The sequence below is a fragment of the Lolium perenne genome, chromosome 2 (assembly GCF_019359855.2).
Source record: "Lolium perenne isolate Kyuss_39 chromosome 2, Kyuss_2.0, whole genome shotgun sequence".
In the NCBI taxonomy this organism is placed as follows: domain Eukaryota; kingdom Viridiplantae; phylum Streptophyta; class Magnoliopsida; order Poales; family Poaceae; genus Lolium; species Lolium perenne.
The window spans coordinates 206,330,963-206,403,051 of NC_067245.2; the positions used below are offsets into that span (position 1 = coordinate 206,330,963).

Consider the following 72,089-nt stretch of genomic DNA (forward strand, 5'->3'; position numbering starts at 1 on the left):
CTCCTTATAAAGCACGACAGTCCACACATATCCTCGTCATCTATCTCTGGGGAGTGCCGATGTTCCCTTCTATTTTGTCGTGCTCTGTCCACCCGTGCTTGTGCTGCTGTGTCTCTTGCTCCACTTGTTCTCTTGGGACCTGGTGCTGCTGCAGTAGGTCGTGGACTATTTTGCCTTGCTGATCCTTCGGGAGGCGAAGTTACAAGCGCCGTTCCCATGGCTCCGACTCCTGCCATGGCCATATTGTACAATGCTTCTCTTGGATCTCCGGGAGGTGGCTTGGATGCGAGGATGAAGGCTTGCGTCGCCATAAACCCAGCTTCCGGTGTCTTAGAGATGATGTTCCCCCTCGTGTCTATCGACATAAAGGACATGTCGAGGTTTTGAACTAGATTTTCTCTGTCAGCCTCAGGTATGTTTTGCAGCCGAGATCTTGCTCTGTTTCGAGCTTCTCTGTGACTATCTCCCGAGGTTCCTGAATGTCGACTTAACTCCGCCCTTCGCCTGCTTGATGCGGAAGCTGCCTCCCTTCTTCTGTTTAGCGCAGCTGTCTGTTTTTCCAATTCTCTTCCGACGCGGGCGAGTCTATATTGGTATGCTTGCAATTCTTCTGACGTAACAGTTGTAGTCATTGGTTCTGAACCATCCATAGCTCTTGCGGCTCTATCCCACGCTTCTTGTGGAAGTTGAACCCTTAAACGCGGTGTAGGCCCAACGTATTTAGTGCCTAGACCTCGCCTAAGATCAGCGGGATCGACGTATGGATTTCCCAAATCGTCGAAAGCCTCTGACGTCTCCTCCTGATCGCGACTTGGTTCTCCGATGGCATAAATCTGATGATATTTTGGATTTTGAACCTTGCTGGGTTTGGTGACACCATCATAGAGATTGGTGAAGACCTTTCCAACAGTAGTGGATCTGTCGATAAAGTTGAAGCTGTCGATGTTGCTCGAGTCATCGCTTATATCGGAGTCCGTAGATGACTCGAAGGACATGTCGCTGAAGATTTTGGCGAGTTTTTTCGCTTGCCCTGGTGCTGATGAAGCGTGGCGATGAAGTCTCCTCGTCGCCTGACTCGATTGACGATGTTAAACTTGAAAAATCGGGATCGACCGCTGATAATCCCGATGAGATCGGAATTTCGAGACGATACGCTCCTTCTTTCTCGACGCAAAAGTGAAATCTTCCGAACGTCATCTCCATAGGCTCCTCCAGATACGCATATGCATCCAAACGGGAGGGCGGGTGAGGAACAAAATCGACTAGACCAGTTTCGATCTGTTAACCTCTGTCCATCGTGTTGCTTGCAGTTGATGAAGTCGACGATCTTGAACGTGCCATCGAGATCAGATCCTTGACGCCTCTAATTCCCACAGACGGCGCCAATTGACAAGGGATTAACTTATCAATGCCTACAATTTGTAGACTAGGGTTTTAGCCGGAAGTAGAGGGCAAGTAGATCTCGAAGGTTTCAGCCGAAAAGTGCTCGACGATGTGAAAACTAGGGTTTTGTGAGACAATGAATCGATGCCTTCTTTGTCCCTCGACTCCCCCTTATATAGGAGGCGGAGCCGAGGGATTCGTAATACACAAGTTACAGAGTCCGGGAAGGTTTCCAACTCATCCCGCAAGATTACAAGTATTATTTCCTAATACAACTCTAGCTTTCCTTAATAGTAACTTGGGCTTCCGATTCTTTTTATTCTTTGAGTTGTGGGCCTTCAGTAAACCCCGGGTACCATCTTCGGCAGGCCCATTGGGGATGCCTATGTCAATGGGAGCCTCTCTTGAAAGTCTGGTTGACGAGGTAGTTGGAGTGCCCACTACCATTCGTTGACAACAACAAACACCTCTCAAAATAATTTTACTCCTGTTTAAAAAATGAAAAGCTCTAGCGCATGTTAATCCCTGCTTCCCTCTGCGAAGGGTCAATCTTTTACTTTTACATTGAGTCACCATCTTTTCTTTGAGCACTTTCTTGAGAGCACAACTATCATTCTTAGTATAATATGCTTGTCCCAAAATGTGATTAACTGTGGTATAACTTTGATGCTTTTATCTTTGGCAATCTCTACTTCCAGTCTTTCCATGAACTTCAAAGGTGCCCGGGCATTTATGTTTTGCTGTACAAATACGGGCAAGCGAGATACCACTTTATCATATCCTTTTATGAACATTGCAATCTTGCTGATAGACATGATTCATGATGCTTATTATTAATTTGTTGGTACCTTTTCCATGATTGACATAGCTATTAGATGACTTTATTTGCATGTATGTTATTATGAATTGCCTAAGTACTTGTCCATATCATGAGAATATTTACATCATATGAACAACTATGTTCGTGAAAGTTCTTTTATCGCACTCAGTTGTTAACTGAATTGCTTGAGGACAAGCAATAAGCTAAGCTTGGGGGGAGTTGATACGTCCAAAACGTATCTACTTTCCCGAACACTTTTGCTATTGTTTTGCCTTTAATTTGTGTATTTTGGATACAACTAACACGGACTAACACTGTTTTCAGCAGGATTGCCCTGGTGTCTCGTTTCTGTGCAGAAACTCAACTTTCAGGAAAATCCCCGGGATTAATTCTAATGGGCCTATTTTCACAGAAGATTAACAGAGCCAGAAGACCAGAAGGAGGGGGGCCACGAGGCGCCCACCCCACAAGGCGGCGCGGGGGGCCCCTGGGCCGCGCCGCCCTATGGTGGCGACGCCTCGGGCAGCCCCAGGTGCTCCCCTCTGGACTACTTAAGGGTTTTGACCTAAAAACGCACGGGGGTTAGACGAAATTGCCAGAAGACATCCAGAACTCCGCCGCCATCGCGAAACTCCGTCTCGGGACCAGAAACTCAGTTCTTGCACTCCGCCGGGACGGGGAATTGGAGGAGATCATCGCCATCATCACCACCGATGCCTCTCCATCAACCAGCCATGCTTCCCCCATCCATGTGTGAGTAATTCCCCCACTGTAGGCTGAAGGGGATGGTAGGGATTGGATGAGATTGTTCATGTAATAGCATAAGATTGTTAGGGCATAGTGCCTAGTATCCGTAGAGGGTACTTTTATGATATTGTTGCAACTTGTTATGCTTAATGATTGTCACTAGGGCCCGAGTGCCATGATTTCAGATCTGAACATGTTATCAATTCATGATGATATTCATTGCTTTATGATCTTACCTGCAAGTTGTATACACATATTGCTATCCGGAACCCGAGGCCCCAAAGTGATAGAAATTGGGACAACCGGAGGGGAAGGCAGTGATATGAGGATCACATGTGTTCACGGAGTGTTAATGCTTTGCTCCGGCGCTCTATTAAAAGGAGTACCTTAATTATCAGTAGATTCCCTAGAGGCCCGGCTGCCACCGGCTGGTAGGACAAAAGATGTTGTGCAAGTTTCTCATTGCGAGCACGTACGACTATATATGGAACACATGACTATGGTTGTTTAGTACTTGGATACTGTTTTATTACTATCTGCAAATGCCCTACCTTGATTGTTACATGAGTTCTCTCATCCATGCAGCGTCCGTTCATCCATCCCTGTGCCTATAGTATTTTAATCCTGATGTTTACTATAATCACTACTGCTGTCTTTATTACACTGCTGCTCATATTTCACCACTGCTACTGCTATAAAACTGTTGCTACTGATAAACTCTTGCAAGCAAGTCTGTTTCCAGGTGCAGCTGAATTGACAACTCCGCTGTTAAGGCTTACAAATATTCTTTGGCTCCCCTTGTGTCGAATCAATAAATTGGCTTTTACTTCCCTCGAAGACTGTTGCGATCCCCTATACTTGTGGGTCATCAGACGCATTTCTGGAGTACAACGAGTCTGTGATACGTCTCCAACGTATCGATAATTTCTTATGTTCCATGCTTGTTTTATGACAATACCTACATGTTTTGTTCACACTTTATGATGATTTTATGCGTTTTCCGGAACTAACCTATTGACGAGATGCCGAAGTGCCAGTTCCTGTTTTCTGCTGTTTTTGGTTTCAGAAATCCTAGTAAGGAAATATTCTCGGAATTGGACGAAATCAACGCCCAACATCTTATAATTCCACGAAGCTTCCAGAACACCCGAGAGCCACCAGAGGAGGGCCCTGTGGGCCCCACACGTGTGCCCGGCGCGGCCAGAGGGGGGGCGCCCCCTGTTGTGTCACCGCCTCGTCAGCCCTCCGACTCCGCCTCTTCGCCTATTTAAAGGTCCCTGACCTAAATCTTCGATACGGAAAAGCCATGGTACGAGAAACCTTCCAGAGCCACCGCCATCGCGAAGCCAAGATCTGGGGGACAGGAGTCTCTGTTCCGGCACGCCGCCGGGACGGGGAAGTGCCCCCGGAAGGCTTCTCCATCGACACCACCGCCATCTTCATCACCGCTGCTGTCTCCCATGAGGAGGGAGTAGTTCTCCATCAAGGCTAAGGGCTGTACCGGTAGCTATGTGGTTAATCTCTCTTCCTATGTACTTAAATACAATAATCTCATGAGCTGCCTTACATGATTGAGATTCATATGATGATGCTTGTAATCTAGATGTCATTATGCTAGTCAAGTGGATTTTACTTATGTGATCTCCGGAGACTCCTTGTCCCACGTGTGTAAAGGTGACAGTGTGTGCACCGTGTGGGTCTCTTAGGCTATATTTCACAGAATACTTATTCACTGTTATGAATGGCATAGTGAAGTGCTTATTTATATCCCTTTATGATTGCAATGTGTTTTGTATCACTATTCATCTATGTGCTACTCTAGTGATGTTATTAAAGTACTCTATTCCTCCTGCACGGTGTAATGGTGATAGTGTGTGCATCGTGTAGTACTTGGCGTAGGTTATGATTGTAATCTCTTGTAGATTATGAAGTTAACTATTGCTATGATAGTATTGATGTGATCTATTGCTCCTTTCATAGTGTGAAGGTGACAGTGTGCATGCTATGTTAGTACTTGGTTTAGTTGTGTTGATCTATCATGCACTCTAAGGTTATTTAAATATGAATATCGAATATTGTGGAGCTTGTTAACTCCGGCATTGAGGGTTCGTGTAATCCTACACAATTAGTGGTGTTCATCATCCAACAACAGAGTGTAGAGTGGTTTTATTATGTGATCAATGTTGAGAGTGTCCACTAGTGAAAGTATAATCCCTAGGCCTTGTTTCCAAATACTGAAATCGCTGCTTGTTTACTGTTTTACTGCATATGTACTGCCTGCAATATTACCACCATCAACCACACGCCAGTTGTAGCATCAAGCTATTTTCTGGTGCCGTTACTACTGCTCATATACATTCATACCACCTGTATTTCACTATCTCTTCGCCGAACTAGTGCACCTATACATCTGACAAGTGTATTAGGTGTGTTGGGGACACAAGAGACTTCTTGCTTTGTGGTTGCAGGGTTGCATGAGAGGGATATCTTTGACCTCTTCCTCCCTTAGTTCGATAAACCTTGGGTGATCCACTTAAGGGAAACTTGCTGCTGTTCTACAAACCTCTGCTCTTGGAGGCCCAACACTGTCTACAAGAATAGAAGCACCCGTAGACATCAAGCACTTTTCTGGCGCCGTTGCCGGGGAGGAAAGGTAAAAGGTACTCACACTCCGGATCTCGGCTACTAAGCTATTTTCCGGCGCTGTTGTAAGTACTTGAAGCTATTTCCTTTAGATCCTGCAATTGCATCTTTTTGTTTCTTGTTTTACACTAGTTTGGCATAATGGAAAACAACATGGAGCTTTTTATTCTTTTTCCTGAGTTAAGACATGGATGGTTTGATGCGAAAATTAAAAAACCCATAGAACATATTAGTATGAACACTTTGAATACCACTGTTGCTAATGATATGGAAAATTCTAAGCTTGGGGAAGCTGGTTTTGATGAGCATGATCTTTTTAGTCCCCCAAGCATTGAGGAGAAAATTTACTTTGATGATACTTTGCCTCCTATTTATGATGATTATAATGATAGTAGTCTTTTGTTACCGCCTGTTATGGAGGATAAATTTGATTATGATTACAATATGCCTCCTATATTTGATGATGATAATAATAATGATAGCTACTTTTATGAATTTGCTCCCACTACAACTAATAAAATTGATTATGCTATTGTGGAGAGTAATGATTTTATGCATGAGACTCATGATAAGAATGTTTCATTTGATAGTTATATTATTGAATTTGCTCATGATGCTACTGGATATTATTATGAGAGAGGAAAATATGGTTGTAGAAATTTTCATGTTACTAAAATATCTCTCTATGTGCTGAAATTTTTGAAGCTACACTTGTTCTATCTTCCTATGCTTGTTACTTTGTTCTTCATGAACTTGTTTATTTACAAAACTCCTATGCATAGGAAGCATGTTAGGCTTAAATTTGTTTCATACTTGCCTCTTGATGCTCTCTTTTGCCTCAAATACTATTTCTTGCGAGTGCATCATTAAAACTGCTGAGCCCATCTTAATGGCTATAAAGAAAGAACTTCTTGGGAGATAACCCATGGTTTTTATTTTGCTACAGTAACTTTGTTTTATATTTGAGTCTTGGAAGTTGTTACTACTGTAGCAACCTCTCCTTATCTTTATTTTATTGCATTTTTGTGCGAAGTAAAGTCTTTGATAGCAAGGTTGATACTAGATTTGGATTACTGCGCAGAAACATATTTCTTGCTGTCACGAATCTGGGCCTAATTCTCTGTAGGTAACTCAGAAAATTATGCCAATTTACGTGAGTGATCCTTAGATATGTACGCAACTTTCGTTCAATTTGAGCATTTTCGTTTGAGCAAGTCTGGTGCCTCTTAGAAATTCGTCTTTACGGACTGTTCTGTTTTGACAGATTCTGCCTTTTATTTCGCATTGCATCCTTTGCTATGTTGGATGGATTTCTTAACTTTCAGAAGATTTGAGCAATGTCCAGAAGTGTTAAGAATGAATGTGTCACCTCTGAACATGTGAATTTTTATTATGCACTAACCCTCTAATGAGTTTGTTTCGAGTTTGGTGTGGAGGAAGTTTTCAAGGGTCAAGAGAGGAGGATGATACAATATGATCAAGAAGAGTGAAAGCTCTAAGCTTGGGGATGCCCCGGTGGTTCACCCCTGCATATTTCAAGAAGACTCAAGCATCTAAGCTTGGGGATGCCCAAGGCATCCCCTTCTTCATCGATAAAATTATCAGGTTCCTTCTCTTGAAACTATATTTTTATTCGGTCACATCTTATGTACTTTACTTGGAGCGTCTGTTTGTTTTTGTTTGAATAAATGCTTGTGTGGGAGAGAGACACGCTCTGCTGGTTCATATGAACACATGTGTTCTTAGCTTTTAATATTCATGGCGAAGGTTGAAACTGCTTCGTTAATTGTTATATGGTTGGAAACGGGAAATGCTACATGTGGTAATTGGTATGATGTCTTGAATAATATGATACTTGGCGATTGTTGTGCTCATGATTAAGCTCTTGCATCATATACTTTGCACCTATTAGTGAAGAAATACATAGAGCAGGTTAAAATTTGGTTTGCATGATTGGTCTCTCTAAGGTCTAGATATTTTCTAGTAAGGGTCGAACAACAAGGAAGACAGTGTAGAGTCTTATAATGCTTGCAATATGTTCTTATGTAAGTTTTGCTGTACTAGTTCATACTTGTGTTTGTTTCAAACAACCTTGCTAGCCTAAGCCTTGTATTGAGAGGGATTACTTCTCATGCATCCAAAATCCTTAAGCCAAAAACTATGCCATTTGTGTCCACAATACCTACCTACTACATGGTATTTCTCCACCATTCCAAAGTAAATTGCTTGAGTGCTACCTTTAAACAATTCAAAATTTATCACCTCTGATTTGTGTCAATGTTTTATAGCTCATGAGGAAGTTTGTGGTGTTTATCTTTCAATCTTGTTGGGCAACTTTCACCAATGGACTAGTGGCTTCATCCACTTATCCAATAATTTTGCAAAAAGAGCTGGCAATGGGATTCCCAGTCCCAAATTAATTAACAAAAATAGACACTCCTCCATGGTATGTGATTGTTGGACGGCACCCGAAGGATTCGGTTAGCCATGGCTTGAGAAAGCAAAGGTGGGGATGAGTGTCATCTAAATAAAACTAAAATAAAAAGGCACTCCTTCATGGTATGAGATTGTTGGCAGGCACCCGAGGATTCGGTTAGCCATGGTTTGTGAAAGAAAGGTTGGAAGGAGTGCCACCCAAAAATAAAAATAAAATGGGAGCTCTTTGAAAGTCTGTCTGGCAAGGGGGTTAGAGTGCCCATTACCATTCGTTGACAACAACAAACACCTCCCAAAACTTTACTTTTATGCGCTCTTTATGTTTTCAAAATAAAAGCTCTAACACAAATATAGCAATCAATGCTTCCCTCTGCGAAGGGCCTTTCTTCTACTTTTATGTTGAGTCAGTTTACCCATTTCTCTCTATCTTAGAAGAAAACACTTGTGTTAACTGTGCATTGATTCTTACATGCTTGCATATTGCACTTATTATATTACTTTGCATTGACACTATCCATGAAGATATACATGTTACAAGTTGAAAGCAACCGCAGAAACTTAATCTTCCTTTGTGTTGCTTCAATGCCTTTACTTTGAATTTATTGCTTTATGAGTTAACTCTTATGCAAGACTTATTGATGCTTGTCTTGAAAGTACTATTCATGAAAAGTCTTTGCTATATGATTCAGTTGTTTAATCATTGTATTTACCATTGTCTTGAATCGCTGCATTCATCTCATATGCTTTACAATAGTATGATTAAGATCATGTTGGTAGCATGTCACTTCAGAAATTATCTTTGTTATCGTTTACCTACTCGGGACGAGCAGGAACTAAGCTTGGGGATGCTGATACGTCTCCAACGTATCGATAATTTCTTATGTTCCATGCTTGTTTTATGACAATACCTACATGTTTTGTTCACACTTTATGATGATTTTATGCGTTTTCCGGAACTAACCTATTGACGAGATGCCGAAGTGCCAGTTCCTGTTTTCTGCTGTTTTTGGTTTCAGAAATCCTAGTAAGGAAATATTCTCGGAATTGGACGAAATCAACGCCCAGCATCTTATAATTCCACGAAGCTTCCAGAACACCCGAGAGCCACCAGAGGAGGGCCCTATGGGCCCCACACGTGTGCCCGACGCGGCCAGAGGGGGGCCGCGCCCCCTGTTGTGTCACCGCCTCGTCAGCCCTCCGACTCCGCCTCTTCGCCTATTTAAAGGTCCCTGACCTAAATCTTCGATACGGAAAAGCCACGGTACGAGAAACCTTCCAGAGCCACCGCCATCGCGAAGCCAAGATCTGGGGGACAGGAGTCTCTGTTCCGGCACGCCGCCGGGACGGGGAAGTGCCCCCGGAAGGCTTCTCCATCGACACCACCGCCATCTTCATCACCGCTGCTGTCTCCCATGAGGAGGGAGTAGTTCTCCATCAAGGCTAAGGGCTGTACCGGTAGCTATGTGGTTAATCTCTCTTCCTATGTACTTCAATACAATAATCTCATGAGCTGCCTTACATGATTGAGATTCATATGATGATGCTTGTAATCTAGATGTCATTATGCTAGTCAAGTGGATTTTACTTATGTGATCTCCGGAGACTCCTTGTCCCACGTGTGTAAAGGTGACAGTGTGTGCACCGTGTGGGTCTCTTAGGCTATATTTCACGTATCACTTATTCACTGTTATGAATGGCATAGTGAAGTGCTTATTTATATCCCTTTATGATTGCAATGTGTTTTGTATCACTATTCATCTATGTGCTACTCTAGTGATGTTATTAAAGTACTCTATTCCTCCTGCACGGTGTAATGGTGACAGTGTGTGCATCGTGTAGTACTTGGCGTAGGTTATGATTGTAATCTCTTGTAGATTATGAAGTTAACTATTGCTATGATAGTATTGATGTGATCTATTCCTCCTTTCATAGTGTGAAGGTGACAGTGTGCATGCTATGTTAGTACTTGGTTTAGTTGTGTTGATCTATCATGCACTCTAAGGTTATTTAAATATGAATATCGAATATTGTGGAGCTTGTTAACTCCGGCATTGAGGGTTCGTGTAATCCTACACAATTAGTGGTGTTCATCATCCAACAACAGACTGTAGAGTGGTTTTATTATGTGATCAATGTTGAGAGTGTCCACTAGTGAAAGTATAATCTCTAGGCCTTGTTTCCAAATACTGAAATCGCTGCTTGTTTACTGTTTTACTGCATCTGTACTGCCTGCAATATTACCACCATCAACCACACGCCAGTTGTAGCATCAAGCTATTTTCTGGTGCCGTTACTACTGCTCATATACATTCATACCACCTGTATTTCACTATCTCTTCGCCGAACTAGTGCACCTATACATCTGACAAGTGTATTAGGTGTGTTGGGGACACAAGAGACTTCTTGCTTTGTGGTTGCAGGGTTGCATGAGAGGGATATCTTTGACCTCTTCCTCCCTGAGTTCGATAAACCTTGGGTGATCCACTTAAGGGAAACTTGCTGCTGTTCTACAAACCTCTGCTCTTGGAGGCCCAACAGTGTCTACAAGAATAGAAGCACCCGTAGACATCAGTCTGCTCTAGCTAAGAAAAGGTTGGAAACGAGTAAGCTAAATGCTTCAAACAATATATATCACCATCATCCGGGGACAGGTGGCTACAAGACCGCCATGCCTAAGTGGGATAATGCTGAGGCTGACATGCGCGCTGTAGGGATCAAGCCAACTACAGATGGTTGGCCCCTCGGAACAAGAAATTGAATACTTGTGCATGGGTCATCGTATGATCCACAGACAGGGTAGCTTATACACAATAATGAAATAATTATTGTACCCCACCAACAGCTTGTTGAAGCAATCAAAGAGGTTGAAGATGGCAAGCTTCAACCCGGCAGAAAGAATGACAAGCTGACAAAGGCCCTCAAAAATAAGGAACACCTTGGATGAACACGAGGCATTGGACCTTCTGTTCCTTGGAGCCTTGGGTTTCCCTAGGACCAGAAAAGTTATAAAAGCGGAACTAGATCAAAGAAGCGAGAGCTGGAGCTATTGCAGAAGCTAGAAACTAGTAACTTGGAACTGTATGCCATGCTAAAGGACTTACAACAACAAGTGACCCATAAAGGGTCAACTGTTGAGCTACAACAAGATCCTGGGTTTGATAGTACCGCTGACCCATCTCAAAAGAAAAGCAGTGTGGCTTCCACATGGGCCTAGGGTGATGATGTGCATGTTGATGAGGCACCTATAGATCGCTACCCCGTGGGCGATATCATGGAGAATAAAAACTGTGAGCTACACCAGTCAATGTATCCATGAAGGTGGCGGTCGGGTTTGCTTTAACTTGTGAACCTGGAGCACGCTGGCATGTCAATGAGATTCAAGCTGGCTTTGTTCGTGTCGGGGTGGACGAAATTGTACCGGGGTATGAGTCACTAGAGCTTGACATCCCTAGACCTGAAGGGGAGTCCACACTTCGAGAAGCTAGGTGCTATCAATCTATGGCCAAAGGAAAACATAGTGTTTCCAGGCTCAGCCCCAAGGCCACCGTTTCCACCGAGGAGTCATTGCTGAGCGCAGAGTTGATGAAGGAGAATTTATGCGCAACGTTGAGTGGAACCCCAAGATGAAGGTATGATGAGCACAGCAGAAAGTTTTCCCTCAACAAGAAACCAAGGTTTATCGACTAGTAGGATAAAAACGTTCTCTCCCGAGGTGTTGCAAACCAACTCGTGGCAGGGCGCACTGCCGGCGTCAGCAGCAACGTGGAGACCTGCACACAAACAACCAAGTACTTTGTCCCCAACTTTCAGCGAGGTTGTCAAGCTCACTGGTTTTGCTGAAAACAAAGGATTAAACGAACCGTGTGGAAGAAGAATTGTTTGCAGAGAACAGAACATGAAAATGCTGTAGAAGATTGCAATTAAAAGAAGAAGGACCGGGGTCCACAGTTCACTAGAGGTGCCTCCCTAATAAATAAATATGCTGGGTAAACAAATTACAGATGGGAAATTGACAAACAGAGATTCTACGCTAGTGGTTGGTGCAGAATACATGCTATGGAAGTATGCAGGCATTACAACAATATACATAGACCGTAATCCAACTGCATCTATGACTAATAATCCCCCTTCAGGATTGCATCCGCGACACCCTCCCATATTAAGTTGCAAGCAACGGACTACCGCTTTAAGCAATGTGTGTAAAGTAAATGATGAAACTACACTTGAATAGAACACCGATGTTTTCTCCCTAGTAGCAACAACACATCTACAACCGTAGAGAACAAGGTCAATTCCCATGGTTAAATAGAGTCATGAACCCACTATCGAGCATAAATACTCCCTCTTGGAGTCGCTAGCATCTACTTGGCCGGAGCATCTACTAGAAACAGAGAGCATGCAAGATCATAATAACATAATACATAATCTCAACCAAGCCAATCTCTCTATAAATCAGATCCACATCAAACCAACATGTAGCAATTACAAATAGATGATCTTGATCATGTTAGGCAGCTCACAAGATCTATACATGAAGCACAACAAGGAGAGGACATCCATCTAGCTACTGCTATGGACCCATGGTCCCGTGGAGAACTACTCACACATCACCTCGGATGAAGACATGGCGATGTAGAGGCCTCCGGTGATTATTTCCCTCTCCGGCAGGGTGCCGGGATGGACTGCACAACCCTCCCAAACTAGGGTTTCGGTTGACGGAGGCGTCAGAACTTTTCGTGGATGGAGGCTCCCGTCCCTGGGGTTTTCCTGATACGAGGAATAAATAGGCGGAAGGGCGGAGCAAACGAGGCGACGAGGCGCCAGTACATGGGCCAGGCGCGGCCAAGGGTGGGGCCACACCTACCCTATGTATTACCACATGGCAGCTCTACTGCGCGTGTCCTTCTGGCTCCGTCTTCGTGCCAGAAAATAAAACTCTGGGCTTTTGTTTCATCCAATTCCGAGAAACTTTCATGTACAACTTTTCTGAAACATAAAAACAGCAGAAAATAGGAACTGGTACTGCGGCACTGCGTTAATAGGTTAGTCCCAGAAAATGCTAAAAAGTGTGAAAAAGTGCACATAAAACATATAAGAATTGTAACAAAACAAGCATGGAGCATCAAAAATTATAGATACGTTTGGGACGTATCAGTCATCCAGCACCTCGAAGTCCTTCGTCTCCTCCAACACCTCCGACACCTCCAAGTCCACCTCTCCATCAGCAAGATCCAACACCTCCAAAGCCACCGTCTCCTCTAGCATGTTCAAGTCCACCTCTCCATCAGCAAGATCCAACACCTCCAAAGCCACCGTCACCTCTAGTATGTTCAAGTCCACCTCTCCATCAGCAAGATCCAACACCTCCAAAGCCACCGTCTCCTCCAACACATCCAAAGCGGAGAGTGCCAATACCTCAAAGTCCACCGTCCCCGCCAGCAGCAATAAAATGGCCTGATCAAAGGATCCTCCTAAGCAGACGGGAAGTGTTGTATCTTGCGGGTAAAATGTTCCTCAGCTCGGAGAACATGCAAAGCAATCGATCTCCCCAACTCATGGTGTATAACGATTAGAACTTACGTCTGGCTGATATAGCGAGACAACAAGGTCTTACTGTTAGTCAATATCTGCGTCTCGATCCAATGCCCAAGACTGATGAACTAGCATGGAAATATGTCTGCGAGCAGTCTCTGGTAAGACCTCAGCTGATCCCACTCCTACTAACACAAATGGGAAAATTGCATGAGTGGTATCAGGAAATCACGAAGGGAGATCACAATTATCTAATGGTGGAAGTACGAAAGGAGCATTACTTCCGTGAAGACTCCATAGCTATTGAGCTTGAAGAATTTTTTTCTGTTGTTCAATCTTGATGCCCTCGACAAATCTGTCGCCAGTTCCTATTGTTTGTAAGTGATTTATTTATGTAATTAAGTTTTGAGCTCGCCTCGTTCATTGCATTTATCATCACTATATTCTTTTGTACGCCATTATGTAGATGTAAGATTCTCGAATGTAGAAATAAGTAATCTATGACATTGGGTTCATTGACCCATATGTCGTTATTTTTGCTACGGTAGACAAATTTCCAAGGACACAGAGACCAACTTCCTAATTTTTTAATAAAGGAAAATACCGTTGGGTAAATATTATTTTCTTACAACTTCAGATGAGTGCTACTGTCTTATACACATATTATGTTTTGCTTACTCGATGTTAAGTGTAATTGATGAGTTATGCATGAATGCGCAATTTCCACTATATTCTCCTCATCATTAGACTTGACTCTAGAAAAGTATGTATCATGGACCCATTAGATAAAGATCCCGAGGAGTAAAATAGCATGCTTTACATGCTCGACAAGTAATTTCAATCATTATCGCACTATATCAGCTTTTGTCATTTATTTCCTGATAAAATCATTATGACATATGTTGGAAAGCATTCATCACAAAGGTGAGCGGTGAATGGGCACCAGAGCTGCGTTATGAAAGGCTCCATGTAAGTACCTAGTACTAGTTTCAATATATATACCATTATCATGATTGATTATTTTATGATTGAATTCTATTCTCTTAAAGTGCGCGAGACCGTCAGTAGGGACCAACTTATGTGCATACTGCGTTTTCGAGTTCATCAACATGGTGATTGAGCGACGTGTAGATTACAAAAACATTCGAGTACATAAAAAATATTCACAATTCTTTTTACGATGATTTGCTATACACATAACTCATATATTCATATATGATCTTATTCTTTATAGAACAAAGACAGGTCGGGGACTTCTTACCACAGCCACGCCTACGACATCTTCAGGAGGAATTGTAGGAATTTTTGCTTACGGAGGTCATACCTGAAAACGGAGAATACTATTACCCGTTTAACTCCTTGTAATTCAATGATCTCCATGTAATAGAATAGATGCATCAACATGTATGATCGTCGAGCTCCCATGGCTACCAATTATATATATATATATATATATATATATATATATATGTGTGTGTGTGTGTGTGTGTGTGTGTGTGTGTGTGTGTGTGTGTAAGAAGATATTTTCATCAACGTGTGCAATATATATGTTAACCGTAGAATATGTAATGAAAAGAATGAAAATGGAAAACACAAAACATGGGCTAGAACCCTAAACCATAGCGTGGACGTTAGTCCCGGTTGATGTTACCAACCGGGACTAAGGTCCGCCAGCCAGAGCGTTCCGTCGCTGCCACGTAAATGATCTTTAGTCCCGGTTTGTAAGCCAACCGGGACTAAAGGTGGGGGCTTTAGTCCCGGTTTGGCAGTCCCGAATGGCCAACCGGGACTGAAGGCTCTCCCGAACCGGTATGCAATGCATGTTCTCTACCAGCGGGACCACCTAGTGACGACTACAATCACTAGCGTGAGCCAAAGTCGTGCCGCCTTCTTCGCCCTCTCTCCATCGGAGCCGGGCAAAGCTTGTTGTAATAGACATACGGGAAGTTATTGAGCTAGGACCATGAAAGACCAGCGCACCAGAGCAACAAACATTGCTATAGATGATAACCGCAGATTGAAACTCGATCGGATCCCAAGAGATTTGCTGGATAGACGACTCCACGTGCCCGCCGGCAATGCCGTCGAGAGGATAGAGCGACAAGAACCTTATTATGACTTAGGATGTAGTCGCCGTCTAACATCCAAAACAATACACCCGCCGAGAGACTGTGGTCTGCCACAACTTTAAGAGCATCTCCAGTCGCGTCCCTCAAAAAGCGTTCGGCACAAATGATTTGGGGCACGTTTGGGACCGCGCCGGACAAAAAGAGACCAAAAATCTGTACAAAAAAGAGGCCCTTCCCAGCCGCGTCCCTCAAACAGTGTCCGGATGCATGCATTTTAATAGAGAGGACCACCCCATGTGGGAAAAGTAGGTGAGAGAAAGTGTGGGGAAAGAGACTAGCATGTGGGGACTAGGGACTGCATGCATGCATGTGGACGCTGTTTTTGTGTCCGGCGTCTCCGGTAGAGACTCTATGCATAGAGTCTCTACCGGGGACGTCGGACACAACATGAGGCGCTAATTAGCTTTGGGGGACACGACTGAACATGATTTTTCCCCATTTCTTATCCGCGGTCCCCCAAACCTCATTTGGGGACGCGACTGGAGATGCTCTAAGCCCTAACGAACCAAAACCACCAAAGACGGAGAGAACCGGTGCCGTGATCGGCGACACGGACGGAACCGTCGATGGGTCTTGGTTGTCGTCTCCCGGTCGCATCCGCAGTAGGGCAATTGAATGGACGTGCCAACCGGGCTGTCCACACATGGAAGTAGACGCAATAGTAGCCGCCGTGCATCAGGCTTTGGGGGCAACGCATCATGCATGGACCCATGTAGTACGTAGCTAGGTCACGCAGTTTGAAGCTGTAGACCTTGTTCGCGATGTGGTGCAGCGTACCGTACGTGCCGGAGCTATTGTTTAAGCGTTGAAGGCACTCCTAGTCACGCTGTTGGCGCGCGGTGGCCGGCGAGATCTGCATGCGCTTGATGCCTGATGCGTGGTGTGCAAGGTCGTAGTACGTGGCAACAGCGCTCGGTCGGTGCGGCGCCTTGAATGGGATAAGCAGCGTGCAATGCAGACTAAAAAGGTGGATGGTGGCCAGCGCGCCTTTGATGAACCCACGACGAACGGCACTGCCCCGCAGGCTGCTCCACCGTGGACCGGCGCTGCCGACGCCGCGTGCCGTGTCTCCAGGTTAATTTCTTTGTTTGGCTGTGTGCGATCGATGCTGACATAACAGGGTGTTTTGGTTAGGCTTTTACCCCAACTGATACATGGGATACAAGCTTTCTATCGTGGAATCACTCTTCAATAAAGAGAGGTAAAAACGATCAGTCAGCAAAACTTAACTATACTAGAGAGTATTTACAAACACTAGTGGAAAACAGGCCTTTTGATCCGGGTGGTTAGGGCCTTTTGTCGCGGGCGGCCAGCCGCGACAAGCAAGGCGCGATAAAAGGGAGGCCTTTTATCCCGGGTCGCTTACGACCCGCGACATAAGGTCCACCACGTGGCAGCCGCGGGGCGCGCAGGGCACAGGCCCTTTTGTCGCGGGCGGTATTACCACCCGCGACAAAAGGCCGGCCCTCTACGTGGCGCGCGCACAACGCTGCTGCTTTAGGGTTTGAGGGGTGCAGCACCCCTCCCCCCCGCCACCGACCGCCTGTTATTTCATTTTTTTCGTTCGAAAATAAAAGTTGCATATATTTGTACGCTACTAGAAGTTGTACACGTTCATTCATTATATATATATATAGATCGATCAAACAAATATTGGAAGCAGAAGTCGATTCCCCTTACACATATTCGTAGATTCCCTACATATATACATGGAGCTCACGATCGACAAACGGTACTAACGACCGTCTATTTGGAGGTAGAGCATCTATTTGGACTAAACAAGCCTTTGTTGTTTATTACTTCTCTAACCAAAAGTCCCGCCAGTTCCTCCGCGATTCCTAGTGCGTGTTCCTTTGGTTGGAGTCTGTCCCGCATGAAGTCGACCTATATACGAAAATGAGATGAGTATGACTATATCAGTCTTGATAACGAAATATTGATGATAATAAATAAAGTTGTGAATGTTATTGCTTACGTCGAATTTATTTTTGTTACGCTTCTCGTTGGTTAACATGCGAATGGACTCGCAAACGTAGTAACCACATAGATTCGTCCCTTGTGGCTGCCGGGGCACGGTACAGGAGTAAATGTTAGCTTCTTTGCAAAGGTAATCTCCTTATGAACATTCTTCAAAGCTTGCCAAGCCCTGCCAGGCAAAAGAATGATTGAATGAGTGGATAATTAATTGATATCTCACGAAAGATAAAGCGCGGCGATGAAGGAAATTACACTTGGAGCAACTTACGCAAGTCCTGGAACCCGTCCGGTGCCTCTACTCGGTGGGTCTTTTACTTCAACTATTCCCTTATCGGGTTGAATGTCTAGTAGAATCCAGTGGAAGCTGCACATGTTATGCATATACGTCAGGAATTACACTTAACATCGAGTAAGAAAAATTGAATGTGCATAAAAGATCATTAAGACTCTCACTCGTAGTTGTAAGGAAACAATATTGAATCACGTAAATATTGCTCCCCCAAAAACCTTAGTAGGTTTCCCCGTTTCTTCGCGTTTATGCTTCACCGTTTCAACATGTATTTTATCCGGGTCAACAAACCCAACATTGATAATATTATTACTTTTGCATTCAACGATCTTCGATCTGCATAAGAGAACCCATAAGATATAATGAGTATATATATGCAATGAAAACGAACATGAACTGAATGAAAATGAACTTATATGTAGTTAACAACTTACAAGCAATAGCAACTCATGAGAGATTTGTCGAGGGCTTCGGATTGAATAACTGCGAGTTCATTCATCTCAATATGGATCTCCTCCTTTCGGTAGTAATATTCCCATGGTATACTCGCCACGATGTACATTATGTTCTCCTTGCATGCATCAAGGTACCACCGATGCAAATTCCGCATATGTGTTGGCGGTTTATGCAGCTGCTCTCTGTGACCAAGTCGGCCCCGTAGACAAATTTAGGAGCTATATCAGCGGTGGGTATTGCGGCATCTGCTGCGACAGCAATTCCTCCATGGTAATCGAACAAGCAGCCGCTAGCCTTGCAGCTTCTTCCATATCGATACCACCATGATGTTCCTGGTACAGCTTGGGAACATTAAGCACTTTGAGTGCCGGGATCGATTGTTTGGGCCGAGCACCGAGGAGGGGAACTTCCTTTCTCTTTTTGCCTTTTGTCGTTTGCTTGGCCTTGAGGGGTGCACTTGTTGAACTTGACTTTTTCTCATCTCGCACTTCTAGGCGATGATTTGCTCGTGCCGGCAATGTCCTTCTCCTTAGCCTTTTCATCCTTCTTTTGGTCAATTACCTTCGCAAGAGTGCGTGTATAGTCATCCTTCTTCTCGTGTAACTCATACTTTGCGATGGTGTGTTCGGAAAACTAGTAGCATATTCTATTTGCTTCTCTGTGTATGGCTCTGCGCTGGAGGTTTTGGCTTATGAAAAAAATCATAATTGTATTTCTTAACAATGGCATCATTTTCCTCCGGGTACGATCGTAAGGACGGGGGGAGGAACCTTTGGTACTTTTGGGAGGGGCGACTTCTTGCGGACGGGACTCTTGAAACGCTTCCGGCTGGGTGCATTCCGAGTCTTAGTGGGCGGAGGCGGCGGCGCTGGAGATGGAGATGGACTACCGATGTCGTGGTCGACGTCGTACCCACGGGGTGATGGTGGCGACATGTGATCGGTAGGAGGAGGTGATGGTGGCCTGCGATCACCTGGAGGAGGTGATGGTGACCTGTGGGACGGCGGTACTAGGTGCTACCCAGCCGGCAGCCTGATGTTCTTCTTTTCCCGAGAGAATGATTTCTCCCAAGACCTCTCCGAGTGTAAGCCCCCCATCACCTCCAGGGATATCGAGCTCCAATGTCTCCCACGACGGGACAACCGAATCCACCCCGACACGAGCATAGCCAGCTGGAATCGGATTGCCATGCCATGTTGCCGGCTCACCTTCAGGTCCAAATGCCGGTAAGACATAGCCGACCGCCACCTTAACGAAACCTTCCCGAACACCTCATGGAGATCACAAGGTGTTTGCTCCTTGATTCCATCCAAGGGGTCGCCAGACCGGCATCTATCATCATCCGTGTAGGAGGGGCCTCCGAGTCGGCCACGGCTATTTGTCTCGTCGCCGAGATATGTCGGCGGTATTATCTGGCGGGCGCTGTCCTTTTAGTTCATTTATCTCCCGCTCTTGCTGAAGCTCCGCTGCTGCTGGTCAAGTCGGCGTTGGAACTCGGCCATCCGGTCATTCTGCACCTCCGGTGGCGTTGTTTAGCTCTCGCTCGGCTTCTATAAGTCTCTGCGTCGGCCGGAAACCCAAGCGACCACGGAACACTAGGGCCGAAGCCTCTTGTTCGTCCTCCCTTCTCGGGATTACCGAGGACAAGCGTCGCAAGTCTTTCTCTCTATCGGGAGCAAACTTTAGTTTTCCCGCCTTTATATCTGTCGTCACTTCAATCCATTTTTGCCTGGGTACCCTAACCCTGGTGTCACTTTCAACAATGTTCCCTGTCTTCATGTCATACTCACAGCCATGTGCGAGGAACCAATTTCGAGCCCTAGTGTCCCATCCTTCTCGCGTGGGTTGGAGTGATCCCGTTCAGCTCCATCTCAGCCTCTTGTGCATCCCACTTAGGCATGGCTCTTCCGTAGCCCCCTCGCCCCGTATGATGGTGATATTTCTTCTCGCTTGCATTCTTCGGTTTTTCGTTGACGAGGTTCACAGCCTCCTCTCGATTCTTTGTACCTCACAAATTCTTCCCGATTATGCTCTCGCTTCGCTAGGTAGTTCTCGAATAATGGAGGCTTCTTGTCTTTCTTATAATTTTTCCATAACCGGTTCTTATACGCCCGGAAAAGTTCCCCCATCTTCTTAAGAGCCCATTTCTTCACTAGCGCCCGCCGCTTAGCATTCTCGTACTCCGATCCCAAATCTGGCAAAGTGAAATGTGCCATGAGGTCTCTGAAAAGTGTGTCTTTGTACCTATCGGCAACCTGATTTTCGGACACATTCTTGGTCTTATTCCATTCTCTGACAGTGATCGGGATACGATCTCTAACCACAACTCCGCACTGATTTTTGAACTTCACTCCGACATTCTCGGGTACCACTGGTTGGCCTTCCGGTGATATAGCTTCAATTGTGAAGTGGTCTTTTTTGGTCAACTTCTTTGCCGGGCCTCGTTTCTCTATCTTATCTTCGGAGGCCTAAGAGAATACATATAGAATTGCATTAATGCCTCTATACTAATGCCTCAATACATATGTACATATAGAATTCCATTAATACCTCGTCATGATCGGAGCCGTCGGCTTCTCCGTCACCGGAGCCGTCGTCGGCTTCTCCGTCACCGGAGCCGTCGTCGGCTTCTCCGTCACCGGAGCCGTCGGCTTCTCCATGACCGGAGCCGCGGGCTTCTCCATCACCGGAGCCGCGGTCTTCTCGGTCGGCTTCTGTACCATCGCGGATTATGTTCGCGAACATGTCTTCCTGTTCCAAGTCCCGTTCGAATGGATCCATTGTTTCTGCAAAAGAATTAAATCGATAAGTACATGTTCTAACCCTAACCCTAATCAAACACAAACCAAACCCTAACCCTAATCAAACACAAACCAAACCCTAACCCTAATCAAACACAAACCAAACCCTAACCCTAATCGGCGACACGTGTTTGCGAGAGGGAGAGGGTGTCGGCGACGCGTGTTTGCGAGAGGGAGAGGGTGTTGGCGACGCGTGTTTGCGAGAGGGAGAGGGTGTCGGCGACGCGTGTTTGCGAGAGGGAGATGGTGTCGACGACGCGTGTTTGCGAGAGGGAGAGTGTGTCGGCGACGCGTGTTTGCCAGAGAGAGGGAGAGGGTGTCGGCGACGCGTGTTTGCGAGAGGGAGATGGTGTCGGCGACGCGTGTTTGCGAGAGGGAGAGTGTGTCGGCGACGCGTGTTTGCGAGAGAGAGAGAGGGTGTCGGCGACGCTAGTTTGCGAGAGAGAGAGGGTGTCGGTTTGCGAGAGAGGGTGTCGGTGTCGGTGGAGAGAGGGTGTCGGCACAAACTAAACCCATAAAGCAAATACATATACTAAAAAACCGTAAATACATATACTAAACATTTTTCAACCTAAAACTAATCAATTACATACTAACTAATTACATTCTAACTAAACTAACTAATTACATTACATACTAAACTAACTAAACTAACTAATTACATACTAACTAAACTAACTAATTACATACTAACTAATTACATACTAACTAATTACATACTAACTAATTACATACTAACTAAACTAATTACATACTAACTAAACTAATTACATACGAACTAATTACATACTAACTAAACATTATATACTAACTAATTACATACTAACTAAACTAACTAATTACATACTAACTAATTAATAACTAATTAACACAATTAAGTAAAAAAAATGAAAAAAAAATGAAAACCAGGGCGCCCGCGAGCAGGCGCGGCGGCGCTACCTCGGGCTTGCAGACGGCGGCGGCGGCGGCCCGAGGACGACGCGCAGGTGGCGGCCGGCGGCGGCGGCGGCCCGAGGACGACGCGCGCAGGTGGCGGCCGAGGCGCGGCGCGGCGCGCAGAGAGGAGGGCGCAGCGGCGGCCGAGGCGCGGCGCGGCGCGAGAGGCGGCGCAGAGGAACGGCGGCGGCCCGAGAGGAAGAGGCGGGGGCGGCGCGAGAGGGCGGTGGCCGGAGGCGAGGAAGACGGCGGCGGCGCGGCCAATTTTGGCAGCTGGCGGCGCAAAAACGGCTAAGTGTTGGCCTCCAGAGTCGCGGGTGGCGGCTCCGCCCGCGGCTCCGCGCTCTTATACCCACCCCCTTTTGTCGCGGGTGGGGGCTTGACCCGCGACAAAAGACCCCCCTTTGTCGCGGGTCAAGCCCCCACCCGCGACAAAAGGGGGTCTTTGTCGCGAGTCAAGCCCCCACCCGCGACAAAAGGCCTTTGGGGCTGATCCGCGGCACAGCCCATCCAACGGCTCGCCGTTTGAATCCAACGGCCTAGAGCCGTTGGATGGGCTGTGCCACGGATCAGCCCATCTAGAGCCTCTTCACCCTTTATTTTTTGTATTTTAAATTAAAAAAACCATTATTTCAATAACTTTTGAATGGTAACTCAAATACAAATGTTTTATATATGAATATTGATCAGAAAAAGGTAATGAACATGAATATGACATCCATATACCTTTTTGCATCTCGCGTCATATGAAACGTTGATAGTCGGGTATGTTTCACCCCTGTGCACCGCCGCCGTGCCTCACCCGTCGACGCCGTCGTGCGACGTGTGGCCACCGCTTCCACGTGCCTCACCCGCCGACGCCGTCGTGTGACGTGTGGCCACCGCTTCCACGTGCCTCACCCGTCGACGCCGGCGTGCGACGTGTGTAGCCGTGGCTTACACGTGCCATGCCCCGCGTGCTATATATAGCGACGAGTGCGGGTGCAACCACACGTCGCCACCGCCTCCTCCGCTCATTCATCTCCGGGATGCCTCCACGTCGTCGAGGGGCGTCCGGTTTCCGTGGCGTTCGAGTGCGTCCGAGCGGTAGGTTCTACGCCGAGATACGCGCCGGTGGCTTCCGCCTCACCCTCGGCACGTACAACACGCCGGAGCTGGCGGCGCGCGCTTACGACGCGGCGGCGTGGCGTTTTCGGCGGCCACGGCGCGACATGAACTTCCCGGATGTTGAATCGCTAGAGGAGGCAGAGTTCCTCGCGCCACCGCCGTGCCTCGTCGACGACGAGGACCGTCGACGGCACCGCCAGTGCGGCGCGGGATCGCCATCGCCGAGCACGACGAGCAGTTGATGCGCCAGTGGAGGGCGCAGTTCCCCAACGACGTCGAGAACACCGACGCGTTCTTCGCTATCCTTAGGGCACAACGCAGGTCCAACAGGCGCCACCGTCGGGCCGTCGCCAACTTCGAGCTCGAGAACCCGAATACAACTTGGACCGAAGACGACCCTCGGTGGGATGACATTTGGACGGAGACAACCTCCAACGATGACTGAGACTAGACTAGTATTTTATCTATTTTATTGTAATTTCAATAAAGTCGTTGTCGGTTCTATTAGTTTAAATTTAGTTTATAAAGTCGTTGACGGTTGTTTGTTCAATAAAGTGGTTGACACGAAATTTATTACGACTGAACTGAAATTAAAGTACAGAGCTCAACTGAAAATTAAGATACATGGCCAGATTCGAATGTTTGAGCCATTCAATCATAGTCGTGCCTAGCCCTATAATACTCGCCACTGTAGTCATCATAGTCGCCGACGTCATCGTCGCTAGCATCGGGGTCGCGGTTGTCCAACCTCGGCGGGTGAGCACGCGTGGGCTGGGATTGAGGGTAGCACAGGCGGGGGCCACGATAGGCCAGGACGCTCTGGAGAGTCCGGCCGCGCCACCACATCCGACGGCCGGCCTCGTTGAAGTTCGAAGGAGGCGGGCCGTCCTCCTCGTACCTGGCAACCGCCCTCTCACGCCGATTGATGAAGAAGCTGTCCCAAGTCGGGCTGTAGTCGGGATGCCACTGGGGATTCCTCCGCTGCTCAGGCGTGAGCTCGAAATAGTAGTGGTTCGTGATGGCCATCTCGCGTGGCACACCAAGAGGGATAGGAGGGACCGGTACGCCTCCGACGCTCAGCAACCAGCCGGTCGGGACGCGGTAGCCGGGCGGGCAGGGGTAGTTCGAGGCGCAAAGCGCCTTCGCCTCCCGGGGTGTTAGACATACGATGGAAGCCATGGGAGAGAGTGATGAGGTTTGCAGATATGAGTCCAAGCCTACATATATATAGTGGAAAAATGGCGGGAATGCGGGAAGAAAATAGGCGGGAACGAAGTGGCGCGCGAAACTTTCATCCCGGGTGGAGGCTCAAACCGCGACAAAAGACTGGGGGAGGCTTATCTAGGAGGGCCTTTTGTCACGGTTGGTGGCTGCAACCGCGACTAAAGCTGTCGGCAGGATAATAAGGATGTGTCGGTAACCTTTTGTCACGGTTGGTGGCTGCAACCGCGACTAAAGCTGTCGGCATGATAAGGATGTGTCGGTAACCTTTTGTCACGGTTGGTGGCTGCAACCGCGACTAAAGGTGTCGGCAGGATAAGGACGCGTGGGTGGATGCACTGCTCGATGAGATAAAGCATGTAGCGCACGACGGCCTGTCGAAGGAATAAGACAAAGTAGAAGCGGTGCCATGCCTATAAAAGGAGCATCGATACGCCTTGCCAAGCAGATCAACAAGCCAAGCACAGTTTCATTCCGATGGATGAAGGAAAGGGTTGGGAAATCTCCCGTGGCGCAGCTTCTCGAAGATGTCGTTGGTGCACACGCCCTACGGCATCTTCGGAAGCTGCTCCTCGGAAAAATTTCCATGCAAGCCCGTGAAAGACTCCGTCTCCTCTAACAGTGTTGGGGAAAGGGTTCTCATTATTACATAAATGTAGAGATTATCTTGGGAACTATATATGAAGAATACATTATTACATCGCCATCTAGTGTTGTGATCTTCTACGCCGTAGCCATGGAGAATCTTCATCATTTAGCAAGATGCTTGGGTCAATTTTCACCGTAAAGGGCGGAATTTCTTTAAACTTATTATAATCTTCTGACATGTCTGTCTTGTCATCCACTCCCACGATGTTTCTTTTCCCCGAAAGAACTATGTGGCGCTTTGGCTCCTCGGTTGATGTATTCTTTTGTTGATTTCTTTTTCTTGATTTGCTAGACATGTCCTTCACGTAGAAAACTTGAGCCACCTCGCTGGCTAGGACAAAAGGCTCGTCCAGTGCACGCAAGATTGTTGGGATCCACTGTTATCATACCGTACTTATCGTCAATATGTATAGCGCTGAGCTTCACCCATTTGCACCGAAACAAAGGGACCTTAAAAGTGGGACCATAGTCAAGTTCCCATATCTCCTCTATGTATCCATAATATGTGGTGGTCTGCCCATTCTCGTCTGTTGCATCGAAGCGGACACCGCTATTTTGGTTGGTGCTCTTTTTATCTTGGTCGATCGTGTAAAATGTATTCCCATTTATCTCGTACCCTTGGAATGTACATATGTTTGAAGATGGTAACCTGGCCAACAAGTACAGCTGCTCCACCGCAGATGGGTCATTAATGAGATGTCTTTGCAACCAACTGCCGAAGGTATTCATGTGTTGACGTGTAATCAAGGACTCGGGCTGGCCCGGGTTTATTTCTCGTAAAACATTCTTATGTTTCTCGATGTACGGAGCCACCAAGCTGGAATTGTATAGAAGCGTGTAGTGTGCTTGATTGAAAGAAATCTTGTCCCTCCACACCGTTGCTTTCCTTCCTAGTGTGCCTTTTCCGGTCAGCCTCCCTCATACCGAGATTCAGGAACACCAATCGGCTTAAGGTCAGGAAGAAAGTCAACACAAAACTCAATGACCTCCTCGGTTCCGTAGCCCTTTGAGATACTTCCTTCCGGCCTAGCTCGGTTATGAACATATTTCTTTAAGACTCCCATGAACCTCTCGAAGGGGAACATATTGTGTAGAAATACAGACCGAGAATTCTAATCTCTTCAACTAGGTGAACGAGGAGGTGCGTCATAATATTGAAGAAGGATGGTGGGAACAACAACTCGAAGTGACAAGACATTGGACCACATCTTACCGTAATCCGACAAAGTTTACGGATCCATTACCTTCGAGAAATTGCGTTCAGAATGCACATATCTTCACAATGGCTAGTCGAACATTTTCTCGGTAGAAGTCCCCTCAATGCAATCGGAAGCAAGCTGTGTCATAAGCACGTGATGTCATGGGACTTCGTGTTCTGGAATTTTTTCTCCTTCATATTTACTATCCCCTTTATATTCGACGAGAAACCGGACGGAACCTTGATCTTGAATAGGGCTTCAAAAAAGATCTCCTTCTCTTGTTTGGTAAGAGCATAGCTGGCAGGCCCTACAAAGCCCCTGGATGATTGCCGTTTCGTCCTTTATGAAGTTCCTGGTCCTCCCGTGCTTCGTTGTATCTTTTGTCTTTCCATACACGCCCGAGAAAACCTAGAATATTCACACAAAGATTCTTGGTCAGGTGCATCACGTCGATTGCAGAGCGGACTTCCGGGACTTTCCAATATTCTAGCTCCCAGAAAATAGATTTCTTCTTCCACATGGGCGCGTGTCCGTCATCGTCTTTCGGAGCAATGTCGATTGCCTGGACCCTTTCCAAAGATAACATTTAAATCCTTGACCATGTCAAATATATCAAGACCACTACGGGGACGGGCTTCGGACGGCGGTCTGCCTCGCCATCGAAATGCTTGCCTTTTTTCCTTAAGGGATGCTTGCGCGGAAGGAAACGACGATTGAACGGGTACACAACTTTTTCTCGCTTTTTCCCAAATATTTACTTTCGAGTCTCATCTAAACAAGTGTGTGCATGCATTGTATCCTTTGTTCGTCTGTCCCGAAATGTTACCGAGAGCAGGCCAATCATTGATGGTTACGAATAGCAACGCTCGTAGGTCAAATTCTTGCTCCGTGTGCTCATCCCACACACGTACACCTGGTTTGGCCCACAACTCCAAAAGTTCATCGACTAATGGCCTTAGGTACACATCAATGTCGTTGCCGGTTGCTTTGGGCCTTGGATAAGCACTGGCATCATAATGAACTTCCGCTTCATGCACAACCAAGGAGGAAGGTTGTAGATACATAGAGTCACGGGCCAGGTCTTTGTGGCAGCTCTGCTCCCCAAAAGGATTCATGCCATCTGTACTTAGACCAAAGTATAAGTTCCTTGCCTCACCGCAAAATCCGAAACTCTCTCCCGATGTTTCTCCACCGCCGACCATCGGCGGGGTGCCTCAACATCGCGTCTTTCTTACGTTCTTCGATGTGCCATCGCAACAACTTGGCATGCTCTTTGTTTACGAACAAACGTTTCAACCGTGGTATTATTGGAGCATACCACATCACCTTCGCAGGAACCCTCTTCCTGGGTGGCTCGCCCTCAACATCACCAGGGTCATCTTTTATGATCTTATACCGCAATGCACCACATATCGGTCATTTATTCAAATTCTTGGACTTCTCACCGCGGTCGAGGATACGATCATTAATGCATGCATGTATCTTACGCACATCTAATCCTAGAGGGCGGACAAGCTTCTTTGCTTCATATGTCTTGACGGGCAATTCATTATTTCTTGGAAACAGCTTCTTTAATATTATCATCAATTTCTCAAATCCCGAGTCACCACACCGACCTCTCGCCTTCCATTTCAGCAATTCCAATATGCTACCCAGCTTTCTATGCCCATCTTCACAACCTGGGTACAACAATTTGTGGTGGTCCTCTAACATCTTGTCGAATCGCAACCTCTCCTTATCCGTGTCACGGTCTCTTCTTGCATCGAAATGGCCCGACGAAGATCATCATCAACGGGATCATCCGATGCCTGTTCTTCACCTCCTTCTTCTTCATTGTCGTCCATTGCGGTATCAAAGCATTCGAGAGAACATAGATCGGTACTTCTCATCATTATCTTCTTCCTCATCGCCGTCTTCCATCATAACCCCTTCTTCTCCGTGCTTGGTCCAAACATTATAGCTGGACATGAACCCAAACCGAAGCGGTGGCTCTTAATATCTCTTGAGCAAGAGTAATCCTTCTCGTTCTTACATTTTAGACATGGACATCACATAAAACCTTGCTTCGACTTGTTGGCCTCGGCCACAAGCGAGAAAGAATTCACGCCCTCTCTGAAAGCGGGAGCACATCGGTTACCGTACATCCATGGATGACTCATCTGCATCATAAGTACAATTATATATGTATCAGATGCAATCACCTTGCTAAAATTAGTATTGTACGGACTATGCATATATATATAGTCGAGAAAATAGTTGCTAACCTTTTAGGATCAAAAAGAGGAGAAATCTTATCAAATAAAACCAAGTGGCATCCCTCTCACAAGCATTCCATCAAACACCTCTTGTGCACATGTAGAAAAAATGAGCTAGCATACACCTCCACCTTCACCACCAAGGAAAAAATGAGGTGGGGGTGGTGGTCGCTTCTATATATATAGGGGGACATTTTGTCGCGGGCCGTATTACGACCCGCGACAAAAGGGGTGGCCACGTCGCTCCTACCCCTTTTGTCGCGGGTCGTAATACGGCCCGCGACAAAAGCCTCTGCGCGCTCCACATGGTTTTGGGGCGACGTGGCCAGGCCATTTGTCGCGGGGGCAGGCGCGCCCGCGACAAAAGGCTCCCACGGAAGCCCTGTTTTCCACTAGTGAAACGTCTTAGGTTAATTATCTTATGAAATCATTAACCTTAGCCAACTGCTTACAAGAGATATAAACAGACGGTGATGATGATCCGTACTGCGGGGGCTCAAGCCTCCGGCAACAGGCCTCGTTCCGCTCATCAGAAGTTAGCCTTCTTATAAATTTGGATCATAATAGAATATTTTCTAACCAACCAACAAATAAAATCAATGCTACTTCTGCGAAGCTAACCATGTTTCCATACACTACTTTGCAACTGGATCCCACCCATCTCGGAGAGGTGGTTTCACCTTGACTTTTAGCTTTGGACGAATCTCATGGCCTTGATACCCGTGCCACTTGCTCGAATTTACGTTGGGATTGCCCTCCCATATATTCCACTAGGCCTTTCAGGAAACTTCCATGATTTCATTTCCGTGGCTGATGATGAAAACTTCCACGATTTCACCCATGTGCCCTTCATGACATCACACGCCCTTGATTTCATCCCCGCCGGTGACCCCTCTCTTAGCTTGCCTCCTCTCACGACATCTAGGTCGTGTCTGAGCTTGATGTGGTGGACTCGATGTTCACCTGCGGGGCGACCCATCCCGATCCTCTGATGTCGACCGACAGCAAGACCTATCCGCCTTCTCCGACCTGATGCCCAAGATTTTCCCCGAAAAATTCTATGCTCCAATAAAGATTCATTAGGTCGGATGCTTCTTATTCAAAAAGATACAAGACCTATTATCTAGCTGGTGTCATCTATCATGACTGGTCTACACTTGTGCAAACAATATGTGCTCCCACAAAAGAGAGAAAAAGAATAGGTTTGCCAAACAACAAGAAACTTATAGGAAAGATGTTAAGAGGGCATTTGCTATGCTCCAATCTCAATGAGCTATTGTTCGGCACCTTACTAGAACATGGGGCGCTGAGACCATGTGGTAGGTAATCAATGGCGGACCCAAGATTTTTATCAAGCTTGGGCCCACTGTAGGCTCGATCAAATTTTCATGAAAATAAGTTGCGCCGTCGGCTCGAAGCCTTGGCACACGCCCAGACTAAAGGATGATTGGGTTCTCCGGTGGAAGCGCTGACCGTTCGTGTGATTAGCATAACATGAATTTTGAGGATGAGTGTGACTCAGAGTGGCAATTTTAGGGTGAATTGTTTGAGCTGCACAGTCATGATTAACGTTAAGTGAATTGGATTAAGCATTGACGGGAAACCAAGAGTCATCTTATCTCACTATCCGAAATGGGTTGGGCCCCTTGTTTAGGTGGCTTGCATCATTGCATGTGGTTGTACTTCCTCGATCGGTGCAGTAGTATCATCTCCGTCCATTGCTAAAATTAAGTAGCCCCTGTCGCTCCGATCCAGATCAGATCAGATCAGATCAGATGAGGGTAGAGTTGCGTCAGAGCTACACGAGGGAGACTGCATATTACTGTGCGCTGTTTCCGTGGTGGGCAGGACCGGACTATCTAGATCCGGTTCCCCAGGGCCCGTCTTCATCACTCGGTTGGCGTTTCCAGGAGAGGTACATGGCAGTACTATGCTATACTAGTGCTAGCCCATCGTCGACGTCGACATGGCCCGGTCGTCTGGCAAAACCCTACGCCTTAATTCGCGCGTCCTCCGTGGGTCACGGCGCCGTACGTTGGGATCGCATCGTGAGATTTGTTTGTTCCGGGCGAGAAACGGCATCGCGCAGCGAGAATCTCGTGTTCGCGCGTTTACCAAGCATTTTCCTGCGGAGCCGGCCGGACAGACTTTTGACCCATCCATCCAATACTTACCGTATTCTACGGTGCTCATCTTCGAATCTTCGGGATGGCGCCCTGCATGGGCTCTATAGTAAAACATGATCTGTTTCTCGTAATACGCGCTTGATAACCAAACCAAGATCAGTTCGCCAACCTGTAAACGTGACGTGTCCTTCGTCCAGATGGAGTGCCGCTCCAAGTTATGGCTTCTCCCCAACCGCAGGAACGGGTGCATATAAAACCTTCTCCGCATACACCTCCACGCCCATCCGTTCCTTGCCCTCCCTCACTCTGTCTTCGCCAACAAAAGCCATGGCCGTGCAGGCGCACCACCTCTCCCACGTCTACAACAACTTCAGGGGTCTGCCTCTGATGGATGAGATGCCGGGCGGTTCCCTCTACCTGGATGGGCAGGTCGGCCGCGCGCCGGCGGTGGCGGACATCGATCTTGCCTGGAACGACAACGCCTGCGGCCACGGTTTCGTGCAGAGGAAGCGGGCGCGCGTCCTTTCGGAGGCGCCTTCGTTCCTGGAAAACCAGCGTGCGCAGGGGCTTGTGCCCGTCGGCGACATGCTGACCAGGGCGGCGGGCTCCAGCGCGCCGTCCACCAGCGGGAGGATCACCAATGCCGCCGGCCTGCAGCAGGACCTGCTCTCGCAGATGTGCCGTCAGGGCATGGAGATCGACGCGCTCGTACGAGTCGAGGTACGCACCATCTTGTCCATCCATGTACCACGGTCTCTTCTTTTTTTTTTTTTTTTTTTTTTGGCTCGAGCGGTTTTCTGATTCGCTGACGGACGCTCCTGCAGACCGAGCGGATGCGCGCGGGGATGGAGGAGGCGCGGCGCCGGCACGTTCGCGCGCTGCTGTCGGCGGCAGAGCGTGCTTCGGCGGGACGTCTGCGGGCCGCGGATGCCGCGCTGGAGCTCGCGCGCTCTCGCAACGCCAACCTGTCGGAGAGGCTCGCCCAGATCAGCGCGGAGGGGCAGGCGTGGATCGGCGTCGCCAAGAGCCACGAGGCGGCCGTGGCCGGACTCCGCGCCACCCTCGACCAGGTCCTGCAATCCCCTTCCGCGGCAGAAGGAGCGGCTGGAGAGGGCGCCGACGCCGAGGACGCGAGGTCCTGCTGCTTCGAGACCCCCGCGGGAGGCGACGATGCCGCGGACGACGGCGAGGCGGCGTCCAACAAGTCCAGAGCGGCGTGCAAGGCCTGCGGCGAGGGCGAGTCGTGCGTGCTGGTGCTGCCGTGCCGGCACCTGTGCCTCTGCCCCGCGTGCGACGCCGCGGTGGATACGTGCCCGGTCTGCGCGGCCACCAAGAACGCCTCCCTCCATGTCCTGCTTTCTTGATCCAAAGCTTGCGCGCCTCTGGCTTTCAATGAAACGGTTTGTGATACTGTAAGAAAATCCAGTTGACGTCAGCGTGCTTGGTCTTGCTCATTCATCCCGCCGAAACCTATCGACGTGCCCAAGTTATACTTGGTTCAGCTCGCCAAGTTTCTTGGAATGAACACCAGTGCTTCTACAATTTGGAAGGAAGTGTGCTCACGCCAATACTCTGAATAATGGCACCTGCGTCTAAACGTGCAATTGGTCCAGGGAGTTTTTTTTTGTAAGTGGGTTTTGCAGAGGGTAGCACCACCAGTTCTGGGACCTGCTTTAAATTTTGAGAAAACTAGTTAAATGCATATGCGTTAGTATGGGTTCTAGATTTTTTTTTTCTCTTGCCACACATGTAAAAGTAATGCAAACATGAAAATTTTCGGTGGCCTGGAGGATAACTAAAAGTAATGCAAACCTGCCATTTTTGGTGGCCGATTTAAACAAAGACACCCTTCTAATCAACACTTCAACATCATCACGAAACATTTCAACATCAGCAAGAAACCTTGAGAATAGCACGCAACTAGGGTTACTCAAATTGCATGCCATGCTCCTGATTTCAACGCTGCCATACACTACTAGGAAAATGTTTATAGGTAGAAACGGATTTTGTGGCGCATTTAAAAAAGCGTGCCACACAAAAATATTTCTGTGACACTTAAAAAATATGCGTCACAGAATTGAGGCTTTCTGTGGCGCATAAAAATATATGCGTCACATAATTGAGGCTTTCTGTGGCGCATATCATTATGTGCCACAGAAATACACATATAGCAAATTTTTGTTTCAATTTTAAAATTTAGTTTTTTTAATTCTTTTTAGAATTGTAGATTCTTTTCCAATTTTTGAACTTCTAGGCTTTTTAATTCATTTTTAAAATTTCTAAAAGTTTAGTTTTTTTGAATACTTTGAATTTTTTATTTTCTACATTCTTTTGATATTTTTTATTTTATGAATTTCAAATTTTAGATTTTCTTTAGAAATTTTAGATTTTTTTCCAATTTTTGAACTTTTTGGATTTTTTAAAATTAGTTTTTAAATATCTATCAATTTAGTTTTTTGAATATTTTTTGTTTTCTAGACTCTTTTGATTTTTCATTCTTTAATTTTTTTTTGAAATTTTAGAATTTTTTATATTCTTTTCTAATTTTGAACTATAAGGATTTTTATATTTTTTAAATTTTTTGTTTTTTTAATTTCTAAAGTTGAGAATTTCTCGATTTTTTATATTTTGAACTTTTAAAATTATTTCATTTTATGTTTTTTACATTTTTCAGGAATTTTCATTTTTGGACTTTTTTGTACTTTTTTGAAATTTTTGAATTTTCTGACTTAATAGGGTTCATTAAATAGAACTTAGAAGTTAAGCGTGTTTGGATTGGAGCAATTTGACGATGGGTGACCTAGTAGGAAGTCATCACTCAATATCATTTAAGATATGTTCGTGTTGTGTTAGTACATGTTCAAAAAAAATCAAATATTTGGATTTTCCATTTTTATTTTTCCTATTTTTTGAATTGTTTTGATTTTTTAATTTTTCCAAATTTTATGATATTTTTGAATTATGTAGCGCATGTGCATATGCACCACAGAAATATAATTTCGTGGCGTGACTTTTGTGACACATAGTATATGCGCCATAGAGAGTTAGAAACATACGCCACCGATATGCACTTTACTACTAGTGATATAGAGAGCACACTTCTATTTTACACCAACTTTGATGCTTTTGATGGTTCCTACACAAAGTAACAAATGATATTGACATACTATCTCCATCCCAAATATTAAGGCTTATATTATTTTTGAAAAGTCAAACTATGTCAAGTTTAACTAAGCTTTTACCAAAAATCACTAACTAAGAAAAATGTATCTTTAATTGTTTGCCCTGTTCCGATTCCAGATTATAAAACGAACTTCAATTTTATACATATCATTCAGTCAATCCCTCGGCTATTAGATGGAAGTTATCCATGGTGAGTAAATCCACAAGTTTTGGAAAAATCAAGAAATCTTGAAGAAGCATTAAATTTCCTAACGAATACCCCAATTCATTCCTCAATAGACCTTCCACATGACTCCCTCGCCTCTTCCGCCCTCAGCAACTTTATTGCTCATCTCCTTATCCCATATTACTGTTAGAGAATAATAATTAGGTTGCTAACACATGTTAAACTACATTGATGGTCACTTGTTAATGGAGAGGGATTGTGATAACACAATTTGACACCACTCACTATTGTGCAATCATTGCCTTTATTTCCACTGAACAATTTAGCAACTATGAAGACAAATAGTAAATGTAATTAAGATTAATTAAGCAACACAAGTTTGTGTTTCTTTAAGGAAACTTGTAAAAACTTTTTTGGGTTGTTGCTGAAACTATAGAAGCATAGAATTACTTGAGCATACAAATGCAGTGGATGTGGGAACAAAGAGCACGTGTGCTTTAGATACCATCAATATGAAATATAATCAAAGCACCTTTCATGACTATAATCATCATCAACAATTACATATATGTTCAAACACCAAACAGAAGTTTTGATGGAAAACACACAAAGAAGTCAAAGAAGTCAATGCTCTGAAAGCATTGAACAAGGCAAACCCCATAACCATACAAAAACTAAGGAGTACAAGACCTGCTTTTGTTCCAGTCATCCAAGGCCCCACATGGAGTGCCTCTCCAATCCAAATCTGATGATGATGTGTGGTTGTGTGCCTCTTCTATATCACAATGGCTTGTAGGCTACCTTGTCCCAAGAGACACCACCACCTAACCATGTTAGTGTAACCTTCTATACTCCCTAGCCATTTATTCATCATTGCCAATAGATTGACGATGGCGCCCAACCCCACAACCCGGTAGGAGCGTCAACTCGGCTCACAATAACTTTAATCACCTCTGCCAGGCCAAGTGAGCCACTTGAGCATAGCGGCAAGGGGGCGGTGGCCAGTGGCCATTTGGAATTAATAGGTATAGCCCCAAATCGCATCAGTTCAGCGGTTCAGCTTTGTTATTCAATAATCATTGAGGGTGTTGCTTTGGCCCATAATCTAGGTACATTTTACCTCAACCTAGAAAGAAAGTTTAAGCATAACTACTATACTAAAGATGATCAACTTCGATTTTTCTCAGTTTTTTGGATTAATTTTGTGCCCTTCCCGTTTGCTGACACGTGTATTCTTTTGCATCCGTCTGGTTCCGTGTGTACATGTGGGGATGCCTAGCTTTTCTTCTTTGGTTATTCTCTGTCTGTTTGCTTATTTCTTTCTTCCTTCCGTGTGCCCATAATATTTTCCCATGCCCTGCTGCTGTTCCATCATGGGCCAGAGTGTCTCCCACCGCTTTGACTGCCTTGGCAATGCACAGAGCGTGGACTGACTATCCAATTTGCACCCCACCCTCCCCTCACCTCTCCAAACGCAGGCCCAGGGCCTGAGCTCTGCTTGCCCTTCCTGGCCACGCCCGTCGCCGCCGCACGGCTCCACGGAGCCGCGGCTCCGGCTCCTCCCCATCTTTTCTTTCCCCGCGACGGCACGGTCGTCATCCTCGCCGGCGGGTACGAGGCCGTGGTGGCCTGTCTCGCGCCTCTCCTCGCGCAACTCGGCAGACCGGTAGCGGCTAGAGCACCAAAATTGCCCCCAGATCGCGGTCACAGGAGCGGTGGCCGGCCCTCGCCGCCGCCACCGTTCTCAACGTGCGGCAGTTCCTAGGCCCATCTCCAAGGGTGCGGCAGCCGGTGGGGTCGCGCGTCTGTTCCTAGGCGTCGTCTCCAAGGCCGCGGCGGCCGGCGAGCTCGGATCTTTTCGGCTATGAGTACGGCAGATGAGCGAGTCTCTCCTTGCTTTTTTCTCCACAAGCGAGATCCTGAGGCCAACGATCTACAGTCACCACCTGAGCACCCGATCGACGATTTGGTGTGCGGGTATGGTCTCTTCCTCCTTCTCCGTCCTTTCCATAACCACTCTTGGTTGGTTCTGCTCAGCCATTCCTCCACCCTTCGCCTCATATCATCTCTCTATGGAAGCAGTGGACAAGGCGATGACTAGGACACCGCCAACGTTTTCGTTCGTGGAGCAGCCACCCTGGGCTGTCGATTTTCTAGGATGAGGAGGAAGGCAATGTCTCTGTAGTATCCATCTTGGGTCCCCATGAACAGCAGGGATTCACGATGACACAGCCATCTACGAGCACTGGAGGCAACAAGAATAATAGATTTGAGAGGTTTCATGGAGTGTTGCTATGTTGCAATTTTTTAGCAGTTTCGACGGGTAGGTTTATTTCAGCCACAATTTTTTGTTTCCTTCTACTGATTGGTTTGGATGTTTATGTGATGCCCCTGATGCTATTTACTCTAAATTAAATAGGTAAGGACCCCTTTTCTTTATCAGAAATTTCGAGGAATATATCATAAGTATAGAAACTATAATTTCTTGCGTGGTTAGACCAGTCTAACTAATGTCTGCCTCATGTAGATTTATGATGATTATGTATGAAGGCCCAGAAAAATGTACCAGCTTCTATACAATAATAGGTTTCAAAAGGAAAGATATATATACAACGGTAAATGGACTATTTAATATACGCTTCTTCAATTGTAGCTAAAAGTTGCATAATTCTAGAAAATAGATCTACTGAAGTGATGTAAATGGTTGCCCTTTTTTCTTAGGTTAAGGTTATTCAGATGATGTGTTTCATCCCTAAGGGGTGCTATGGTGAGTTGATGTATACTGGTTGATGCAACGATTTTCATTGGTATGTACAGAGTAAGGACTGATTATCTGAAATTGACTGCAGGGTCAACACTGTAATTCAGACAACCCATGAACTGACTATTCGTGACTAATTGGAGGAGCAGGGTAATGCTAACACAACTAAGTTCAGATAGCTGCACATAACATCTGCAACTATAGAGTGCTTAAGCTACCTACAGGAGTTGATGCATCTTCAAAAAACACAATCATGGTAGTACAACTATATTACGTATAGTTTTCATCAGCTGTTGATATGATGTTGCTAGCTACTCAATCACCTGACTATTCATGCTATTCCATTTTGACTAATCGGTGATTACCGCATTCATTTACTTACAATTTAGACAGTGCAATGTTTGGTTTCTATTCTCATGGACACCCCTTGCTCACCTTGTGACTCCCCTTATTGTCTCCAACCACCTCTGTATTGTAGATTTAGGTATTCTTGATATAGGTTTACTTTTATAGTAACATAATTAATCTCGCCTTTCTGTAATGTAAGAGCTTTTTCCAACAAGAGTTAAAAAGTGACATGGATAATCTTCGGTATTTTAAACCGTCATAACAAAGATAGTAGCTAATGTGTTGAGTTTGAAGTTGTGTTTTGCTGTGAATATGCCCAACGATGGGGCTCTCGCTTTATACTACATATAAGAGGTTACAACGTATGCGGCAAGGCTAGGAGGTCACAACCGATCACCTGCCAGATATACAAGATATACATGATTCCTATTTTTTTTTGTGAATGACACATGGACTTGCAGGTTTGATTCCTATATACTAGGAAATACATCTAAACCGACTATCTTTCACATGTTGTTCTTAGCAGAATCATGTTCCTGCTATTAATTCAAAACTCAATGCAATATATATTCCTGACACATGGACTTGCAGGTTTGATTACTGAACTTTACAAGTTTGAACTATGCTGAACTTGTTGGCTTGCAATTCTTTAGCCTTCAGTAATTGATCTCAAGTCTGTGGTTGGCTGGTTGCTATTTTATCAAGACAACAACAGGCTGAAGGCCAACAATAAACACAGTAGATGCTTCGATTTGGCATCTGTACATCAGCGAATTCTTGATCTAGACAAATAACAATGTAATTTATAGTTTACCTTTGACAAGAGTATATGAGCCTGAAACTAGACCTACCTTCCCGCCATCCAAGCATGTAAGTGCCTTTTTCTCCTTTCTTCTTTATTATACCTACATCAAAAAACTCGCCATGTGATGCCGGGTCCCTTTTCCTGAATCTGATGCTTAGTGCTTAGAATGCCCTTAATAAATCAATTGTGCATCTACTAAGTGTTCTTTCTTAACCGTTTGCCATGAATGATGCACAGGGCCAATAAAGGCGTGATGCTACCAGGGTTACATTTTTCTGTACAAAGACAGGCGCCCAGGTCACCAATTCTGTTTCAGCTCAAATACAATATTCATAGTAGTAAATTACATATGTTGTAAATTTTGCTAAATCTAGAGCAGCACAAATATATCTAAAGTTAGCTTTCGATCATTGCTTTAGAGAGAGTGCACAATCATGACCAACCCGAGGTCTCTCTTTTTGTGAAATATTGCAGCCTATAGCTGAGCAAGATTCTAGAAGGAGGCAAGGGCATCTCTAATTTCCTATGTCACATGTTGCATAGAAATGGAGTTTGCTTCTGAAGCTATTGCGAGCCATAGAGTTCTACTTTTTCGGGGCAGCGAGGAATCGTCCGTAAAAAAACTGTAAGAAAAGTGACTAGCATAGGATTTTCATGAAGTACATGAACTCTTATTTTCACGCTGGAGGCGCGAATCATCTTTATTGGTAGATGACCTATAGTTTAACCTGGCCGATTTATGCTTGGTGTTCTTTTATTGTTTAGCATGACAAGATAGGAACTGCACGATTTTTGTGAGTGGTATACACTTCTGAAATCATTTTTATGATAATTAGGATAGATAATTTTCCGGTTTTGTCTGACTGGCGTGCGTACATGGGGAGAAATTTTGCACAGTGCAGTCTCCTGTTTGTTTGGTGCAGGACCGCAGCCCTTTCCCTGTGTTCTTTCTTCATTTGAGATTATAATTTCCTAATACAGTTCTTCAATTCTAGCTAAAAGTTGCATAATTCTAGAAAATAGATCTACCGAAGTGATGTAAATGGTTGCCCTTTTTTCTTAGGTTAAGGTTATTCTAGACGATGTGTTTCATTCCTAAGGGGTGCTAAGGTGAGTTGATGTATACTGGTTGATGCAACGATTTTCACTGGTATGTACAGAGTAAGGACTGATTATCTGAAATTGACTGCAGGGTCAACACTGTAATTCAGACAACCCATGAACTGACTATTCGTGACTAATTGGAGGAGCAGGGTAATGCTAACACAACTAAGTTCAGATAGCTGCACATAACATATGCAACTATCGAGTGCTTAAGCTACCTACAGGAGTTGATGCATCTTCAGAAAACACAATCATGGTAGTACAGCTATATTACGTGTAGTTTTCATCAGCTGTTGATATGATGTTGCTAGCTACTTAATCACCTGAGTATTCATGCTATTCCATTTTGACTGATTGGTGGTTACCGCGTTCATTTACTTACAATTTAGACAGTGCAATGTTTGGTTTCTATTCTCATGGACACCCCTTTCTCACCTTGTGACTCCCCTTATTGTCTCCAACCACCTCTGTATTGTAGATTTAGGTATTCTAGATATAGGTTTACTTTTGTAGTAACATAATTAAGCTTTCCTTTCTGTAATGTAAGAGTTTTTTTTCCGACAAGAGTGAAAAAGTGACATGGACAATCTTCGGTATTTTAGACCGACATAACAAAGATAGTAACTAATGTGTTGTTCTTAGCAGAATCATCTTCCTGCTATATATTCAAAACTCAATGCAATATATAATCCTGACACATGGACTTGCAGGTTTGATTACTGAACTTTACAAGTTTGAACTATGCTGAACTTGTTGGCTTGCAATTCTTTAGCCTTCAGTAATTGATCTCAAGTCTATGGTTGGCTGGTTGCTACTTTATCAAGACAACAACAGGCTGAAGGCCAACAATGAACACAGTAGACGCTTTGATTTGGCATCTGTACATCAGCGAATTCTTGATCTAGACAAATAACAATGTAATTTATAATTTATCTTTGACAAGAGTATATGAGCCTGAAACTAGACCTACCTTTCCGCCATCCATGCATGTAAGTGCCTTTTTCTCCTTTCTTCTTTATTATACCTACATAAAAAAACTCGCCATGTGATGTCGGGTCCCTTTTCCTGAATCTGATGCTTAGTCCTTTTGAATGCCCTTAATAAATCAATTGTGCATCTACTAAGTGTTCTTTCTTAACCGTTTGCCATGAATGATACACAGGACTAATAAAGGCATGATGCTACCAGGGTTACATTTTGCTGTACAAAGACAGGCGCCCAGGTCACGAATTCTGTTTCAGCTCAAATACAATATACATAGTAGTAAATTACATATGTTGTAAATTTTGCTAAATCTAGAGCAGCACAAATATATCTAAAGTTAGGCTTTCGATCATTGATTTTGAGAGAGTGCACAATCATGACCAACCCGAGGTCTCTCTTTTTGTGAAATATTGCAGCCAGTAGCTGAGCAAGATTCTAGAAGGAGGCAAGGACATCTCTAATTTCCTATGTCACATGTTGCATAGAAATGGAGTTTGCTTCTGAAGCTATTGCGAGCCAGAGAATTCTACTTTTTCGGGGCAGCGAGGAATCGTCCGTAAAAAAGCTGTAAGAAAAGTGACTAGCATAGGATTTTCATGAAGTACATGAACTCTTATTTTCACGCTGGAGGCACGAATCATCTTTATTGGTAGATGACCTATAGTTTAACCTGGCCGGTTTGTGCTTGGTATTCTTTTATTGTTTAGCATGACAAGATAGGAACTGCACAATTTTGGTGAGTGGTATACACTTCTGAAATCATTTTTATGATAATTAGGATAGATAATTTTCCAGTTTTGTCTCACTGACGTGCGTACATGGGGAGAAATTTTGCACAGTGCAGTGTCTTGTTTGTTTGGTGCAGGACCGCAGCCCTTTCCTTGTGTTATTTCTCCATGTGAGATTATAATTTCCTAATACAGTTCTGTACTCGCACAAAGTATCATCCGCTTTCGACTCGCAGGTACCACCTAGGCGCGGCGTGCCGCCGCGCTATTACATGCTAGTATCCTTTTAAATCAATTCAAGCAATCCACCACACAACTGCCTACATTTTGAGATCACTATAGAACATTTTTTTTAATAAAACACCATAGTTTAGGAGAAACCACTAATTCTAAATCCATCGTCCCCTTCCTCAAACAAAATTCCACTTCGGCTCCTTTTTTCATATCAATACATATAATTAAATATATGCTGACTTGTAATCATACTAGTGATCCATAATATGAACTCATATTAAACCTTATATAATCACCAACTCATCAGGCCGAGCACATAAAATATTTGTAGTGAAATGCAAACCTGTTGGTAAGAGTATAGCTTCTTGATTTGACCTACCGATCTATGATTTTCCGATCCTTTCTGTTATCACCAGAATTTGACCGAGTCAGAGGTGGGCCGCGATCAAGATGGGCTTGAAGAATATACATGGAAGAATATACGTGAATCGGCCTTATATGCAAAGTTTGGGCTAGTTTGCCCGTGTATCTGTAATATAGTAGGATACGTATCGATTAGATAGAGTTTGGCTCGTGCCCGGTTGGGATTATTCCCACGATAGAAAGTCTACGGACTATAAATATGTATCTACGGTTTATAAAATAAACAACAATCACGTTCACCACAAACCAATCTAGGCGCATCGCCAACTCCCTTGTCTCGAGGGTTTCTTCCGGGTAAGCATCATGCTGCCTAGATCGCATCTTGCGATCTAGGCAGTACACGTTTATTCGCTGTTCATGCGTTGCTCGTACTGAAGCCTTTTTGATGGCGAGCAACGTAGTTATCTTAGACGTGTTAGGGTTAGCATTGTTCCTCGTATCATATGCTGTCGTCGTGCAACCCTGAGACGTCTAGCCGCCCTTACGCCTATCTTAGGTGTAAGGGCGGCACCCCGCTTGATCGTTATTTAGTAGATCCGATCCGTTATGGTTGCTCCTTGTTCTTCAAGGATTAGTTTAATATCTGCATAGTTAGGCCTTACAAACGGGTTGAAGGATCCAGTGGCGCGTAGGGTGTAGTTTGCTAGCCCTAGACAGGATGTTCCGAGGATCAACTTCGTGTTGGTTTTTAGGCCTTGTCTAGGGCCGGTTTACGATCACCGTGCGCGGCCGCCAGGCTCAATCACGAGTAGGATGTTCCGATTATGCGGTGAAAACCCTAAATCGTAGTAGGTCATTTTAGCTTTATTCTGATCAAGCAGGACCACCATATATTCGTACACCTCGTACGGATCATGGGTGGATCGGCTCTTTGAGCCGATTCACAGGACAACCTGAGAGCCGATCGAAGCTCGTATTTAATGTTTACGTGTATGCCATGCAGGAAACTAAGCGAGGCACCTCCATCACCTTCCTGACCAGGTATAGGTCAGGTGGCACGCCCTTGCACCAGCATCGGACGTGCGTGCCGAGTCTTTGCGGGCCGTCGCTCGGAGGGACCAGGGCCAGCCGCAGTCCTGGGAGACTCCCGGCTCTACCGTGTTGCCCGTCGCTGCTCGCCGGTGGGTTTCTGACCGCAACACATTCTGGCACGCCCGGTGGGACAGTCTACGACATCAACCGCATCACCATCTACATCTGAGATGGCGGAAGGCACTCCAGTCACGTACGAGGATCTGACCGAGGAGCTCAAGAAGAAGTATGACGAGGTCAAAGCAATTCTCGAAGCCGACCTCATCGGCTCTTTTCACAGAACCCGCTCACATGGCGTCAGGTGGAAAGGGTTCTCACCTGAAGGCGCGCTCGATGGAGTGGACCTGTCCACCCCGTCAGAAGAACGCACCAGGTCCCTGCGTCAGGAGACTAACTTCATGGTAGCTCACTCGCTGCACCGCCATTCTGAGAGCCTGGTGAACACTTTGGAGCGTGTCGCTCTTCGGGTGATCCAGGAAATTATGAGGCATCAGTACTCTCCGTCAGGACCATCTCTCGGGACTTACCAAGGAGAGATGCCACTCCAGTCCCGTCCACCGCTGCCATTCGCGGTGGCAGCATCAGAAGTGCCGAATTCACCGGCATACGCCGTTGACATGGTGGAATGCACGTACCCTGGGAGGTGCCAGCCAAGATTCTCGTTCAACATCAACATGGTAGGACTTGGGCGCCACCCTGGTAAGGACAGAGACGAGGGCAGCTGCTCTCATAGCGAGGACAAGGAGGAAGCCGTTCCGCGCGATCGGCCCCGACAATTCCAGAAAGTCCCGGTTACAATCAAGATGAAGGCCGATTCCAGCAATCGGCCCGTATTATCCTTACCACACGTTCTCCCTGTATCTAGTGTCGACCTCACAGGTGACGGAAAGCTAGGGTATGGGTTTACATCGGCTGATGAGTTAGAAGAAGTCGACATCGGTCCTGGGGATAAGCCGCGACCAACTTTTATCAGCAAGAAGTTAGATCCACATCTTAGGGGTCAGATGATAGCTCTGTTAAAAGAATACCCAGATTGCTTTGCATGGGATTACACAGAGATGCCTGGGTTAGACAGGAGCATCATTGAACATCGGCTCCCCCTTAAGAAGGGATTTCGGCCTTTCCAACAACGAGCACGTCAGATGAAGGCCAAAATTCTGGAAGAGGTCAAGAAAGAGATCGAGAAGATGTTGGCCGCCGGGTTCATCAGGCCATGCAGGTATGCTGAATGGATCTCCAATATCATTCCTGTAGAGAAGAAGGACGGCCGATGGCGTGTGGCCATCGATTTCCGAGATCTCAACAGAGCCACTCCGAAAGATGAATATCCGATGCCTATGGCAGAAACGTTAATCAATGCAGCTGCTGGCCACAAGGTGTTGAGCTTCATGGATGGCAACGCCGGCTATAACCAAATCTTCATGGCTCCAGAAGATATACACAAGACCGCATTCAGAGTACCAGGGGCAGTAGGCTTGTTTGAATATGTAGTCATGACCTTTGGGCTGAAGAATGCTGGTGCAACGTACCAAAGAGCCATGAATTATATATTTCATGACCTGATCGGCAAGTTGGTGGAAATCTACATCGATGACGTGGTAGTCAAATCTGTCTCCATGGAGGGGCACTTGGATGATTTGCGACGCATCCTAGACCGAACTCGGAAGTTCGGACTGAGAATGAATCCGAAGAAATGTGCTTTTGGTGTGACGGCCGGTCAGTTCCTAGGTTTTCTGGTTCATGAACGGGGAATTGAGATCGGCCTGAAGAGTCAAGAGGCAGTGCGTACCATGCAGCCGCCCACCACGAAGAAGGAGCTCCAACGTCTTATCGGCAAGATCAACTTTGTCCGACGATTCATCTCTAACCTGTCAGGACGAATCGAGCCGTTCATAGCGCTGGTGAAAATTAAATCTGATGACGAGTTTCACTGGGGGGCAGAACAGCAGCAGGCGTTTGATGAGATTAAGCGGTATCTGACAACGCCGCCTGTGCTAGTTCCACCCCAACAAGACAGGCTGTTCTATATCTACTTATCAGTAGCTGACACGTCCATTGCTTCGGTGGTGGTGCAACTCCATGAGGGTGTTGAAAAGGTCGTTTTCTACCTTAGCAGAAGGATGTTGGACGCGGAGACAAGGTATCCTGAGGTCGAGAAGCTCTGCCTTTGCCTATTCTTCACCTGCACTAAGCTTCATCACATCCTTTTGACGGCAGAAATCATCGTCATATGCAAGTCAGACGTTGTCAAGCACATGCTGTCGGCCCCTGTTTTGAAAGGCCGACTTGGTAAGTGGATGTTTGCGTTGTCGGAGTTCGATCTCCGGTATCAGCCTGCGAAAGCAGTCAAGGGACAAGCGTTGGCCGATCTTATAGCTGAACGGATTAATACTAATATAGCAGCACTATCTGTACGTGCATGGGCTATGTTCTTCGATGGATCGGCTTGTGACGATGGTTGTGGCATCGGCATTCTGCTCGTGTCGCCTTGGGGGGCAGCATATTCTTTCGCCATCAGGCTATCTACCCCTTGCACCAACAATGTTGCTGAGTATGAGGCAGTGCGCAAGGGAATGGAGTTGCTTTTGGAAGCCGGGGCAGAGGCAGTGGAGCTTTTTGGAGACTCGAAGTTGGTGATTAACCAGCTCACGGATGAATATAAGTGCGAGAGTGAATCGCTTTTCCCGTATTGGATGGAATGCCGTGAGTTGATGACACAGTTTCGGTACATCAACTTTAATTGGGTCCCAAGATCCCAAAATACCGAGGCCAACGATCTCGCACAAATGGCGTCAGGCTATATGGACATATCAGACGGGTCAGAAGTTCGTGTGCGCTTCTGGAACAGGATGATTGGAGAGCCGAAATCTTCAATTACTTGAAAGATTCGGCTCGGGGGGCACCTAAACGGATACGATACAAGGCCATGAAGTATGTCCTCATAGGAGATGACATGTTCTACAGAACGTTGGAAGGGTTACTACTCAAGTGCCTGGGACCAACTGAGTCTAATCGGCTCTTACATGAGGTGCATGAAGGCACCTGTGGAACTCACCAGTCGGCTCATAAGATGAAGTGGTTGATTAGGCGATCAGGGTTTTACTGGCCCACCATTCTTGAGGATTGCTTCAAGTACTACAAGGGGTGCCAAGCGTGCCAGATGTTCGGGAAGATTCAGATGGTACCCGCATCGGCAATGAACCCTATCATCAAGCCTTGGCCGTTTTGAGGGTGGGGCATGGATATGATCGGCAAAATCCATCTGGCGTCGAGTAAAAAACATGAATGGATTTTGGTCATTACAGATTACTTCACCAAGTGGGTGGAGGCCGTCCCTATGAAGAAGGTAAAATCAGAAGATGTGATCAAGTTTGTGAAAGAACATGTCATTCATAGGTTTGGGATTCCCCAAACCATCACGACCGATGGAGGTTCGGTCTTTATTTCTAAAGAATTCAGAAAGTTCTGTGATGACATGGGGATTAAGCTGATCCGATCGTCTCCATACTATGCTCAAGCCAACGGGCAGGCTGAAGCGTCCAATCAGAGCCTGATCAAGCTGATCAAGAGGAAAATTGACGAGAACCCTAGGGATTGGCATGAAACGTTATCAGAAGCTTTGTGGGCCTACCGCATGTCATGCCATGGAGCTATAAAAACTTCGCCATACCAGCTCGTTGATGCGTGTGGGTGACACGTCCGTTGGGAACCCCAAGAGGAAGGTGTGATGCGCACAGCGGCAAGTTTCCCTCAGTAAGAAACCAAGGTTTAATCGAACCAGTAGGAGTAAAGAAGCACGTTGAAGGTTGATGGCGGCGGGATGTAGTGCGGCGCAACACCAGAGATTCCGGCGCCAACGTGGAACCTGCACAACACAACCAAAGTACTTTGCCCCAACGAAACAGTGAGGTTGTCAATCTCACCGGCTTGCTGTAACAAAGGGTTAACCGTATTGTGTGGAAGATGATTGTTTGCAGAAAACAGTAGAACAGTATTGCAGTAGATTGTATTTCAGTATAGAGAATTGGACCGGGGTCCACAGTTCACTAGAGGTGTCTCTCCCATAAGATAAACAGCATGTTGGGTGAACAAATTACAGTTGGGCAATTGACAAATAAAGAGGGCATGACCATGCACATACATATTATGATGAGTATAGTGAGATTTAATTGGGCATTACGACAAAGTACATAGACCGCCATCCAGCATGCATCTATGCCTAAAAAGTCCACCTTCAGGTTATCATCCGAACCCCCTCCAGTATTAAGTTGCTAACAACAGACAATTGCATTAAGTATTGCGCGTAATGTAATCAGTAACTACATCCTTGAACATAGCACCAATGTTTTATCCCTAGTGGCAACACATCCACAACCTTAGAACTTTCTGTCATTGTCCCGAGATATCAATGGAGGCATGAACCCACTATCGAGCATAAATACTCCCTCTTGGAGTTACAAGCATCTACTTGGCCAGAGCATCTACTAGTAACGGAGAGCATGCAAGATCATAAACAACACATAGACATAACTTTGATAATCAACATAACAAGTATTCTCTATTCATCGGATCCCAACAAATGCAACATATAGAATTACAGATAGATGATCTTGATCATGTTAGGCAGCTCACAAGATCCGACAATTAAGCACAATGGGGAGAAGACAACCATCTAGCTACTGCTATGGACCCATAGTCCAGGGGTAGACTACTCACACATCACTCCGGAGGCGACCATGGCGGCGTAGAGTCCTCCGGGAGATGATTCCCCTCCCCGGCAGGGTGCCGGAGGCGATCTCCTGAATCCCCCGAGATGGGATTGGCGGCGGCGGCGTCTCTGGAAGGTTTTCCGTATCGTGGCTCTCGGTACTGGGGGTTTCGCGACGGAGGCTTTAAGTAGGCGGAAGGGTAGGTCAGGAGGCGGCACGAGGGGCCCACACCACAGGGCCGCGCGGCCAAGGGGGGGGGGCCGCGCCGCCTAGGGTGTGGCCACCTCGTGGCCCCACTTCGTCTCCTCTTCGGACTTACGGAAGCTTCGTGGCAAAATAGGACCCTGGGCGTTGATTTCGTCCAATTCCGAGAATATTTCCTTACTAGGATTTCTGAAACCAAAAACAGCAGAAACAAAGAATCGGCACTTCGGCATCTTGTTAATAGGTTAGTTCCAGAAAATGCACGAATATGACATAAAGTGTGCATAAAACATGTAGATAACATCAATAATGTGGCATGGAACATAAGAAATTATCGATACGTTGGAGACGTATCAGCATCCCCAAGCTTAGTTCTGCTCGTCCCGAGCAGGTAAAACGATAACAAAGATAATTTCTGGAGTGACATGCCATCATAACCTTGATCATACTATTTGTAAAGCATATGTAGTGAATGCAGCGATCAAAACAATGTATATGACATGAGTAAACAAGTGAATCATATAGCAAAGACTTTTCATGAATAGCACTTCAAGACAAGCATCAATAAGTCTTGCATAAGAGTTAACTCATAAAGCAATAATTCAAAGTAAAAGCATTGAAGCAACACAAAGGAAGATTAAGTTTCAGCGGTTGCTTTCAACTCATAACATGTATATCTCATGGATATTGTCAACATAGAGTAATATAATAAGTGCAATAAGCAAGTATGTAGGAATCAATGCACAGTTCACACAAGTGTTTGCTTCTTGAGATGGAGAGAAATAGGTGAACTGACTCAACATTGAAAGTAAAAGAATGATCCTCCATAGAGGAAAAGCATCGATTGCTATATTTGTGCTAGAGCTTTGATTTTGAAAACATGAAACAATTTTATCAACGGTAGTAATAAAGCATATGTATCATGTAAATTATATCTTACAAGTTGCAAGCCTCATGCATAGTATACTAATAGTACCTGCACCTTGTCCTAATTAGCTTGGACTACCGGATCATCACAATGCACATGTTTTAACCAAGTGTCACAAAGGGGTACCTCTATGCCGCCTGTACAAAGGTCTAAGGAGAAAGCTCGCATTGGATTTCTCGCTATTGATTATTCTCAACTTAGACATCCATACCGGGACAACATAGACAACAGATAATGGACTCCTCTTTTATGCATAAGCATGTAACAACAATTAATAATTTTCTCATATGAGATTGAGGATATTGTCCAAAACTGAAACTTCCACCATGGGTCATGGCTTTAGTTAGCGGCCCAATGTTCTTCTCTAACAATATGCATGCTTAACCATAAGGTGGTAGATCGCTCTTACTTCAGACAAGACGAACATGCATAGCAACTCACATGAAATTCAACAAAGAGTAGTTGATGGCGTCCCCAGTGAACATGGTTATCGCACAACAAGCAACTTAATAAGAGATAAAGTGCATAAGTACATATTCAATACCACAATAGTTTTTAAGCTATTTGTCCCATGAGCTATATATTGCAAAGGTGAATGATGGAATTTTAAAGGTAGCACTCAAGCAATTTACTTTGGAATGGCGGAAAATACCATGTAGTAGGTAGGTATGGTGGACACAAATGGCATAGTGGTTGGCTCAAGTATTTTGGATGCATGAGAGGTAATCCCTCTCGATACAAGGTTTAGGCTAGCAAGGCTTATTTGAAACAAACACAAGGATGAACCGGTGCAGCAAAACTCACATAAAAGACATATTGAAAACATTATAAGACTCTACACCGTCTTCCTTGTTGTTCAAACTCAATACTAGAAATTATCTAGACCTTAGAGAAACCAAATATGCAAACCAAATTTTAGCATGCTCTATGTATTTCTTCATTAATGGGTGCAAAGCATATGATGCAAGAGCTTAAACATGAGCACAACAATTGCCAAGTATCACATTACCCAAGACATTTATAGCAATTACTACATGTATCATTTTCCAATTCCAACCATATAACAATTTAACGAAGAAGAAACTTCGCCATGAATACTATGAGTAGAAACTAAGGACATACTTGTCCATATGCTACAGCGGAGTGTGTCTCTCTCCCACAAAGTGAATGCTAGGATCCATTTTATTCAAACAAAACAAAAACAAAAACAAACCGACGCTCCAAGCAAAGCACATAAGATGTGATGGAATAAAAATATAGTTTCAGGGGAGGAACCTGATAATGTTGTCGATGAAGAAGGGAATGCCTTGGGCATCCCCAAGCTTAGACGCTTGAGTCTTCTTAGAATATGCAGGGGTGAACCACCGGGGCATCCCCAAGCTTAGAGCTTTCACTCTCCTTGATCATGTTGCATCATACTCCTCTCTTGATCCTTGAAAACTTCCTCCACACCAAACTTAGAACAACTCATTAGAGGGTTAGCGACAATAAAAATTAACATGTTCAGAGGTGACACAATCATTCTTAACACTTCTGGACATTGCATAAAGCTACTGAACATTAATGGATCAAAGAAATTCATCCAACATAGCAAAAGAGGCAATGCGAAATAAAAGGCAGAATCTGTCAAAACAGAACAGTTCGTATTAACGAATTTTATCGAGGCACCAGACTTGCTCAAATGAAAATGCTCAAATTGAATGAAAGTTGCGTACATATCTGAGGATCACTCACGTAAATTGGCATAATTTTCTGAGTTACCTACAGGGAAAACAGCCCAGATTCGTGACAGCAAAGAAATCTGTTTCTGCGCAGTAATCCAAATCTAGTATGAACTTTTCTATCAACGACTTTACTTGGCACAACAAAACACTAAACTAAGATAAGGAGAGGTTGCTACAGTAGTAAACAACTTCCAAGACACAAAATAAAAACAAAGTACTGTAGGTAAAAATATGGGTTGTCTCCCATAAGCGCTTTTCTTTAACGCCTTTCAGCTAGGCGCAGAAAGTGTGTATCAAGTATTATCAAAGGGTGGTGCATCGTTATTGTGAGCTCCCCCATCCATAGTGGCACTAAGGGCTTTGTCAATTTTAGGCCTATAATAATACTTCTTTGGTTTAGGCACTTTAGAGACATACATAAACTTTTGCTCCTTACCCACATAAGCTTTCTCCTTATATTTAAGAGAAGAAAATGTTGAACCCAAGGTTCCCATAGCTTTTTCAAGTTCGTCAATCCTATTGCTTTGATCATCATGGACAGCACAAGTTCCTAGGACACTAATTCTTTCATCAATTCCTCCTAAGGATTTATCAAGTTCATCAGTTTTATCAAGTAACATTTCCAATTTAGCTTCAATACTTGGAAATTTTTTCTCTATGGTTTCCAACTTATTCATAACATCTTCAAGAGAGATTTCAGTTTTAACTTCATCAACAGGAGGTATTCCAAATAGACTCTCAATAATGCAGCTAGCTTCTAATGCAGGAGTACTTAGGAAGTTACCTTTTGCGAGACTATCAAGAACATACCTATTCCAGCTAGAGATACCAACATAAAAATTCCTGAGTAAGATAGTGGTGGAGTGTTTCTTAGTGCACCTATTATGGGCATCACTAATTCTATACCAAGCATCTCTTAAACATTCTCCCCCTCGTTGCTTAAACGTACGAACTTCAACTTCAGGATTACTCATTTTAGCAGTAGTAAATAAAGCAAATAAGATAAAGTAAATGCAAGCAACTAATTTTTTTGTGTTTTTGATATAGCAAACAAGATAGCAAATAAAGTAAAACTAGCAACTAATTTTTTTTGTATTTTGATTTAGTGCAGCAAACAAAGTAGTAAATAAAACTAAGCAAGACAAAAACAAAGTAAAGAGATTGGGAAGTGGAGACTCCCCTTGCAGCGTGTCTTGATCTCCCCGGCAACGGCGCCAGAAATTTGCTTGATGCGTGTGGTTGACACGTCCGTTGGGAACCCCAAGAGGAAGGTGTGATGCGCACAGCGGCATGTTTCCCTCAGTAAGAAACCAAGGTTTAATCGAACCAGTAGGAGTCAAGAAGCACGTTGAAGGTTGATGGCGGCGGGATGTAGTGCGGCGCAACACCAGAGATTCCGGCGCCAACGTGGAACCTGCACAACACAACCAAAGTACTTTGCCCCAACGAAACAGTGAGGTTGTCAATCTCACCGGCTTGCTGTAACAAAGGGTTAACCGTATTGTGTGGAAGATGATTGTTTACAGAAAACGATGAGAACGATATTGCAAGATGATTGTATTTCAGTATAGAGAATTGGACCGGGGTCCACAGTTCACTAGAGGTGTCTCTCCCATAAGATAAACAACATGTTGGGTGAACAAATTACAGTTGGGCAATTGACAAATAAAGAGGGCATGACCATGCACATACATATTATGATGAGTATAGTGAGATTTAATTGGGCATTACGACAAAGTACATAGACCGCCATCCAGCATGCATCTATGCCTAAAAAGTCCACCTTCAGGTTATCATCCGAACCCCCTCCAGTATTAAGTTGCTAACAACAGACAATTGCATTAAGTATTGCGCGTAATGTAATCAGTAACTACATCCTTGAACATAGCACCAATGTTTTATCCCTAGTGGCAACAGCACATCCACAACCTTAGAACTTTCTGTCACTGTCCCAGATATCAATGGAGGCATGAACCCACTATCGAGCATAAATACTCCCTCTTGGAGTTACAAGCATCTACTTGGCCAGAGCATCTACTAGTAACGGAGAGCATGCAAGATCATAAACAACACATAGACATAACTTTGATAATCAACATAACAAGTATTCTCTATTCATCGGATCCCAACAAACGCAACATATAGAATTACAGATAGATGATCTTGATCATGTTAGGCAGCTCACAAGATCCGACAATTAAGCACAATGGGGAGAAGACAACCATCTAGCTACTGCTATGGACCCATAGTCCAGGGGTAGACTACTCACACATCACTCCGGAGGCGACCATGGCGGCGTAGAGTCCTCCGGGAGATGATTCCCCTCTCCGGCAGGGTGCCAGAGGCGATCTCCTGAATCCCCCGAGATGGGATTGGCGGCGGCGGCGTCTCTGGAAGGTTTTCCGTATCGTGGCTCTCGGTACTGGGGGTTTCGCGACGGAGGCTTTAAGTAGGCGGAAGGGTAGGTCAGGAGGCGGCATGAGGGGCCCACACCACAGGGCCGCGCGGCCAAGGGGGGGCCGCGCCGCCCTAGGGTGTGGCCACCTCGTGGCCCCACTTCGTCTCCTCTTCGGACTTCTGGAAGCTTCGTGGCAAAATAGGACCCTGGGCGTTGATTTCGTCCAATTCCGAGAATATTTCCTTACTAGGATTTCTGAAACCAAAAACAGCAGAAATGACAAGCGGCACTTCGGCATCTTGTTAATAGGTTAGTTCCAGAAAATGCACGAATATGACATAAAGTGTGCATAAAACATGTAGATAACATCAATAATGTGGCATGGAACATAAGAAATTATCGATACGTTGGAAATGTATCAGCATCCCCAAGCTTAGTTCTGCTCGTCCCGAGCAGGTAAAACGATAACAAAGATAATTTCTGGAGTGACATGCCATCATAACCTTGATCATACTATTTGTAAAGCATATGTAGTGAATGCAGCGATCAAAACAATGTATATGACATGAGTAAACAAGTGAATCATATAGCAAAAACTTTTCATGAATAGCACTTCAAGACAAGCATCAATAAGTCTTGCATAAGAGTTAACTCATAAAGCAATAATTCAAAGTAAAAGCATTGAAGCAACACAAAGGAAGATTAAGTTTCAGCGGTTGCTTTCAACTCATAACATGTATATCTCATGGATATTGTCAACATAGAGTAATATAATAAGTGCAATAAGCAAGTATGTAGGAATCAATGCACAGTTCACACAAGTGTTTGCTTCTTGAGATGGAGAGAAATAGGTGAACTGACTCAACATTGAAAGTAAAAGAATGATCCTCCATAGAGGAAAAGCATCGATTGCTATATTTGTGCTAGAGCTTTGATTTTGAAAACATGAAACAATTTTGTCAACGGTAGTAATAAAGCATATGTATCATGTAAATTATATCTTACAAGTTGCAAGCCTCATGCATAGTATACTAATAGTGCCCGCACCTTGTCCTAATTAGCTTGGACTACCGGATCATCACAATGCACATGTTTTAACCAAGTGTCACAAAGGGGTACCTCTATGCCGCCTGTACAAAGGTCTAAGGAGAAAGCTCGCATTGGATTTCTCGCTATTGATTATTCTCAACTTAGACATCCATACCGGGACAACATAGACAACAGATAATGGACTCCTCTTTTATGCATAAGCATGTAACAACAATTAATAATTTTCTCATATGAGATTGAGGATATTGTCCAAAACTGAAACTTCCACCATGGGTCATGGCTTTAGTTAGCGGCCCAATGTTCTTCTCTAACAATATGCATGCTTAACCATAAGGTGGTAGATCGCTCTTACTTCAGAAAATACGAACATGCATAGTAACTCACATGAAATTCAACAAAGAGTAGTTGATGGCGTCCCCAGTGAACATGGTTATCGCACAACAAGCAACTTAATAAGAGATAAAGTGCATAAGTACATATTCAATACCACAATAGTTTTTAAGCTATTTGTCCCATGAGCTATATATTGCAAAGGTGAATGATGGAATTTTAAAGGTAGCACTCAAGCAATTTACTTTGGAATGGCGGAAAATACCATGTAGTAGGTAGGTATGGTGGACACAAATGGCATAGTGGTTGGCTCAAGTATTTTGGATGCATGAGAGGTAATCCCTCTCGATACAAGGTTTAGGCTAGCAAGGCTTATTTGAAACAAACACAAGGATGAACCGGTGCAGCAAAACTCACATAAAAGACATATTGAAAACATTATAAGACTCTACACCGTCTTCCTTGTTGTTCAAACTCAATACTAGAAATTATCTAGACCTTAGAGAAACCAAATATGCAAACCAAATTTTAGCATGCTCTATGTATTTCTTCATTAATGGGTGCAAAGCATATGATGCAAGAGCTTAAACATGAGCACAACAATTGCCAAGTATCACATTACCCAAGACATTTATAGCAATTACTACATGTATCATTTTCCAATTCCAACCATATAACAATTTAACGAAGAAGAAACTTCGCCATGAATACTATGAGTAGAAACTAAGGACATACTTGTCCATATGCTACAGCGGAGCATGTCTCTCTCCCACAAAGTGAATGCTAGGATCCATTTTATTCAAACAAAACAAAAACAAAAACAAACCGACGCTCCAAGCAAAGCACATAAGATGTGATGGAATAAAAATATAGTTTCAGGGGAGGAACCTGATAATGTTGTCGATGAAGAAGGGGATGCCTTGGGCATCCCCAAGCTTAGACGCTTGAGTCTTCTTAGAATATGCAGGGGTGAACCACCGGGGCATCCCCAAGCTTAGAGCTTTCACTCTCCTTGATCATGTTGCATCATACTCCTCTCTTGATCCTTGAAAACTTCCTCCACACCAAACTTAGAACAACTCATTAGAGGGTTAGCGACAATAAAAATTAACATGTTCAGAGGTGACACAATCATTCTTAACACTTCTGGACATTGCATAAAGCTACTGGACATTAATGGATCAAAGAAATTCATCCAACATAGCAAAAGAGGCAATGCGAAATAAAAGGCAGAATCTGTCAAAACAGAACAGTTCGTATTAACGAATTTTATCAAGGCACCAGACTTGCTCAAATGAAAATGCTCAAATTGAATGAAAGTTGCGTACATATCCGAGGATCACTCACGTAAATTGGCATAATTTTCTGAGTTACCTACAGGGAAAACAGCCCAGATTCGTGACAGCAAAGAAATCTGTTTCTGCGCAGTAATCCAAATCTAGTATGAACTTTTCTATCAACGACTTTACTTGGCACAACAAAACACTAAACTAAGATAAGGAGAGGTTGCTACAGTAGTAAACAACTTCCAAGACACAAAATAAAAACAAAGTACTGTAGGTAAAAATATGGGTTGTCTCCCATAAGCGCTTTTCTTTAACGCCTTTCAGCTAGGCGCAGAAAATGTGTATCAAGTATTATCAAAGGGTGGTGCATCATTATTGTGAGCTCCCCCATCCATAGTGGCACTAAGGGCTTTGTCAATTTTAGGCCTATAATAATACTTCTTTGGTTTAGGCACTTTAGAGACGGAAATTCAATTCGGCTCCCGGGTGCATATGCTCCCTATATCAAAAAATTATATTTCAAGTTGTCGAAAAATTTTGACAAAAAATTCTACATGTAATCTCCATAATATATGTGCATTCGTCAAGTTTCACGAAAAATCAATATTTTTTGTGGTCTATGTAAAAAAGAGAAAATTTATCTTGTAAAAAGCATTATTTTTAGGACTGAATTTTCTCTTTTTTACACACGTCACGTGGAAAGTCCATTTTTTATGAAACAACTTCGTGAGCGTGTAGCACGTGAAGATGTACGTGCGAATTTTTCGTTTCAATTTTTTTTGAAATTCAAAATATGTGTAAGATGAAGTTGAAAATAGAGGGAGCATATGCTCCCATGTTCCAAAACACCACTCCCCTTTAGAGACATACATAAACTTTTGCTCCTTACCCACATAAGCTTTCTCCTTATATTTAAGAGAAGAAAATGTTGAACCCAAGGTTCCCATAGCTTTTTCAAGTTCGTCAATCCTATTGCTTTGATCATCATGGACAGCACAAGTTCCTAGGACACTAATTCTTTCATCAATTCCTCCTAAGGATTTATCAAGTTCATCAGTTTTATCAAGTAACATTTCCAATTTAGCTTCAATACTTGGAAATTTTTTCTCTATGGTTTCCAACTTATTCATAACATCTTCAAGAGAGATTTCAGTTTTAACTTCATCAACAGGAGGTATTCCAAATAGACTCTCAATAATGCAGCTAGCTTCTAATGCAGGAGTACTTAGGAAGTTACCTTTTGCGAGACTATCAAGAACATACCTATTCCAGCTAGAGATACCAACATAAAAATTCCTGAGTAAGATAGTGGTGGAGTGTTTCTTAGTGCACCTATTATGGGCATCACTAATTCTATACCAAGCATCTCTTAAACATTCTCCCCCTCGTTGCTTAAACGTATGAACTTCAACTTCAGGATTACTCATTTTAGCAGTAGTAAATAAAGCAAATAAGATAAAGTAAATGCAAGCAACTAATTTTTTTTTGTGTTTTTGATATAGCAAACAAGATAGCAAATAAAGTAAAACTAGCAACTAATTTTTTTTGTATTTTGATTTAGTGCAGCAAACAAAGTAGTAAATAAAACTAAGCAAGACAAAAACAAAGTAAAGAGATTGGGAAGTGGAGACTCCCCTTGCAGCGTGTCTTGATCTCCCCGGCAACGGCGCCAGAAATTTGCTTGATGCGTGTAGTTGACACGTCCGTTGGGAACCCCAAGAGGAAGGTGTGATGCGCACAGCGGCAAGTTTCCCTCAGTAAGAAACCAAGGTTTAATCGAACCAGTAGGAGTCAAGAAGCACGTTGAAGGTTGATGGCGGCGAGATGTAGTGCGGCGCAACACCAGAGATTCCGGCGCCAACGTGGAACCTGCACAACACAACCAAAGTACTTTGCCCCAACGAAACAGTGAGGTTGTCAATCTCACCGGCTTGCTGTAACAAAGGGTTAACCGTATTGTGTGGAAGATGATTGTTTACGAAACGAAGAAACGATTGCGAGATTGTATTTCAGTATAGAGAATTGGACCGGGGTCCACAGTTCACTAGAGGTGTCTCTCCCATAAGATAAACAGCATGTTGGGTGAACAAATTACAGTTGGGCAATTGACAAATAAAGAGGGCATGACCATGCACATACATATTATGATGAGTATAGTGAGATTTAATTGGGCATTACGACAAAGTACATAGACCGCCATCCAGCATGCATCTATGCCTAAAAAGTCCACCTTCAGGTTATCATCCGAACCCCCTCCAGTATTAAGTTGCTAACAACAGACAATTGCATTAAGTATTGCGTGTAATGTAATCAGTAACTACATCCTTGAACATAGCACCAATGTTTTATCCCTAGTGGCAACAGCACATCCACAACCTTAGAACTTTCTGTCACTGTCCCAGATATCAATGGAGGCATGAACCCACTATCGAGCATAAATACTCCCTCTTGGAGTTACAAGCATCTACTTGGCCAGAGCATCTACTAGTAACGGAGAGCATGCAAGATCATAAACAACACATAGACATAACTTTGATAATCAACATAACAAGTATTCTCTATTCATCGGATCCCAACAAACGCAACATATAGAATTACAGATAGATGATCTTGATCATGTTAGGCAGCTCACAAGATCCGACAATTAAGCACAATGGGGAGAAGACAACCATCTAGCTACTGCTATGGACCCATAGTCCAGGGGTAGACTACTCACACATCACTCCGGAGGCGACCATGGCGGCGTAGAGTCCTCCGGGAGATGATTCCCCTCTCCGACAGGGTGCTGGAGGCGATCTCCTGAATCCCCCGAGATGGGATTGGCGGCGGCGGCGTCTCTGGAAGGTTTTCCGTATCGTGGCTCTCGGTACTGGGGGTTTCGCGACGGAGGCTTTAAGTAGGCGGAAGGGTAGGTCAGGAGGCGGCACGAGGGGCCCACACCACAGGGCCGCGCGGCCAAGGGGGGGCCGCGCCGCCCTAGGATGTGGCCACCTCGTGGCCCCACTTCGTCTCCTCTTCGGACTTCTGGAAGCTTCGTGGCAAAATAGGACCCTGGGCGTTGATTTCGTCCAATTCCGAGAATATTTCCTTACTAGGATTTCTGAAACCAAAAACAACAGAAAACAGCAACTGGCACTTCGGCATCTTGTTAATAGGTTAGTTCCAGAAAATGCACGAATATGACATAAAGTGTGCATAAAACATGTAGATAACATCAATAATGTGGCATGGAACATAAGAAATTATCGATACGTTGGAGACGTATCACTCGTCTATGGACAGGAAGCCGTATTACCTTGGGAAATTACGGCTGGATCAAGACGTGTCACGTTTCAGAATGATCTAACACCTGAAGAATATGCGGCTTTGATGAGTGACACTATTGAGGATGCAACGGAACTTAGACTTTGGTCGTTGGAAAGGATTAAAGAGAACAAAGCCAGGGTAGCTCGTGCATACAATAAGAAGGTTAGACCAAAGGAGTTTCAAGTTGGTGATCTAGTATGGGAAGCTGTGTTTCCATTAGGAACCAAGGACAAAGCATATGGCAAATGGTCTCCTAATTGGCACGGTCCGTACAAAGTCATCCAGGCCTTGAAGGGTAATGCATACATGCTGGAGCAGCTGGACGGCGTTAAGTTCCCAGTAGCCATCAATGGTCAACACCTCAAGAAGTATTTCCCAAGCATGTGGGATGACCAGTAAATGAAGCATGAGAGGGGCCGATTGGAAATCGGCCAGAAAAGTTTTTTATACAAATCATAGCCAACGCGCAGACATTGACTTAAGAAATATGGATACCAGTATAGCCGATGCACGGACATCGACTTCAGAATAATGAAAAGCCGATGCGTAGCCATCGACTCTAGAGGAACAAAGCTCAATGGAGCAGGTTAACAGATCGGTTTCATACCAGAGTTCACGGCATCTGAGATAATTCTCTTATTAGATTTGCTGTATCTGTGCGTTTGAGACCGGAGGATGGTGCGAATTGGATTTGTTGACCGTATGAATAGGCAACCCTGCCATCGGCTCTCGGTACATCAACTTCGTTTGATAATCGGCAAAATCGATAAAGGATTTCTTACAAAGAAAGAGCCGATTGCTCAAGAAAGGAAGAACAAAAGAAAGGCCTACTGGCCGATCTACTACTACTACTAGGCCTATGCTACTAGGTCCTAGTCTACGGGCCGTTGCTGCCCTCATCGTCGTCGGAGCTCTCGTCGGCGCTCCTGCCGCCGGGCTCCTCGTCGCTGCTGCCCCAGCCCTCAGCCGGAGCCTCTTCTTCCTCGTCATCATCGCTGTCCGCCCAAGCGCGGAAGCGCTTCGCCGGTGGATACCCAGCGGAGGAGGAGGAATCATCCTCCTCCTCTTCCTCTTCTTCCTCTGCTTCTTCTTCTTCCTCCTCCTCGTCGGAGGAGGTGGGGTTCGCCCAGGAGTGGAGGTCGTCTTCGCTCTCACTCTTCAGCTCCCCTTCGATGAAGAACTCGAGGTCGTCCTCCCCATCGGTCAGAGGTAGGTCACCATCTGACCCGACGAGTGCTTCGGGTGGGCCACCTGGCACGTCATCAAAGTTCCACTCCTGCTCGCTCGAGGAGGAAGATTGGCCTGAGGAGATGGATGAAGAGGAAGACATTGCTACAGGGAAAGAGGGTTTTCTTGGTGCCGATGGCCAGAACAGAGCAATGGGATGAAGAGGCGAATCGGTCGGCACAGTTAAATGAAGGGGAGCCCAGTGGAGATTTAATGCCATTGCAGTTTCCGAGGAAGTGATGCTAAAGCTATCAAATCTTGCAGAGAAGTTGAGAAGGCAAGGCATCATGATGAAGAATATTGCGACGGTTTTGCTCTGTCACGACATGACCCGACGAAGAAAAAAGCAGAGTGATTTTGGAATTATCAATTCCAAAACCAGGGGGGCATGTGTTATTACCAGAATTTGACCGAGTCAGAGGTGGGCCGCGATCAAGATGGGCTTGAAGAATATACATGGAAGAATATACGTGAATCGGCCTTATATGCAAAGTTTGGGCTAGTTTGCCCGTGTATCTGTAATATAGTAGGATACGCATCGATTAGATAGAGTTTGGCTCGTGCCCGGTTGGGATAATTCCCACGATAGAAAGTCTACGGACTATAAATATGTATCTAGGGTTTATGAAATAAACAACAATCACGTTCACCACAAACCAATCTAGGCGCATCGCCAACTCCCTTGTCTCGAGGGTTTCTTCCGGGTAAGCATCATGCTGCCTAGATCGCATCTTGCGATCTAGGCAGTACACATTTATTCGCTGTTCATGCGTTGCTCGTACTGAAGCCTTTTTGATGGCGAGCAACGTAGTTATCTTAGACGTGTTAGGGTTAGCATTGTTCCTCGTATCATATGCTGTCGTCGTGCAACCCTGAGACGTCTAGCCGCCCTTACGCCTATCTTAGGTGTAAGGGCGGCACCCCGCTTGATCGTTATTTAGTAGATCCGATCCGTTATGGTTGCTCCTTGTTCTTCAAGGATTAGTTTAATATCTGCATAGTTAGGCCTTACAAACGGGTTGAAGGATCCAGTGGCGCGTAGGGTGTAGTTTGCTAGCCCTAGACAGGATGTTCCGAGGATCAACTTCGTGTTGGTTTTTAGGCCTTGTCTAGGGCCGGTTTACGATCACCGTGCGCGGCCGCCAGGCTCAATCACGAGTAGGATGTTCCGATTATGCGGTGAAAACCCTAAATCGTAGTAGGTCGTTTTAGCTTTATTCTGATCAAGCAGGACCACCATATATTCGTACACCTCGTATGGATCATGGGTGGATCGGCTCTTTGAGCCGATTCACAGGACAACCTGAGAGCCGATCGAGGCTCGTATTTAATGTTTACGTGTATGCCATGCAGGAAACTAAGCGAGGCACCTCCATCACCTTCCTGACCAGGTATAGGTCAGGTGGCACGCCCTTGCACCAGCATCGGACGTGCGTGCCGAGTCTTTGCGGGCCGTCGCTCGGAGGGACCAGGGCCAGCCGCAGTCCTGGGAGACTCCCGGCTCTACCGTGTTGCCCGTCGCTGCTCGCCGGTGGGTTTCTGACCGCAACACTTTCTTTGTAGGAATCTAGGAATAGGGAGGCTTTACCCTGAAGAATGCTTAGTGAAGTGCCATCAGAGTGTGCCAAAGAAGCAATATAATTCTTCCTATTTTGGACAATCGACTGCTTTTTTAAAAGAATTGGAGTCACCCAAAGGTGATCCATGTAATGTTTCCTCTTTTCTTCCAATAGGCCAATTGTTGCTTTAGCAAATTAGCAAGGTGGGATTTGAGAGATTTTCTTGGAGTGCTTTCTCTATTAGTCAAAACTACAAATTTTTCCACATCATCAAGGAGGGCAATAACTGAATTACAATCAGCAAATTCATGTTGCATGGAAGAGAAAGATTTTTCCCATTTCCTTAATTATTTTATAATAATTTTAACTTTGGCATATATCCACTTAGGAACATATGCATGGTGAATGAAGTTGGACCAGGTTTTAGCAACCAGAGGCAAAAATCTATCCATGTCTAACCGTTATTCTCAAATCTAGAGATATATGCTCTAGGAAGACTGGAAAGAGAGAAGTGATCTAATGTGGTCATTTCCATGGGAGTAGCAACATTATTGGGAAAGGTGCTAGTCCATGATTGTGAGGTGAGGTACTAATGCAGTATGTGCGGTAGATGGCCAGACTGCATATTACTCCATGCGTACTTTTTGCCTTTTAGAGGGATCTTAACTACTCCCATGTTACTAATAGCCTCATTGAGATGTAACATTTCATTTCTGTTGTTACTAGGTTTATTTTTTGTCAGAGAGGGTTCTGATAAGATGGAAATGACCCACAATGAGCTAGTCAGCATTATCAGAAATATGAATGTTATGGATCTAGGAAAGGAACTGAAGTTGCCGAGCATTCTTGCATGGGGCATACATATATTTGTGAGGGCCTTGCAGGCATCATCTTCTGTTGATCGTAATTGAAGTGAAAGAGCGAACGAATTTTGGAACACACAAGTACCAAAGAAACCTGAACTTTCCCATATTGTCAAAATACCCCTGATCTACCCACTGAAGGCTGGAAGGCAAAGGAATCGAAATTCCTATGACAAAACTAACTGATAAAACATATGTCAATTGACTCTCTTTAGGTTTCTGAAAGCATATAACATGTCATCATTTCTCCTAAAATTTGTTAAGAATAAGGGTCCATTTATCCTTGTCATTGAGACCTCTGGTATTCTAATTTAACACTTTGAATCATTGTCCATTCATTATAAAAAATGTTAGGGCTAGGTGAGAAATAGATAGTTGACTACCATAGGCATCAACACTATTGGAATCACAAGTTGCACGAAAGGAAGTAGAAATAAAGATGCACACAAGAGATGGACCTGGCCATAAAACAGAGCACATAATGGAGATAGTCAAAATAAAATCACTATGTATAATGTTGCCCTTGCATTACATAATTCCAACATGACCAAAAGACAAATTTGATTGTGCTAGACTGATTATTCCATAAAAGAACAAGCCTAGCCACACAAAATGAAGAACTAACAAAGAAACCAATATGTAGAGTTGTCATCAACGCGAATTTCATGGAACCAGTTAAAGTGGTGAACTAAGCATGTCTTCTCAAATGGAGGCTCTATTTAGAACAATTCAAAAGGGCTTTATTTAGAAAAGGCAAAGTACCTTAAACTCCGCAACACTAAAGTTAAGGCTACCAGTTGGTTGTCAAATAATCCATGTGTACCTTTATAGGGTTACACATAGTTTAAGAATGTTTTTACGTTATATTATATTGGACTCATATTCAAAAGATGTTTCTAATCTTATGATTCATATGACATATACTTTATATTTTGTTCATCAAATTTATAATTAATTTTTTCTTAAACTACGTGTAGCCCTAGTATCGAACAAAGTTTAACAATCTTTTAAAATCTTTCAGCAAAAGTGGAGCATGAAGCGGAGCATAGTTTAGGAGGAGTTCTGCCGGTAAGCCAAAACTCGGAGGATATAGCATCCTAGACCTAGAGTAACCATGATGTGCAACAGTTTCAGTTGTGGACGATAGTTTCGCAAGATAGGTTGATATCACTTGTTCTCGTCTTTTCAAAAAGAAAAAGAAAAACACGAACTTGTACACGTAACGTGTACACGCTCCTAGGCTGCATGCGTCATGTCCGTGGCGTCTTTATCGTCCTCTTTCCCTTCTCAAAAGATAGGCCGATAGCCTCTCAAAATAAAAAGGCTGATAGGGCTGGAGAGCTGAATAGAGAATGGTGGACACGACGAGAACATGCAGGCAGATGATGCTGTGCTAGGCCCTACCCGGGCGTGTTACCTCCCTGGAAAGAATCGTCGTCTTCGTCGCAAGTTTGCACGCATGTGTGATGGATGCAGTGCAGAGCCACAAGACAACTTTGCAAGTATAAACGGAATCATATTAGACAGCAGTAGATTAGATAGCCTGCAGGTCAAAGGTATCACTCAGGACGGATGAGCACGAGATAAGAAACAGACAAATTAAGCCTGAGCCTGACGCGCAACTTGCGCGCGCGGCCGCCGGCCGGCCACAACGATCGGTCTCCACGCCACCTACGGTACGTCTCAACAAACCATGATTCGATGCGTTGGCTCCTTTCGAGGTAACCAGCACGATGACAATGAAGCCACGCGATGCCGAGATACTAGCTAGCTGAGCTTGCCATGTCGGCGCTGGACGGAATTTGGGCCGGGCCGGCTACATGTATAGGCAAGAGCATCTCCAGTCGCGTCTTCCAAAGCGTCCTCCAAACCACGCCGGATTGAGCGTTTGGGGGACGTGTTTCGTTCGTGTCGCGTTTGGGAGACGTCGCTCCCCAGCCGCGTCCCCAAACGCGGCCCCCAAACATTAAAAATACTTTTTTTGGCATTTTTATTTTAATTTCCACAAACTAATACATAATTAGGAACGTGGTTTACACAAAGACATAGTTTGGAACATGGTTTTCCACAAACCAATACATAGTTTGAACCATGGTGGACACAAATATAAAATTTTGCAAAAAAACTAAACCTAACTAGGCCGTGCATCGAAGGTTTCCTGTGTTCGCTGCTAAGAAAGAACACTCGAGGGCACACCCAGTCACCCAAACTGGAAAATCCAGCGGGAGGATGGTGCCCTTGTTGGTTCTACCGATGAGACGAACATCCAGAAACTTCTGTGCACGTATTCGCTGCGAAGAAACAACACTCTTCATCATCAGTCGTCCTCCTCGTCGGTGTTGTCCCCGTGGTAGTCCCGGCGGCAGCGCGTCTCGTCGAAGACCTTGACGCTCATGTCCCTGTCGCCGAAGTAGGAGAACAGGAGGATGAAGCTGGCTTCGAGGCTGTGGTGGCGCGCGAACTTCTCCCAGCCGATGTTGAGGTACATCTTACCGCGCGCATCGTAGATCACGTCGACGATCCACCGGTAGTAGCCGCACGAAGCCTCCCGCAGATGCATCGTGCGCGGGCGGTCGTCGCCGACGACGTACTCGGCGAAGGAGTCCGGCAGCCTCTGGATGCCGTGTGGTGGCAGTAGTTGCCAATGTGTGCGCCGACTGATCGGACTCGTCGTCCGAAGAGGAGTCAACGATCTCCGCGCGGAACTTCTCCACCATATGCCACGCGTCCATCTGCGTCGATACGAACTGTTGATCAATGGCCGCGCACAAATCGCGCCGAAAAATGGAGAAGGAACCTACCGGCGCAATAGGTCGAACAGGTCGTGGGCGGCGCGGAAGGGCGGCGCAACCGGCAATGTTTCGCCCGAAAACAGCCTGCAGGTTCGCGCCGGAGCCAACCCCGAGTACGATCCTGCTCTCCCGCGCGGCGACAACGGTGCCGGCGGCGAGTATCTTCGCGCTACGCGGCGGACGGCGGAAGGGCGGGGGCGTCGCACTAGGGCACCAACGAGGGTGAAAAAGAAATCAGGTCCAAGCGGTCGATTTTGCTCTCGCCGACTTGCGGGACCGGGTAAGAAATGGAGGACGCTCGCCGCGTCGCTGAGCGTCGCGGAGACGCAAACCTGCCGCATATTTGGGCCAGGTTTGCGTCTCCGCGGACGGGCCGGTCACTTTGCGTCGCCCCGCTGGAGCAGGGCCCAGACGCATTTCCGGTCACGGCGGACGAAAACGGTCGCTCAGCGACCATTTGCGTCGCGCCGCTGGAGATGCCCTAACGTGAATGAATGAATACCAGCTATGCTATGTACGTGAATGACACTTCGGCCATATGCGTGCGGTCGCTGGAGTACGTACCGACGGCATGCATGTTAGGACATGAGCAATAGAGGGGACCACTCCATGTGGGAAAAAGTAGGTGAGAGAAAGTGTGGGGAAAAAAACTAGCATGTGGGAACTAGGGGCTGCATGCATGCATGTGGACGTTGTTTTTGTGTCCGGCATCCCGGTAGAGACTCTACCGGTGACGCCGGACACAAAATGAGGCGCTAATTAGCTTTGGGGGACACGACTGGACAGTTTTTTTCTCCATTTGTTGTCCGCGGTCCCTCAAACCTCATTTGGAGAATACGACTGGAGATGCTCTTAACTGCTATATGATGCTGATGCATGCAATGTCTGAATGACACTGCAAATTTCTCAGAACCCTTTTTTACCTGGATCATGATTTTCAACCCAAGGCGTACATAAGAGGCGCACGTCAAGCGTCAAGGGCAAGAGAGAGTAGCTGCCCTGGCACTGGCATGATAGCCACCGATAGTCCTTGCACGGTTGCACCGCTCGCCATCAAGCTAGCCGCGGCGTTGCATCTATCTCCATGATAGGTGATGTCGCTGTGCTCGTACCTATAACTTTTTTTTTTCGAGGGTGATGGGGGCGAAAATTCCCGCATTCCATCGAAAGTAGCCTGGCAGGCTCATATTCTTACAACAGATTAGGAATACACGGGGGTTTACATAGGAGTAGAGAACAAACATGAGGAAAAGAGGTACAAGTTAGCGCGAAGAACTACTCAACCATAGAAACAAACCAACAAGAACTCCATTGAGGTGCGCCACCATGGATCCAAGCTCGCCGGATGAGTGCAGACAGGGAGGAAGCTCGCAGCCTCTAGTCTTCATCAAGCCAACCGCCTGTGGCTATATGGTTGCCGCTCTTGCAGAGGAACTCCGCTCGCCCTTTAGGGGAAGGAAGCCCGAAAGGAGGGAGGACCACCGAAAGAGAACGAGGAGGTCCGAGACCATAGGGGCTGCGCATGCGAGCACCCTCCACACGCCCTCAAGGGGGAGGAAGCCCTGGAGGAGGGAGGTGAGCTGCGTGGGAACAAGACCACCAAAGAGAGGAGCCAAGAACTCGTTAACCCGGCTTCAGACAGAGAGAGCCACCTAGTCGACACCACCGCTGAGCATGATGAACCGACCGCATCAAGTCAGTCGAGCCTGACTATGTGGTTGCCGCTCAAGACGAACACTTCCACTCGCTCTGCAGGGGGAGGAAGCCCTGAAGAAGGGAAGACATAAGCAGGAGGGCAAGGGGATTCGGCCAAAAAGGATCCAGCCCGAGAAGACACCTTCACTCGCCCTACGGGGGGAGGAAGCCTCGGAGGAGGAAGGACACTGCCTCAGAACAAGGACAGCCAAAAGGACGAATCGGAACTTGCTAACCCGGCATTGGAAGGAAGCAACAATCGGTTGGAGGAAGTCGAAGCAGAGGATCGAGAGAATAACCTCGCAGGGGTACTGCAGAAACGAATAGTGGGGAGTAGCAGAGGCCAACTTGGAGGGGCAGCGACACGGGCACTGCACACAGGGGAGGAAGGGTGGGCGACACGGGCGCCGGAGAGGAGACCGCGACACGGGCGCGGGGAGGGGGAAACCTGCAGCCCGGCGAGGCGGCAATGCACGAGCAGGTGTGGTTCCAGAGCGACGCCTTCAACAAGGATATCGACGCAAAGAGAGCGCCACCGTCGCAGAGCCTTAGCCCGAACCACACCGGAGGAAGAGCAGCAGCTCACCAAAGCTCGGGGCAGAGACCGCAACACACAACACCACCGCAGGGGGGCGAGCCGCGCGCCCGTGGCCGGGATCGATGGCCGAACCACCAGAGCAACGTGGGACGAGCAGGGGAGTGGGCAGGGGCCGAGGCCTGGAGGGCCACGCCGGCCGCACCAAGCCGAGCGGAGCAGCCCGCGCGCCGGAGCCAGGGGGCCGGCCCTCACGCGAGGAGAGCCGGAACAGAATGAGGACGACGCCCAGCGGCCGAGCACCACTGAGCGCCGCGACGGAGACGAGGAGAGCCCAGGGGACGAGCGGCACGGCGGCGGCCGGCGCCGATGCGAGCAGCCGCCGCGGGAAGGTCTCCGGTGCAGCACGGGAGCAGAGCACGGAGGGGATAGGGGGACCGAGACGGGGAGGCCGAGCAACCCGTCGGCGGCACGGGGACAAACACCACGGCGCCAGCGAGGAGGAGCGCCGCCGGCACACCGCGCGCAGCCGCCGGGCGAGATCCCCGCGGGAAACCTCCAGCTAGGGGGCGCGAGGAGAGGACGCCCTGCCGCCGCCGGCGCCGCGCGGGCTTTGCCCGGCGGCGCCCTCCGGCGGCGGCAGGGGGGAGGCGGGGTGGGTGGCGGCGGGGAGCTGGGCGGGGAGTTGGGGCGCTAGCTCGTACCTATAACTTCAAGCGCCTAATGCCCTAATATAGTAAGCTAGCTCTAACTTGGCAGTATCAATCCATTGTCTCGACTCAAAGAGATGGCCCGTACGTACGTAATTGCACCCCTAAGTGTGGTGAACCTTTCGCTACTGTTCAGCACTTGAACTAGTCGTCGACGTACGTACGGGCTACGGCAGCTCCCCAAATTAAGGTAGCCCGTAGGGCCATGACTCGATTGCGAAGAAAGCGTCGACCATGATGATCTCTGAATTTGAGTAACTAGATGATTTCCCGCGCCTTGCGGCGGGACATATGTATGTCAAATAGTGTAGGATTATCTTGTATTTCAGAGAAAGAAAATAAATATAAGATGGAGAAAAGGTTGGCATCAACAAATACACTGAAAATTAAATGGTATAAATATAACTTGAAAATATGTGCACGCTTAACAGAGTCAGTTGTGTAAAATACAATCCGTGTTTCTTGGAGAAAAACTCAGAGTAAATCGCTCGTGTGTTAGTAAGTAAAAGGGTCCCTACTAAATTTTTTCTGGCTTGTGGTGAAAGAATAACAGAAAACCATGAGAACAATCGCGCAAATTGTTGAAATTGTTATAATACTTCCTCCATCGGTTTCTTGTAACGGAACGGATGAAGCAATGAATTGCAGTGAGCCACCTTAGTAAGTAACTGATCTAAAAATTAGCATGAGAAACAGTATCAAACAATTGCAAGGCTAATCATTTTAGAATATGCCAACATGTGAAGTCTTTGCGCCAGAAATGACAATTATGAGCAAGTAAATATATAAAAAACCAAACCAATGCTATAGGGTTTCTTGCTTACCTAGAGTCAGAAACTTGGGCAATAAAAATGTAATAGTATGAATGGAGAAAGCACTTGTTGATTGAACAACAATAAAAGGAAAGCACGCGAGGTTAACATAAGGTTCCAGAATTGTTAGCATACCGAGGAGATAGCAGTCTGAACAATCGTAGGGAACACGTAGCGTCTAGGACCAAAAAACAATTTAAAAATTGAACAATGAATTAAGCAGTCTATCTAGAAGTAGAAAAAAACAAAAATGGAACCATAAAGGTAAGTAAGCAGCAGCAGTTCCTGGCATAACCCGTACAGTACCTATCAAAAATCGGGTGAATCTTTACTTAGAGTTAGGATGATCCAATGTCAGGGAAAGACATAGCCGTGTTGAGCGGAGCAGAACCTCGTGGAATCAAAAATTAAGGAGAAGCATAGAAGAAGGCAATAGAGTTTAGGAGGTCGGGATGAGATACAAATTCATCAGCGCAAAGAAAGCATTCGACACCAAGATGAGGAGAACGCCAAATCGATCCCGGTTTTTAAAAGAGGAAAGAAGGGTACCTCCTTTCATGGAGATCAATGACTGGTGGACTCCCCTTATTCGGTTTCGGCTGCACAATCATTTAGGTGCACTTATGGTGGAGGAGTTGAGATTAGGAAGAGGAACGGCTCAGCCAGATAGATTTGACCCTACAAATAAACTGAAACGGACGACCCTAAAACTAAGCTGAAACGGATTGACGTGGCAGTAGAGTGACATGGCATACAACTAATCATAAACTGTCAAAATGATGTGGTATGCTTGCATGTAAAGATAATTCAACTTAGTGGGTTGCTCCTATTTAGATATTATAGATTGGCAGATCGAGAAGGTATCAAACAAACGCATTGAAGATTCTTCGTATACATGTCTCACATATGCGTGGAGGAAAAAAACAATAACCTTGTGTTCTTCTCTCCCAACTCTGGAAATTAGTCCAATAATGCATGTTGGAGTAATACGTGCTAGTAGCTGCTAACTCGATCTACGTTTTCTTGTTCTTGGTCGCCTTCAGGCTGCAGGTAGCATCCACCAGTCAGTTTTATCCGCGAGAACGTGGATAGATGACCAAGACAATTGATTCTTATTGATTAAATCGTTGTTGTAGACTCTTCATCACAATTGAATATGTGGTGCTGACGGCCGAAGGCAGGAGAGAAGGATGCACCATCATGCATGTGTTTTTTTTTTTTTTTTTTTTTTGCGAAACACAGTACAATCAAAGACGCTCATACATACGCGCACACACTCACCCCTATGAACGCACACACGCACACCCTACCCCTATGAGCACCTCCAAGAGACTGCGTTGAAGAATTGATCCGGCAGGTCTTGATTTCCAACGCATACCACTTCGGCGGGACAGTACATGTGTGCATGTGAACCCACGCCACCCTGCTTTGTCACCTGTCACCACCAAAAATAAAGATTGGAAAAATGTCTGGACAAGATACATAATTTGTTAAATAGACTTGGATCGTCTTTCCCGCAAAACGAATAGAAACATAATATTAAATTTGGATCGAGATCTGAGGAGTTGAAGTCTTGAAGTGAACAAATGATTGATGTCTTTTAGTCGTACGTGTAACAATTTTTATGCTACATCTGACAAAACCCTGTCTAGTTTGCTTAGCAAGGAATTGAACTATTGATTCACACACCGTTGACCCATATGCTTTGACCAGTTAGCTGTAGTATCCAATCCAGGCCCGGTCCTAAGATTTCGAGGGCCCGGGGCGAAACAACAAATCAGGGCCCTTTAATAGAAACATAAACAATTAATATATAAAATATTACGACACTAAGTATTTAAAAATATGTATTGATGTCAAGTAATTAATAAATATTGTGTTCAATGTCTTCTCCATACCAAGATGCAAACTTAGTGATGATAATATATCAATACTAACAATTTTATTGTTTATCCCGTGAACTCCTCTCGGTGTAACCGTGTGAGAGTTGGCGCGATGGGTCATCTCAACTCTTGTCGAGGTAATAGTTGAACTGCGCATCACACACACATGAGATGGAGAATTAGACTTGTTCCTAGAAATAACCTTGTAATTTTCTTTCTTTCTTTGAACTACTATCTCAATTGAAATTCTGGATTCTTGGTTGTGAGCCAAGCTTATCTACGTCTGCCGCTACCGCCCGATGGGCACTCCAAGATCAATTACTCGGATCTGAAATCCAGCGTGTTGTTGTTTTTTATGCAAGATCGATATTGTGCGTTGTGCCCATGATCTAAACCAAACGACCACACGTAAGTAATTCTCTCAAGTTCTAATGAAAAGAGAAAAGACCCCTAGCTAACGATAGGGAAAAAAGACCCAAGTCCTGGCCCACTAGCCCACTAGAAAGCATCAGACATAACGCTTCAGCCTCGTCTAAAACCGTACCAGTGGAGCTCTGCACTAGCTCTAATGGCGCAGCCACAAGAGCTCACCCCCACTGCTTATGCCATACCTGGCCAGGGGCCCCTTGGTCTCGGGGGCCCGGGGCGGCCGCCCCTCTGCCCCGCCCTCTGGGCCGGGCCTGATCTAATCTACTCTAGAGTAATATGACACGGCTTAGTCTAGGTATGCATTTATCTATATATTAAAACGTGTCTACATAGGTACTACTTATCTAGATAAAGTTAAATCAATTAATTTTAAAACTGAATGAGAATTAAACAGTAAGAATCGTATCTGTATACACATAGACTAGACTTAATTTAATTAGAGTATGGTATGCCTAACGATTTTGAGAAAATACAATACAAAATGGCAAAAGGTAGGCAGTGTTAAGACATAAATTTAGTACTCCATTTGTCCTGAATTAATGATCGCAGATTTGTCTAGATATGTAAGTATCTAGAAGTGTTTTAGTGTATAAATATATACATGAGAAATTATAAATCTATGACATCTAATTTGGAAAAATGGAGTAGACTGCCAGGAGAAAGTTGTTGGTTGCTTATGTTAAACTATCTATATGGGTAACTTCGACACCATATAGTATTCATTTTGTCAGAAACTTAGACATGAAAACTATATGTTTGAGTAATTGGCGGATCCATAAGGTGTCAAGCCAACGCATTCAATATCCGTCTTTGTATACATGTACAGACTATCATATACAGTATGCGTCGAGGAAAAAAATAACCAATAATCGGTCCAACTCTAGAAAACAGTCCAGTCATGTGGGAGGAGTGGTTGCTAACTCGATCTCCTGTTTTCTCGGTCGCCTTCAGGTTGCAGGTAGCATCCACTAGTCAATGAGAACCAGCTAAGTGGTTGGATGGTTTGTAGGGCAGTGGCACCCCTAGCTTACCAGAGTTCAAATCTCAGATTTGATACTTTGGTGTCTCATAAAGGTGGAATATTCTTCAGTGGGAGCCAACGTTCCCGTTGACAGTGAGGCGGAATATAATGAGCATCTTTGATTGTACTATGTTTCGCAAAAAAAAATCCACTAG

At 45.3% G+C, this 72,089-nt stretch overlaps 1 protein-coding gene and 2 long non-coding RNA genes across 3 annotated transcripts; all 3 read left to right on the forward strand.

Moving 5' to 3' along the window:
* Positions 1-30,965: 30,965 nt before the first annotated feature.
* LOC127321081 (probable BOI-related E3 ubiquitin-protein ligase 3) lies at positions 30,966-32,407 on the forward strand. Its single transcript, XM_051350121.2, has 2 exons — positions 30,966-31,425; positions 31,530-32,407. The coding sequence occupies exons 1-2, from the start codon at positions 31,033-31,035 to the stop codon at positions 32,067-32,069; spliced, it is 933 nt and encodes a 310-aa protein (XP_051206081.1). The 5' UTR covers positions 30,966-31,032; the 3' UTR covers positions 32,070-32,407.
* A 3,116-nt stretch (positions 32,408-35,523) lies between these two features.
* Positions 35,524-37,949, forward strand: LOC127321104 (uncharacterized). The gene is made up of 4 exons (XR_007863855.2): positions 35,524-36,669; positions 36,776-36,821; positions 36,904-37,071; positions 37,755-37,949. It is a non-coding gene; the product is annotated as an uncharacterized lncRNA (long non-coding RNA).
* Positions 37,950-39,124: 1,175 nt separating this feature from the next.
* On the forward strand, positions 39,125-40,288 carry LOC139835263 (uncharacterized). Its single transcript, XR_011751049.1, has 3 exons — positions 39,125-39,328; positions 39,783-40,061; positions 40,235-40,288. It is a non-coding gene; the product is annotated as an uncharacterized lncRNA (long non-coding RNA).
* Positions 40,289-72,089: the final 31,801 nt, after the last annotated feature.

Excerpts from the sequence above, each read along its gene's own strand:
- LOC127321081 (XM_051350121.2), top strand. The coding sequence starts at position 31,033 with ATGGCCGTGCAGGCGCACCACCTCTCCCACGTCTACAACAACTTCAGG. Across the intron at positions 31,426-31,529 it reads ACGCGCTCGTACGAGTCGAG|ACCGAGCGGATGCGCGCGGG; the intron begins GTACGCACCATC and ends ACGCTCCTGCAG.